This window comes from Hakea prostrata, chromosome 1 (assembly GCF_041222555.1).
Source record: "Hakea prostrata isolate BN-2017 chromosome 1, UWA_Hpros_2, whole genome shotgun sequence".
NCBI classification, from domain to species: domain Eukaryota; kingdom Viridiplantae; phylum Streptophyta; class Magnoliopsida; order Proteales; family Proteaceae; genus Hakea; species Hakea prostrata.
In genome coordinates this window covers 71877675-71935064 of record NC_142600.1, presented here as the reverse complement: position 1 = coordinate 71935064, position 57390 = coordinate 71877675, and the positions used below count along the sequence as shown (strand labels likewise).

Genomic DNA, 57390 nt, shown 5'->3' with positions numbered 1-57390 from the left:
CAGTTTTGAGAATTTATGGATCGCTAAACAACATTAACCCAAAACAGAACTCTACAATGAAACCCTAATAAGATCCACACCACACCATTAAACAGGTGATACAGATGATCTTTGCAGACTCCATACTTCCCCTTATTTTCAAACTCTGAGCTGGGCCTTCCCTGTGTGGCACTAGTTGATGGTTGCATCAACTTTAAGAAACACAAAACTGCTAGTGCTTTAATGGGAATGTGGGTTGTTCAATGTTCACGTTACTATTCCTGCAGCACTTTAAATTAAGAAGGGATTTAAAAAGGGAAATGGAAAGATGATTGAAGTGGATGTTCTTTCGTACCTTTTTGTGGTAAAGCTTTGTTGACATCCTTTGTTCTGTCACACGGTGCCTCTTAAACTGTGTTATTTTGTTGGATATATTTAATAATTTCAGGGCAAAGGGAGAAAAAAAAAAGATTCGTTAATCTTAGAATCTTCTGTGTTTACTTCTACTCCAGAACCTAAAAATTTGAAGTCTAAATGGTCAGGGTTATCTAGCTCTCATGGAGCTTGTTCTGAATGGTTGCAATTTCAAATTGGTTTTAATCAATTTAGAAGTTGTTTGACAATAATTCTTGGTGTTTTTTGTCCAAATGGGCGAGAATATCAGTTTCTACTTTCTAGTGTGCTTGTGCCAATTTTCTTAATTCACCCGGTTGAAATCTTGTTTGCTAAAAATCTTGTTTGGTAAAAGCACGCCCACTTTTTAAAATAAAAATTATATTAAAAACAAGTTAAAATAGAAGTATTTAAACTTAATTCAAACATTGTCCCACAAATGCTATAGAAAATGTTAACAAAATAATTTCATAACCAAATAATATAATGTCTTAAGTGATTGGAGGCTATTCTTACCAAAAAAGAAAAAAAGTGATTGTAGGCATTCCCTCTTTTGTTGCTAATTTATTCGCTCTTTAATTGTTTCATTTGTCTTACTTCGCTTTGAGCGTTGCTGGTGGCAGGGGAGGTACATAATATTTTGATGAGTTTTCATCCGATATCTAATGCGGGTCTCCGAATGTTTCAGATAATTTATCAATAATTTGTTGATCACAAATATATATATAATTGTGAATTGCACAACAAGCAATCACAATTGCAATTTGAGTTTCCACAGAGAACTCATGACACATTTTTGCAAAAGTTGAAAATATATATCTATAAGTATTTAAAGATACACAAACATATTATCCAAAATGTAGTGCAACAAACACACATACAACCGTAGTCAAATAACAACAAAAACAACAATACCATCCAAATATCCATATCCATACAAACACTAAAATGTTCATCAAACCAAATCAGGTTAATTATTTTAAATAAACCAATCTAAAGAGAGGAAGGGGGGGGGGGGTTGGGAGCCACTGTTCAATGTCTTGAAAATAACTTTTCTGAAACTGAGATTACTGGCTACGAAGGCCTCTCTCTCCAAGTTGGGTCCGACATGATCCATTGCACAACCATGATATGCATGTCCTCATCGAGGGGCATCACTTGCAACACCTCAATAGCATTTGCAATACTATATTGTGTGTTGGATTGATCACCAGAAGCCCTTGAATAACTTTCAGCCTTCGCTTTCATCATATCTAAAATTGATTGGAGCACACTTTGATTGCTTAGTTTCAGAGTCGTTGCTCTTCCTCATTGCATTGTGGGTCTTGTTATGCCTATCAGTTGAAGTGATTGGTCCATTGTGTGTCAAAATCTGAGAGGTAGGAGAGGCCATATCATGTGTGGTTGAGATATGATCTCAATATCATCTCCACCTAAACTGAATTCACCCACTGAGACATCCTAATCCGTGTCTAAATTGGTTGCATCCATACAACTCAATGCAATGTCAGTAGTTGTTGCCCCTTTTCCAGATGCATACGTACCCCCAAATACCTCTTGAAGCATTGGCCACTCAAGAAGCCATACTTCTTGAATTTGATCCAACTTTTGTTCTCCTGTCAAACACATTGCATAGTTAATAAATTAAGTTGATGAATTAGAATAAATTGTTTCAATAGAAGAAAAAAAATCAATGTAAAGAAGAGATTATCTTAATGTGTTGATGTCATATGGCATCACTATCAATGGTAACAGTGCGGTTGATATCATTCCATGTAAAACCAGAAGTTTCAAGCATTTGAAACTTGCATGGTCTTGTCTAAGTTTGTTCATCTTCTTTTTTTAGTTGTTCCTTCTCATAACCCAACCTAGTGTTACGTCTGCAACCCTCATAGATGTTTTGCCGCCCTTTTGGATTGAATGCAGTGGTTGTCCTACTACCTTTCTTCACTTCATCCACCATAAGGTTGACAAATGCCACAAACACTTTCGTGTATGCTCTAGTCCAAATGGCACTCTTTTTGAGAACAGACAATCTCATGTTGAGATGAATCCATGTATAATTCATGATGACTTCAAACATATAATACATTCAATATTAATTCAAACAGATAATACATTCACTATTACTTCAACTAAGAATAAGCATTCCTAGAAAATTCCCTAAACTCATAAGACATGATAAATAAAATAAATACATATTGTTTTCAAGTACCAAACCAGTTAGTATTAAACAAAATATATTTATTTCCGTAGTACAAATTCCTAAGCAAGCCTAGTAACTCTAAATAAAATTATGCAACACACAATAAATTGTCCTATTTGTAATAATTTAACTAAGCCTAAACAACTCTTGTTTCTCCACAAGTGCTTTTGTTCAAGTTGGGTTCACCTATGGTTCTTTTTATTTAAATTCCACATGATCTTTGCAAAAAATGGATTTCATTATGGTGCTTTTACGTTGGCAAGTTGATTTGGAATGAGTCGCAGACGAGTAAATTGTCTAAAAGCTCTTATTTGGTGACTGACGTTCTTGAATTTACTTGAATTGTTTCTGTCTTCAACTTGGTTGAAGTTGACAACATGTGTATGTGTTCATTGCATTTAAACCACATATTCTATATAGCTTTCCTAGAAGAAAGACTTGTTCCAAGTCACACATGAATGCTTTGAAAAAGAAGTGCCCAAATAGAGAACTGGCCAATTTATTTCACTTAATTTATTAATTATTAATTTTAATCAAATCATTATTTGAGTTACATATTTAGAAAATAAGATATCTTATGCTTTTTATTTCCAAAAGTGAGAGTTGCAACATGAATTCAAAGATATATTTTAAAATAACTCAAACACAAACTATATCTCAATTTCTACCAAACACAATTAAACAAAAAATGATTTTGAACACTACCCATATTCCTAAAAGGGGGGAGATTATGAAACAATAAACAATTTCTATTTTGTTCACACAAGTTTAACTAGGTAAATAGAGTTGAACACATGCATACTCACAAAAGGGAGGGAGAGCAAAGTAAAGCCTGTAATTTCAGTTCTAGACACCAAACCGTGCGCCAATTGATAAAGGCAACTTCAGAATAAGTTGGTTTTACTACAACAAGCCAACATCTAACTATTGAACAAGGAATAACTCTTTCCCCAAATTTGACCAAATTATAGTAGGCTCTATTCCAAATAACAAAAAGAAATGGTATAATTCTGAACCTATATTTATTTGAAAGCCAAAAAGAAATGATATAACTCTTCAACCTAGATAACTGATTTCCAAGGGTCATCTTAACATGTTTTTGAACACATATTTTAATATCATTAGAAGAAAAGAAAAGGGATCAAGAGTTATAAAAGTAGAATATTTTGCTTTCTATTTCTAGGTTGATATTATTTACTTCACACAACACATGAGGGAATATACAAGGTAATAGATCAAAGAGGGTTTACTGATTATCGTTTCTAAGACGAACGGAAATCTGCAACGAGGTATTTGAATTTGACATAAATGCAACTTTCTAATATTGTGATCCAAGTAATGAGATTTGAGAATTAATCACAAACCGAGATTTATTCAACACTGAAACCAAGAACCTCAACATGAAATTCATTTTTTCAGAACGGATAAATTTTGACTATCAAATAGATCTACAATTTTATGCCACTAGAAGAAAATGCAAGAAATGAGATCTAGAGGAGATAGCACAAATTTGCGCAAAGACATAGCACATACTCGGTATTTACAAAGAAATAGCAAGAATCTTACAAACAAGCATTTGTCAAGACTTAGAGTTAAAAATAAATAATAAGTAAATAAATAAATAAACTTTAAAAAATAATAATAATACTAATAACTAAAATCGAAACCAGAGATCCAACCGAGGAAAGAAAAAGAAAGATGATCAACACATCTTGTTCGTAGTCGTCGATAGTAGAGATCTTCCCAACTTCAATCGGCATTTGTTTGTTGAAACCAGCGATCACGAGAGCAAGAGCGGGTATTGCAAAGAGACAAAGCAAAAAGCGCATGAGAAAAGAGTATCATAAAGAGGGGTTTTGATGTTTAGAATGCAAAAAGAAATCAATAGCCCTCCAAACCATCATGCTCCAGTTTGTGCCCTGCATTTTCCCACGATTTTGTGCCCATGCCCAAGAAACTTCAATTTGGAGCTTCTTGGGCACAATCTAAAGTGTGCCAAAGCTCCCGGTTCATGTCCGGTTCTGCCCATTTTGGTGAAGCAACACACCTTTTTCAGCACACTTTACCAAACAAGATTTCATCGATTCTATACCAAAAAAAAGCACTGAGCACAAGAAACAGCTCCCAAAGAGTGTTGTCAAACAACCCCTTAGTCTTGCTGGACATCGTTAGTATTCTCATCTTTGCTATATGCACTCATTTTATCTATCCAGTGTGCATCAAATTTTTGTATTAATCTAACATATTTTGATGACAACCTAAATAGACCATTTTCCAAGATCCAGATTTTCTAGTTTCTATCTACCCAGATGATGAAGAATCAACCACCTACATAATCAAGGTTCAGGTTTCAACCGTCATTCAGATTCAGATTTGAATGTAGATTCTCACTCATTAAGTTTCACTACTGAATCTACTCTCATGACTCGTGAGTTTGAATGTAGTTATAGGCATCATTCATCATTCTATCTATATTTTGCTTGACTTAAAACCACTTACTTCCATGCCTGATTTCCATAACTTCTTCTCATCATTAATCCTTTCTATTGTCTCATTTTATTAATACAATACAATCATTAACGAAAATCATAAAGAATGGTGGTTTCAATAACTCTCATCTTCCATATATGACTACTAAATCATCCATTGTGAGTACAAATAAATAAAGGCTTAAAACTGATTCTTGGCATAACCCATTAAACCCGAAGTGTTAAGGAATTCACTACTTTGTCCTTCTATGGTTTTGACACTTATCATCACCCTTCATGCATAGATATTTTTATGAGTTTTTTGCATGGCGCCCCCTTAAGTAGAGTTCAAATTCATGATTGCTCCCTTAAAGGCAAAATATTCTATGGTGCCTCTTCTGCATAAAATGAAAATTTCTAATTGTTTAGTCAAACAAACAAATTTGTTTGGCTTTTATTTATTTTAAAACCCCTTTTGATTGTTATCTTGAGTAATTTATACCGGGAATGTGTTTTCACCATGGTAATTCTTTAGTTTCTTTCCTTTTTGGTTAAAGCCTTCTCTAGAGAAAACCAGGATTACCAGCCAAGGCTAATTCCAACTACAGCCTATCTAGCTAGCTAGGTCATTGTTCAACATCTGGGATTAGGGCAAATACTCCTACTTCATTGAGCTTCACTACCAACCAAAATCTTTCTCAATTGGTATTAAAAACATAACCTAAACGATTGAAATTGATAAAAACGATAGTCTTAGAAAGAAAATGCAGAGGTTTATGCACTCTTCAAGAAATTGGCAAGAGTCAGAAGTAGTGGAGAAAGAGCTTTGTTTCGAAGCAGTTTCTTCGGAAAGACAATGGAGGTAAATGGAAGGGAGTGAAAAAAAATTAACAAGAACTATTTTGGTCCTTACACATTAATGGGAGTATAATGGTCATTTTACAACCCTAACTTAATGGTCAAAACACTTAACCGTTAAGGGGGATAATTTGAAAATTTTCACTTTATGCGAAAAAAACACCATAGAATATATCACCCTTAATGGGGCAGTCACTAATTTGAGCCCCACTTAAGGGGGCACCATGCAAAAATGTCTATTCTTAATTCTATCTTTATAGTCATTTGAGCTCCTTGTATCTTTAAAACATCTTGTTTGGAAAGAAAAGAAAAAAAATTCTTTTCAAGCCTCTCATATAAACACTCTTAGGGATTTTGCTATAAGCAAGCTTCATTGATGTTTTTCTCATACATTCGTAGAATGACCCATTAGTTTTATGTTGTTTTTATTGGAACAAACAAAATTTATATATTAATATAATAGAATAGGTCACCAAAAACAAACAGAATATTGGATACGAGATGATGTTGATTGTTTTTCTAAATGGAACTAATTGAACTCAACTAAACAAATCATTAGATTACCCAAAAAAAATAAAAAACTAAACATATCATTAGTATCTGATTTCTTATTCGTTTTAGAAAACCATTCTTAAACTAATTTTTTTTTAAAACATTTAATTCAAAATTGTTTATAGTATTGTCTAGTGATTTGTTTAGTGAGGTTCAATTTTAAATCGGATACTAGCTAATAGTTAAACAATTTTGTGGGAATTGGAATATACTAAGTTGAGTTGTTTAGTTGAGTTCATTTTTTTTCTAATTTTCAATCAATACTAATGATTTGGAGGAAATTTTAGAAAAATGGTTTGAGAATTTTCTAAACAACTTATTCCTAAAATTGAAAAAAATATATATATTATTTGAATTTTTTATTATTTATTTGCAGAAATTTTATTGTATTTTTAATGTCTGGGTCTCTCATCTAAATATAATAAAAAAAATCAGAGGTAGAACCCTAATGGATCTCACATGGACCCCCATATAATATGTGTGATGAAAAGGCGTTAACATTCACCCAACAAGGAGGTCATATGGATTCTCGCTATTCACCCCCAGTTAAATCCTAACTCACCCCTGTTGGTGGGAGCAATTTTTGTGTCCGATGGTAATAGAAGGCCTGAACAGTTGGACCACTAGGCCCACCTGGAGCCCATCATCGATCTCATGTTGGGCTCTGCAACATGGTATCACCCATCCCAATGGACCAACCCATTTCTCTATTTAGAGTATTATTTATATTTATATGCTTCCATCCTCTTATAACATATGATGATATTTGAGGTTTTCAACTTAGGGTTTCAAGTGTCTAGTAAAGGAAGGCAATAAAAGAAGGCATGCAACACACAACTCAAATCCAGGAAGTGTGGGTAAATGAGGAGACATAATCCATGATGAGTACAAATAAATAAATGCTTAGAAATTATTCTTGGTATAACCCAAAGTTCAACGAATCATGGTATTAGTCCTATCCTGTATCTTTTATACTTTCCCCCTGTATCTTGGAAACATCTAACCAGGATCTTAAAAACATCCCTATAAACTCTCTTAGGGATTTATCATGGCTTATAGTTCAGTTATGTTTTTCCAAAGTCGTATAATGATCATCAGTTTTATGTTGTTTTATTGTACCAACGTTTCCTCTTTCGAGTCAATGCAATATTAGATGATATGTGGCCGCATTAGATACAACCAATATGTTATATATTGATCCATCTCTCTTTCTTACTATAAAACATGTGTTAAAATGCCAAAATATATTAGCAAGATTGCATGGAGGCCTAATGCTACCTTATGTTTGAAAAACATAGAAACCCCAAAATTAGATTTTCATTAGATATATTTGTTCAATTTATCATTGAAAACCTTTTAGACATTGTTTATTATTGGGATATTTTTGTAAATAAATAGTGATTTAATCATTTTCAGTGATAAATTTGACAAATATATCCAATCAAAATCCAATTTTGGGGTCTCGTTGTTTTTTAAATAAAAATTGGTGTGTCAGTGCTTTAAGGCCTCCATTTTGAGGATGCCAGTGCAATTTGCTCAAAATATATTTACCAGCATAATAGAACATTGCTCAAAATATATTGACCAGCATAATAGAACATTGGATATGAGATGATGTCTCCTAAAATTACTTGACCAATACGAAACTCACTAATCAGTTTTCCATTTAATGGGTTTCGTTATATGTAATGCAGTGAGTTGGTATTGAGGCCCAGGGCTGTGACCAGAAAGGAAAGGATAAGATGCTTGTTTTTCATTTTCCTTTTTTCCGAATGAGAAACGGATAAGATGCTTGCTGGGTGGTACTGATGGCTCTTTCAGACACATAAAACAGAGCAAGAAAAAAGAGGGACACGGAGGGGGATGAAACACAGCGCTCCAAAAGACAGCAGTTCAGCCATGGGAAGCACAAGAATGGCACATAAGTTGGAGACACTTGAGGTGGGACCCTGTGAAGACGCTTACCAGATGGGCTTCCTCATAGGTAAGAGGTTCTCCAACTTAATAAAGAGCAGATTGGCCACAGACCTCATCTTTAGACAACAACTCCTTCCCTATGCTCAGTCCCCTCAGTCTCTGCAAGTGATCAGATCACTCTCCGACACCAACAAGCACAAGTTCCCCAGGTACTGGGATGAGCTCTTAGGGATCGCAGATGGTAGCGGCGTGCCTCATCTCCATGTACACTTTGAAACTTAACGAGAATGAATACCATATCACATACTGTCGATGGCTTCAATTCCAGCTGATTCTGGCTTGCTTATATTGTTGACACAGATAATACTACTCAACTTCAGGAAGGAGGTGGTCCCATTTCTCCCCAAAACAGCAACAGCATCTGCAACGCTTACAGATGTAGAGACCTCAGATGACTGCTCCGATGTTCTCGTTGTAAATGACTACATGGCCATTGCGGCACACAATGAGGATGCCAATGTTGCTTTGGTTGGCCACACGTAATGCTTCAGCTCATAAACACTGTTGGATTGGTGTAGTTCAGGGGCTAACATAGAAAACATACCAATTTCAACGAGACAGTTCTACCTGAACCATAATAACCAAGACACCATGTGAATCTGACACACATTTTAGAGATACATAGTGGATAAGCTTTGCATGTTAGGCTGACCCGGCTATTAAATATTGAGCTTTTGACTAAATTGTGCTCTACTTCCATAGGTATCTGATTAAGGGAAGACTGTCAACAGGACTAGAGTTCACTGCTTACACATATGCAGGCGAACTCCCAACTTGTGCCTTTGGGTTCAACAACAATGGACTGGTAATGTCACCACAAGTAATACTAGATTGTTTCATCTGGATCTTCACTGAAAGCAAGTAATGGTTAATTATGAGAGATACTACTCAGAAGATTTTGTCATTCTTTTACTAAATATATATGGATATCTCTTTTTGTATAATGTTCTTTCCTCAGGCATTTACTCTAAACTCTGTACCTCCATCTGAAAGGGAAATTGTACCTGGTGGCATCGCACGGAACTTTATTTCTCGAGATCTGCTTGAAGCAACCAGCCTTGATGATGCACTAAGTGTATTCACATCTCTCTGTCTCTCTCTGTCTTGCCCTCTCCCTGCTTGATTTTGATTACATTGTTTCTTGGCCTTCAGAGGATTCGTTTATCAGAACCTTCAGTTGGCCACAGCTATAATCTGATCGACGTGGGAAACCGTAAGATCTTCAACGTTGAAACTGCATCAAAGAAACGGGTTTCCATTCATGAGGTTGGAATGAAGCCTTTCTTCCATGCGAACATGTATCTTCACCTCCAAGTACAGCAGGTATTCGAAAGATCAAACGCAGACAGAAAGACATTTTGATGTACAAAATAAATAGTTTTATATGTTAAAACTAATGACCCACTTTTCCTCCTAAGGTACAAGATGAGAACTCCATAAGCAGGGAAAGAAGAGCAGCTCAACTAACAAAACAATCTAAAGCTGATATTATCTTGGTTCTTGGAGATGAGGATGATGAGAGATACCCCATCTACATGAAAGGTATTAATATGCACATTAATCTACAGGCAGGTGAGTTGTTCAGATTGTTCCTATCAGCATATCAAGATGATCATTTGCAAAGAAAATTCCTTAGCTTAAACTGTCAAATGTTTGATCAATCCCACGCATATGTGTGGGTTTTGGTTTATAGACTATATCAATTGCATTTCAAATAAATTTCCATCATTTATCACTCAGAAGTGTTTATACCCTAACTCATATGAATGCTTTCAGGCCCAACACTCCACACCTTATGCACTGCGTTGATTGATCTGGATGAACAAACATTATCCATAATTCAAGGGAACCCAAAGAAGGGAGAAATTTCTCATACATTTGCAATTTCTTCAAAGAAATCTTGAGACGCCACAATGGAAGGTCTCACCTACTAGGGCCATTAACAGTTTTGTCTAGCTTGATCACTACTTTGAATATACCAACTTCCATTGTTGCTCTCATGCAGGTTCATACAGGCCCAACATGTGACCATCAAGGCATCGCATAGCTGCAACCTGCAACACAAACCAGCATGCTGTGTTGGGTTGATAGTTATGATGGCAAAAAACTAGTCTAAATAGGATGTTACCTTGCCATGAATCTCATATTTGATGGGACCATCCAGTTCTGCTCCCAATGCCATCAACTTTGTGACTGTGCTGTTAATGTCAGCTACAGTGAAGGAAAGTAGCGAAGAGTATCCCTTCTGCACAACATGCTCACTGTGAAGCAGGAATTAGATTTCAGCCTTTTTTTCTTCTTTTTTTTTTTTTAGGTGCGGGGAGGAGGAACCCCACAAGCGTGGCTAGGGTGGAATCATTATTCTACAATGAACACTGCATGCATCCTACCTTGAAATCAATCAAACTAAGAACCTATTGCTTCTAGTAAATGGAACTCTTGAAGACAGCATCATCTCCAGCTTTGTTTACAATAATTTGCAACTTTGTTCTTTTGGGCAGATGTTGATAATGCAATGTAATCTGCACTTTATGTTTAACTTTGTGTGCCTTTGTCCAATCTTATATATACACTAATTTGAGAGTATGCATATGAAGGGGGGAAATTTTCCCAAGATCACCCACGGTCCATATGGCAGCGGGTGCTAGCAGTCAGTCTTGAAGATCAAAGGCCGGATTCTCACAACGTTATCAAGATCAAACCTTGTGTCCAGCTTTCAATAATGAGATAGCCCCAAATAACTCTACACGAATTTCCAATTCTTGGAGAATAACATCAAAATTCGTAATTTTTAATTCACGATACACTAGGTTTAAATCCAGATTCATCTCAAACTTGACTTCCATCGAATTGAATCGTGAGTGGGATTAAGTAATGGATGAGTGATCAAGAAAGAACTTCAAAGAAAAATACAAACGCGCAGAAGAGAGGCAGAGGGAAAACCAACCTATTGGATTGCATAAGAGCTAATTTGAGAGGACCAGATTGAAGCTCCGCCCATCGATAAGTGCAGACATTGACACCGAAATCCAGCCCTTCAGAGTAGAAACGAGCAGCTCGAGGGATGTCTTTGTGGAGCTGAAGAATCCATCTAAATGAAGTCATTAATAGCGATTAAAATGAGTATCTGCACTGCTGCGGAGCAAAATCCACGACCAGCTCATCAACGAAGAGACAAAGCGAACGGGGACTCGGGGAGGATTTCAAATGGTTCCCGTTGCATAACCAGAGGGTTCACGGCCAGGTTGCGGAACCCAAGCTTTAAATATCCAATGAAACCGATACGTATCTATAAGAAGGTTTAATTTCACGATACGATAGGACACTAGCCGATACATATCATATCAACTACAATCGATAAGATAGATATTGATCTCTCTTTTGGTAGGAGTAGAACTAAGAACTCTATGTGTTTTCGTTTAAGGGAATTTTTCAGTGCAATACCTTGAGTTGCCCTTTATTATTATTATCATCTATTGAATTATTCAAGTTATTAGACAGACCTCTATTACTAACACCGTTAGTGTCAATTTGTTTTTACTTACCCATTTTAGTATTACTCTTACATCCTAAGTTTAAAAATACTTTTTATGATGTTTATCTCTCAAATTTTGTGAGAATTTATGATTAGAAGAAGAAGCTACAAACAATAGAGGGAGCCAAAAAAAGCAAAAACAAAAAAACAAAAATTAAGCATGGGTTTTTCATGCAAGGTTATTATTGTCATTTTGAAATATTTAACTTATTTACATCAGTACTCAAGTGTGATTTTCTAACGTCAAGAGATGTCTAAGATCTGATTGATAAAGTGCATAACTCAAGGGGTTGACCCAAAAAAAATCCTCTGTCTGGTTTATGAATAGTAATTTATTTTTGTACCAAATGATTGGTTGAAATTAAAAGTTTAATTTTAAATTTTAAAAATTCTCAATAATCTTGTATTTACTTTTCCTTTTTCAGCCTCATTTGATATATATGTGCATTGTTGTGCAAAAGATGTTTCTCCATTAAATTTTGGGTGTAAATGTGAATCTTTATTTAACTCATTAAGCTGTTAAATAAAAATAGGGTAATTTTCATCTGGACCCCTCGAGGTTTGATCCAGATCACTTTTAGTCCAGTTTAAGTTTTCTTTTGCATATGGCTCTCCTGTGGTTTCAAGAAATGATTAAATAAGGACAAATTTAACAGAAATCGTTATTTTAATATTTTTTGTGACGAAAATACCCTTGTTTTTTTTAATTTTTTTTTTCAATAGGTTACTTTTTTTTATTCAATCTACCAAAACAAAAAAACAATTAAAAAAAGAAAACTCAAACAAATCAATCGAAAATCAACCAAAAATGAGATACCAAGGGTTTGTCTTCAGATTCAGGAACGATGCCCAGATCAAAAACAACTCTAGTCCACATAAGCTTCATCACCAAACCAGTAACTTCAAAAATAAAATCCTGAGAAATTAAAACAATGAGGAAAGCAAGAAAAACCGAGATAATCTTAACCTTAGCGAAGAAATGTTTATACGGAAACTTGTTTGAGATCTTTTGGGGAAGAAAAATGATTTATAAAGAAGGTGGTTTAATATTGAAAAAAAAAAAAGGAAAGAAATAAATATTATATTTCCTCTAACTTTTATATATATATAAAAAAAAAAATATTATCTTTACTCTTATTTTAAAAAAAAAATTCTTTCTTAGTTTGATGTAGACTTTGAATTATACATTTAAAATAAAAAATAAAAGAGAAAAGAGAAAAGAAGGCTTTTTGTTGTTGTTTACAACGAAAATTGTTTGAAATAAAAAAAAATGAAAGAAAAAATAAACATATTTTACTTTCTTTTCTAAAAAAATGCTTCTTATTTGATTAAATGTTTTAATTAGTGGTTTAAAGTTATGGCTGTTTGGGATTGAAGGATACTAATAATTTATGAAAAATAAAATAAAATGACAGAAATATTAGTATAAAGTATATGACATTTAAACAAAAACAAAGGATACAATAGTCAAGTGAAAGATTTGTGATGAAAATGGAGTATATGCTTTTATATAATAGCATGATATGATATATATGGTAATTAATTAGTTTTCAAATATTTGTGTACAAAATTTTTAATAGATTTCATAATACTCTGCCTAGTGAACATTTGGTAAATATTTGTTAAAACTAAATTGGATCACCTCCCAATCAAATAAACCAATTATAAGAAATACTAATATATGACATTTGTTATAAAGTTGTTGGATGTATTATAAAGACAAATTATATTTTGAACGGTATAATGTGAAGTATTGAATTAAATGAACACAATAAAATGTTTAAAATTGTGATGTTTATTATAAATGCTAATCATGTGGAGACGTTTTAAGAGTATATCATTTATTTTTTTATTGTTTCTTAGTAATTTTAAACTACTTTGTTCATACACTATGCATAATATTTATTGGAAAAACTTTAGGGACACTCCAAGATAATTGGCGAAAAGCATAATGCCCCAAAACTATGCCAAATTGGCAATGACTTATTTTTTTTTTTCATTAGAAACATTGATTAGTTAAAATAAATGACAAATATACTTTTGTTGTATTGTTCTAGATCTTATAATATAAAATAAATAATTAAAAATAAATCAACAAGATGAAATTAATGATTCAATATTTTTTTGAGAAACATTATAAAGTAACAAGAGATTAATAGTAATGTATGAATTATGAGATTATCTAAGGATGACTTTAAGAAATTTGCTAACAAGAATGTACCATTGTGAAAATTTAAGAGACATTTTGGTTGTCTTTGTCATGTTGACATCTTTTTGGGATGTCCATCATTTTTACGAAATGTTTTGAGGTGTCTCTTAAAAAAAATTAAGAAATAGATTATGTATGATTGAAGATAATAAATAACCATACAAAAATCACATTAGTAATAAAAAAATTTGTCGCTATTGTATTTAGTTATTCTATATATTTAGTTATATTCAACCCAATGATTTTCAATATATATTTTTTTGAAGAATATGATTGATATATTGGAGGAAATTGAAATATTACTAACGTATAAGAAGAAAATCTCAGGTAAATTTTTATTTCTAATGTCATAACAATATGAATTAAATTATATTATTTAGTTTTAATTAGTTAAATGATTTTCTAAATTCTTCAATTACAAAATGTAACGCATTTCAATATATATATATATATATATATATATAAAGGAAAGACACAAAAGAGGTCATGCGGACTAGATATCGGAATAAACTTGCTTCAATGTTATGTTATGTCAAATTTTCATACAGTCCTATGTTGTCAGGTAGCAACCAAAGTGTTAATTAGCTCAGAGTTTTAGTGGCTACTGAATAATTGAAGATGAAGATACAAAAGGAAATCATTTACAAATCACAGTAAAGATACTAATAGCAAAGAAATTATAACATGTTGAATGGATAAAAGAAGGTAGGGTTCCCCTACAAAAAATTTAGGTTAACATAGCAATTTAAACCATCAAGTAGAAAATACATATGCCCTAAATTTGGGTTAACAAAAGACAAAATTAGATGATCCATGTTTAATAGCTTTAACCACAAAGGATTACCAATTTGAATTGACCACCAAGAACATACCAAAACACACAAAAAAAAAAAAAAAAAGTTATTTCTACAGCAGGGCCGTCCTGGGGCTGCAAGAGAGAAGAAGAAATACTTAAGGCGGCGGACGACCGGTCCCGGGTCCCGGGGGCCTCGACCCCTTCCCGGCGGGGGTGCCTCCCCCCTCCGCTCTTTGCCTTTCTATTTTTCCTCTTCTTCGCCCCGTTTTGCCTGCTCTGGTTTGGTCTGTTTGTTTTTCCCGCCCCCAAGAGAATGAAATCAATGGGAGGAAATTCTCTTTCCTAATTTTAATTAATTTATAAATTAAAAAAATTATAAAATGTACCAACAATTTGTAAAGAAAAATAAAAAAGATAAGAAAATTAATGGACAAAATATGACATTTGAATAAAAATGAAGGATAAAATAGTCAAAGAAAAGATTTACGACAAAAGAGAAATACATACTTTTATATCTACTCGTTTGAATCATTGTGTTATTTGATTTTTATGTTGCAAGTGAAGATCGTATATGTTATCTACAGTTTGAAACATTGGATTTCATCTTAATCTTGATTGTGAGTGATAATCCTTATTATCTATGATATTTGAATCATTGTGTTTTATCTCTTCTTGCATATTATGATTTGCCATGATTATTAAATATTTATAAATTTCTATGAATATCAAGATTTGGCATTGCATTATAAAAAGATGAAGACATGAACTTTTCTATTTATCATGATCCCATAGAGAATTGAATGGGTTGATATGGCTATGTAACGTGTGCAGGCTACGTAACGACATGGATCAATTTTCATCTTTTCCTATGGGGAAAACTCATGATAACACTAAAGTGATCAACACACATATCAGGGCTGTATAATGCGTGCAAATCATGTAATGGCATGGGGTATGATGTGTTGAATCCCAAATGGAGCAATACGCATGTCAATGCTGTATAACGCGTGCATGCCATATAATAGGGTATCTTATTGTTTCCAAATAAGATAAATAATAATTTTGTGCATTAGCATTATTGCATTATTTATTTAATTTGATTGTATTTATTGTGTTATTTGGATATGTTATTTCAAACAAATTTTTTTTTTTGTTTTGAGCACCCAACACAAAAGACTTGAAAGAACTTAATGTTTATATTTATCCATATGCTCTTGATAAATTCCACACATCAACAAAAGTACTTTAACCATACTGTTAGTAAACCGAATCCAAACCGTTAGGAAACTCAATTCTAAATTGTTAGCCCAAACCGTTAATCAGTCCGAACCCAAACAGCATTGGCCCGAAACCGTTATTTTCTTAATGGACTGTTTTTTGGCTGAGTGTTTTTAACCTGAAACCGCCCGAACCTAAACTGTTGACACTCCTAGTCATCTGCTCAAGCGAGATTATTGATGGTCAGATAAAAAATTTCGGTCGAAATTAAATTTCAATCGTTAAATTTGAATGCCCGAGATAAAAATGTCACCGAAATTTCGATCTAACGGTCCGAAATACTTTGCGAAACCGTCTTGTGCATTACCTGAAGCAAAGTACTCATCAGTCATCTCTGTGCTGGATTTGATCTGATTTTATTTTCCGTGGAATTGCTTGGAAACGGCCGTTTAGCAGTTTCCATTTGCACTTGGAATTTTGCTGTGATCAGTTACGAATTTAAGTTCTATAATGAAGTGTTCAAATTCGAAGATTGATTATTGATATAGATTTTCTATGAAGCTGTTCCACCTTCCAACAATTACCAGCTCCGGTTTAGGTTTAGGTTGAAAGAAAAGCTTCCCCTCTCATCTCGCTCTTATTCCGTCTTATTTTTTCAGCTTGATCGTGATATTTTTAGATGCGAACATGAAAGGCTCAGACTCAGATCGATTTGATCCTCGAACTATCATGAATTCCGATTTTTCTGTTGGTGTTTATGCCACCTCTGATGGGGATTTTAGTTTTGCATTCAATAACAGCAATTTCTCTGATCGAATTCTTCGGATTGAAATCGTGTCAGAACTGCCAGAGAACAAGTCTGACGGAGATGGTTGCAGTTCCATCGCTGATTGGGCTAAGAGTCGGAAGCGAAGAAGGGAGGACATCGAGAAGGAAAACGGTTAGCCTTTCTTGCTTCTTGTATACCTGTTATAGTTTTTGAATCATAAAACACGTTTTGTATCGTCTGTGAACAATTTTTTAGGTCCGAGATGTGTCAGGTATTCTTTCTTGGCTTTCATTTTTCAAGAGTATTGTTTTCTGTCTTCGTCCATTAGTGTATCTTTCGAATGAATTGTGGGGCGGGGACTTCATAAAAGTTAGAACCGGAGGCCTCATTGCAAATTTGCAGCACATTTTCTATGATGCCTTATTGATTGGTCCTGTGGTTCTTGGAATAGCAGGGTGGTTAAATTTTATGCATGCTCGTACTTACATTGTTATGCTTAAATACATAATGCAGAACTTAGTTCTTTTTCTTCCACCTACAGATTTTTCTGTAACCCATGAGGAGGAGCAGATTTTGAACATCGGCCAGCCTGATTCGGAGGATATTTTGACCTATGAGAATCAAGATGAGGAAGTTGTGGCCGTGACTGAAGAATCAACTTCAGGTGTTAGAATGCTCTTTGTGTTCTGCATTTTTTATTTTATTTTATTTTATTTTTGGGGGAAGGTTTGGGGCGCAGTTCACCATAGTGGCCTGGATCAAGTTGCATTCTACATGTATTTGCTTTTTGAAATAACACCTTTTAAGCACAATGCTAAATTATTGGAAGTATGCACTAGCAATCTTGAAAACTAAATGCATGTAGAAAGGAATAAATTGAGAAATAGGAGGCATAGAGTAAGAACCTGAGATATAGGAAGTGTATAGTAAAATGGAATGTGTCAGAGCGCCATTCTTGATAATTCACTCAAGAATGTATTAAAAAATAAAATATGAATGACATTCATCAAATTGCTATTCATAGCAATTCTTTAGGTGATGACTCTCTTTTCCTGCAAGTTTACGAAGATATGTGAAAATCAAAAGATAAAAGACACTACCCATTGGCTTAAGCTGGTGATCTGACCAAAAGACTATCTTGCTTGGTTCTCCCAAATTTTGATATCAGAAAAGGCACATTATCCTATTTGCAGACATTGGTTTTGTCTTCAATGCACATTTTTATTTTCTTTTAGGATACTCACACATTAACATGAGTCTTTTAGGATGCTCACACATTAACATGAGGCACCGAGCATCATTATTAGTGTATTGCAACACCTCATTAATTAAGAGGTCATTAGTTCAGATCTCCTTGGGACTACCTATAAAGTCTTAATGTATAGCACTACCTGGTGAACCACAAAAAAATGGAAAGTAGGAACTCTAGGTTAGGATATTTATTAGAGAAATTCTCTGTTTCCTAACATTTGACTTCTATTATGTTTTCTGCTTCCCCTGTGAACTGGGGGTAAGGCTGTGTATATTTTCCCTTTCCAGACCCTTCAGTAGCAGGATTCTCATGCACTGAGTTGCTCTTTTCTTAAAACTGGAAAAGATAATCATGTATGCTTGCCTTGCCAATGATGCGCACCTATAGCCCCTCATTCTTTAGCTCTTAGTTCTGGTTTCTATTGGTTTCCTGAGATATATAACAAGAGCTAGACAATTTTATGCAGTTTGAAGCGTTGAGTGCGGATACATTGTGCCAGTTTATTTTTCACTTAATTGTAAACATTGTCCTTCAACCTATATAATTCCTTGAATCTTTTAGTTGCAATCTTCAAACTTCGCACATATTGATTTTGCCGGGAAAAAAATGCAGAACTCTTGAATCAAAGTTATCTAAAGTGATTCCATTTTTCTGTCCTACATCACCGTGTAGTTGTGCAATACAAATATTGAAGCTTCTTATTAATTTCGTAGGTGTTGAGGCTGCAGACAGATGTCTCACATCTCCTTGCAGCTTTGTAGTACAATTATTGAAACATCTTATTACTTTCATAGGTCATGGCACTTCGTGCAACAATGATTCTTCCTGGAGCATGGATTCTACAACAGCTCTGAGAGCCAGAACCGTACACATCAGCTCTCCCATTTTAGCAGCACAGAGTCCTTATTTCTACAAAGTATAAAACTAATTAAATCTTAGTCCTTTCCTTAATTGTTTGTTGATCTGTTGGTCTAATGTTTCCTTTTGAATTTTTTTCATAGCTTTTCTCAAATGGAATGAGTGAATCAGAACAGAGACAGGTCACTTTGCGGATCAGTGCCTCTGGTAATTGTAGAAGACCTTTCTTGATAACTCTTATACTGTAGTTTATTTATCTGACTCGACACTTTCTTTCATCTTTAGATAGTTTATTTCCATAGTATTAGCATGTCCTAGAAGTTCTTGCCTCCCCACCCCCTAAGCATGTCCTAAAAGTTGGTTTAAAGCTGACACAGTTTGGCCATTATTTAATTAAACCCTAATTCAGCAGGCTGTGCCTGCTTTAGGACACAGTCAGATTTGTCACTGATGCAATCTGAATTACAGAGGATCTTAAATGCAAGCAGGCTGAAGTCAACCATATCGCTGATTCTCTAGCTAGGAAGGCCCTGTCCTATCAGAGGACTGATTGGCCATTTTCCACTACTTGGCTCCAAGAGGCTTGTCACTCTCTATTTCTTCTTCTCAACAGATGCCTTTTTGCCAAAAAAAAAATGCAAGCAGGCTCAGTAACCAAATCTTTAATCAGCAATTGTGTCATTAAGGGAAAAAATTAGGTTGATGAAAGGGAAGGAATGGGAGATGGGATCAATCTTCTTCTTTGGAGAAAAAGGAGAAAAGAAAATAAAAGATGAAAACAGAATAAATCAGGTTTGAGATACCAAGCACTGCATAGTAGCACCAAAAGTCTTAAAAAGCCTCATGTTCTTTAATCGTTTCCAGTTGATGTTGTGCATATTAGACCCAACACCTGTTTGGGCTTATTTTCCTTAAAATAATCCTAGGGTTAAGTTACACAGGCTATGGGCCTTTTGTCCTTTGATTCTAATGCATATTGGGCTACCCTTTCGGGCCTAGAAGGGGTTCCAAAGGTTGCATACGTTAGTAATAGTTACGTAGTCTATTTCATGATTGAGAGTTGAACCATGGTTCATTTGGTTCCATTAGTTTATTTACTTGTAAGTTCTTGGTCCAGTTTAAGTGAAGGATAAAACAGTCTTTTATGTTTTAAGTTAGCTTTCATTAGATTTCTTTACAAATCCATGATTAGGAGGTTTACTTTCCTTTTCTATTTAGGATTTCCTAGTCCTTTATGTAATTCCACTGGCTTAAAACTGCTATTTATACCCCATTTGGAGGGAGGGTAAAGGAACATTGGTTTGAGAATTCAAATCAGTAACCAAATCCAAGATCATCTTTCAAAGGTGGGCTTTGGTTATGGGTGGATTTTAATGGCGGAAAATTTAATAATGAACGGGTGTGGAACTGAGATCATAGCTGAATAGATGCAGAAAGTTTCTGCCTATTCAAAGAAACAGAGAGTAGTAGTTTTTCCTAGCAAGCAGCATTATGGAGTTATTAACCGATAACTCAATAGATTGCAGTATTACTTAGTCCATACAATGTGGGTCATATGGACCTAAAATTTTACACTTTGCTAACTGATAACTTAATTCAAATTGCTTAAATTCACCCAACATTGATCCAGAATTAGACCTTGGTTCATTTAAGAAATAAAAGCTTAAAAATGAAATCAATAAAAACAAAACAATACAGCAACTTCCTTGGTGTGCTTTCTTGGACTTCTTTTTCGTTTTAAGTCTTCAGACTGCGTAACTCCATTTTGGTGATCTGTTAGTCGGTGGTCCATGGCGCTACATTCATTTGCTAAGAAAGGCTAGGTGTCTTTGTACATTGAAATTTTCTGTTTTTCCTCAGAGGTTGTTCAGAAAATTATGTAACTAATGGCCTCTGGCCAAAAAGGGGCATAAATGGGAATTTAGATATCCTTATGTGACCCTTTTTGATTGAATAGTCCACTCCTGTGGGTTTGTAAGGGCTTTGGCCAAATGTTGTTGCTACACTATGGCATGGTGACTCTTATGCAATGCTCTTTCCTTCTTTGACGATAAAGGTTTCTGCTACTATATGCCAGCATGCAACTGAAAATTGAAATCTTACTTCTATTTCAATTATTCCACATGGACAGAGGAAGCTGCTTTGATGGAGCTCCTTAAATTTATGTACAGTAATACACTATCAGCAACAGGAGCACCTGCTTTGCTGGATGTGCTGATGGCTGCCGACAAATTTGAGGTCGCTACATGTGTAAGATACTGCAACCGTCTACTACGATCCCTCCCCATGACACCTGAGTCTGCATTACTTTATTTGGAGCTCCCTTCCAGTGTTTTAATGGCTGAAGCAGTTCAGCCTTTGACTGAGGCAGCAAAGCATTACCTTGCTGCACGTTACAAGGACATAACCAAGTGAGTACCTTGTTACACGATACGCTGGTCTCTTTGGTTACCATCATTAGTAGTGGATTCTACCATTTTGTTAATTACAACTAGATTAAGTTTTTCTTCTCTCTTGGTAGTCAATTCAAATGGGTAATCCTTTTTGTTAAAGCTGTTAAACATGGAGCATCTAATTTTGTCTTTAGTTAACCCAGTATTTAGGGCATGTGTATTTTCTACTTGATGGTTTTTCCGTTAGGGAATTATAGTGGAGTCATCCCTTTTGGGTGTGATTAACTTCTTGTACATTTCATAAATTGATGCTGAACTTGTATAGATTACCTGTATAAAAAACATTTTTTATGTATCTGTAACAACCCAAGTGGCTCTTATTATTAATGGTATCTATGGGACTCAAAATGGTTTCCTGCCTTCTGCTTGTGAGTTTCTGCTATCATCATTTAAATTGCTGTGTTAACCTAAATTTTTTGTAGGGGAACCCTACCTTCTTTTATTCATTCGACATGTTGTAATTTCTTTGCTATCAGTATTAAATGATTTCCTTTTGTATCTTTATCTTCAATTATTCAGTAGCCACTGAGACTCTGAGCTAATTAACACTTTGGTTGCTACCTGACAACATAGGACTGTATGAAAATTGGACATAACATAACATTGAAGCAAGTTTCTTCCCATATCTAGTCCGCATGACCTCTTTTGTGTTTGTTCTTTTTGAATCAACATATCATCTATGGTGGAGTTTAATAATAATTGTTACTTGCTCTAAGCAGGTTTGAAGAAGAAGTGTTGAGCTTGCCACTTCCAGGATTTGAGGCAGTTCTGTCCAGTGATGATCTCCAGGTGGCATTGGAGGATTCTGTCTATGACTTGGTGCTGAAATGGGCCCGAGCCCACTACCCTAAGTTGGAGGAGCGACGTGAGATCTTGGGCTCACACCTGAGCCACCTCATCCGCTTCCCTTGCATGACTTGTAGAAAACTAAAGAAAGTCCTCACATGCGATGACTTTGATCATGACCTGGCATCAAAAGTTGTACTTGATGCCCTCTTTTTCAAAGCCGAGCCCCTCCACCGGCAGCATTCCCTGGCTGCTGAGGAGTCTGCTGCCACCAGCCACCGTTATATAGAGAGGGCGTACAGGTACCGCCCAATTAAGGTGGTTGACTTTGAGTTGCCAAGGCGGCAATGCATAGTGTACTTGGACCTGAAGAGGGAGGAGTGTGCAAAACTGTTTCCATCAGGGAGAGTCTATTCACAGGCATTTCACCTAGGTGGGCAGGGTTTCTTCTTGTCAGCTCACTGTCATATGGATTTGCAGAATTCATTCCATTGCTTTGGTCTATTTTTGGGGATGCAAGAGAAAGAACCTGTGAGGTTCACAGTGAACTACAAGTTTGCAGTGAGATCAAAACCGAAGGAGGAGTATGCGATCAAATACAATGGCAATTACGCTTTCACAGGGGGGAAGGCAGTTGGGTACCGAAACCTGTGCGGAATGCCATGGACATCTTTCATTGCTGAGGATAGTATTTACTTCATCAATGGCATTCTCCACCTCAGAGCAGATCTCACCATTAAGCACTAACTCAGACTGGAGCAGTGCAGCAGCTAGCATCCCTAATATCACTGGGTTGGCTGGTTTCCTTATACAAAGCAGAAACACAAAGTAGTTACAGCCTTGCCAGGGGATCTTGGATCAATTGGTGAGGGTTGGTCAGTAGATGCAATATTTTGACCGGGCTAAGATTGTGGATGGAAATTATATGCTTTAGGGGAAAACGTGCTTGGGTTAAGGGTTGATGGTGTCTGTTATTCTCATAGTTCTGGACATATTTAAGATAGAATTATGTGATTAGTATGTATATAGGATGTCTATAAATATACAATTAATGTATACAGAGACACTCTTCAGTTCACCAGCGTAGATGGAGCTTGTTTTCATATTTCATCTGTCGATAACCGAAGGAAGTTGGCATGATGACAACGGCTTTATGGTTGTTTTTTGTTTTTTTAAACATTTTAGAAGAAAAACAACCATAATTATGTATTTGTAATTCGGTATCTTGCTTGTGTACTTTAAAATTTGTTTTGAAATGGACCAGTGGTTTGAGACCATATTGAGCCCATTTTGAGAAATACCAAGCATAAAAATAAACGTTTTTCTTCAAAAGGTGGATGCGGGCATTTGTGTCTTTTTCTTATCGAGTAAAACCTCAAAATTTCTTTCTTGTTTTCTTCGATCTTTCTTGACATAGAAATGCTTTTTCTTATATATATATATATATATATGATTTTGGCATCTAAAAACATTGAGAAACAATGAAAATGCATGAAAACAAGAAAAACCACTTTTTACCTGAACTAGAAAAATTGAACATAAACATTGGCATGCACCCCTAATTTTGCTTTTGGATTCAAATTTGAGACTATTAATCCTGTTCCAATTCTTTAATTTAAGGTTTCAAATATTATTAAAATTCTTTAATTTAGGGTTTCAAATATTATTAAAGCAAATTGCATTTGCATCCCAAAATGGAGGCCTTAAAGCATTGACACTCCATTTTATGTTTAAAAAGCATTAAGACCTAAAATTAGATTTTTATCGGATATATTTGTCTAATTTGTCACTAAAAACTTGTCAGAACTGTTTATTATAAGGATATTTTTGAAAATAAACAGTAATTTAACTGTTTTCAGTGATAAATTTGATAAATAAAAATTCAATTTTGGGATCTCTGTGTTTTTTAAACATAAAGTGAGGTGTCGGTTCTTTAAGGTCTCCTAATTTTCTTTTGGCATTGACTAATCCTCCCAACTTAATTGTCAAAATCTTATACCCCCCTTCTCTTTGTTTCCTAACTAAATTTTTTTTTTTTTTCCTTTAATTGTTTCATGAACAAATAAAAATTATATTTTGGGCTCATGTTATTAAAATTCTTTACTCCGTTAGAATGGATTTAGAATTCAGGAAAAATCAAATGGAATAAAAAAAATTGGGGTGAGAGAGGCTCGAACTCTCGACCTCAGGATCACTCTTAGCTATGAGACCTACGCGCTAGCCAACTGCGCCACCACCCCTTTGTTTTAATATCATAAAAACAATAATTTTGTTGGAGCCAACTGTATTCAAAACGTTCCTATACTAACTTCCTAAGCCAGGTCACAACACCAACAACATTTACTTCACCAAGTAAACTCAGATATTTCTAAAGAGAACTGTTATCAGCATTACATGTACAATTTGGTTGATACAAGGAGAGAGGGAAAAGAAAAAAAAGAGAAGGTCGCTTCTGCAGCACAGGATCCAAGTCTTAAGTCTATCATATGTGCAACTCCATGCATGCAAGCCACTGCAAAATCAATGGTCGAACTAAATGTAGAGAATAAACTTGTAACCCACTCTGCATCTCTATTCGCCTCCAGCAATCTTCTTCTTCAATGTTTCAATATCTGAAGCTAGTTCTTTTCTGCTAGACTGGGTAGGATTAATAGACTAGTTAGTCAGACACAAGAATATATAATTAATGGCATAACATTACAATGCAGAAACCATCTTATCTAGTTCTTTCGATGACCTTAAAGACATGAATTCTCTAATCTATGCTGTTTGAGACTTGCTGAAGCAATGGGAGTAATGCTGGTGATTTTCAGAGACTGACCATTCATCCACAATTTTTGAAATCCATGTGTATGGTCAGAGTCATGCAATTCAAAACAAAAACAATTCTCATTGGCCTAGATTTTACCTTGAAAAGAAGGTACCGGTAGACAAACCATCCAGTGTATCCAAGCCCTACTAACTCCATTATCTTCGGAAGCTGGCAAAAGAGAGACAAACCCATTCCAGATTTTCTAAGGGCTACAATGAAGCGGTTAAAGAAAAGCGCAATCGAAGGCCTGAAAACCATTCTTCATATGAATTTGTTTCAGATTAAATAATACAATCAAGAAAGTAAGAATGCATACCAGAGGTACTGAGTTGATGGCACCAACCACAGTTGAAGATAACCAAACTGTAACTATTGTACCACCACCATAGAGAAGTATGGTGGACTTGTTTTCAAGTGCATCCCACTATTACAAAAGCACATACATGGATTTAGAGTTGATGAGGGGAATATAAACAGGTTTAAGAAGATGTCACCATGCATAGGCAAGCACACATACTCACAGAACATTCAGATTACATGAACCTATTCTAGTCAGAAGGCCATTGCTTCGCAACCCCCCAACCTGACCATCTGGTCCTATTGAACCTATCTTAAAACAAAATGTCACAGATTCAAGAGGGAAAAGGAGGCTTTAACCTTCTCTTTCAAGTCCGAGAACACTTCCCCAACCTCAAAGGTGCTGGGTGTGTCTTCTGAGGAAGAGGCTCTGATCTGATGAAAAGAAAGCCTGCTAGCCCCTGTTTCAGAAGAAGCCCCAAAAGAAATCATTTATTAAGGTATGATTAGCAGATTGTCATGCGGTACAAGTGATAATTATTCACCACATCTTCAAATCATGAAAAAATAATTTTCTTTTCTGTGAATAACACATAGCCTACAGACGAATCTCCTACACTAATTGGAAACCAAATGAATACAACTAGTCATTAAAAAAGGTATAATCTTGAGAAGGTGCACAAGAATAATAGAGAGAAGTGTCACATTAAGCAAAAATTTTGATTGGGATTAATTACAGGCTGTAAGCACTTCGATTTCCCTTTCCTATCCTATTTCAGAATGGGAATTTAGCTACATCTTTTAACTTGTTGGGAACTTAAAATTCCAGCAAGATTTTTCAAAAGATGAGCAAGCCAAGGTACACCCAAGATACGGAAGTGTTTTATTAAAAAACAGACACAATCATCAAAGAAATTAAAGCTTCTGCATGTTATAGGACAACCGTGAGCAAGAACAGGGTTATGGCTCTTGAAGCTTTTTCAAACCAAATTGACCAAAAATCAGGGGAAACAGATTGAGGGGGTGTCAACAGAAAAGGAAATACTCAAAATCCAAAATACACATTACTTGGCTGCAGTTCCTCTAGCCCAAATGAAAGTGTCAAGCTACATTTCTTGTGATTTACCCACAACAACAAAAAAAAAAGCTACATTTCTTGTGGTACAAACAGCTAAAGAAGGCGCCGGCAACGAGGAGAAACGAAGCAAGTTACCCAAAACGTATATTTGTAAAAGAAAAAAGAGTTCCTCTGCTCTCTGCACAGATTCTTGTCCATAATCCCTAATTCCAGCTTGATTAGCTGTGTTAAAGAGTGAACGAGTGATGGGGGAAGGGAACAGAGGAAGACAGAGTGAAGAAGGACCTGAGAGGTATCTGAAAGAAGTGGAGGAGCAGGAAGCGATGGAGCAAGGTGGAACGGAAGACAAAGCGGAGTAACGTGAGCTGGATAGTCGCCGGCCGAACACCGCCGATGCCATCAAAGATACGCCACCGTAGGCTGTCGTTACCATGGCAGCCCAACAACAACAATAGCAGCACAATTTCTCTCTCTCTGGCTTCTCTGTGTTAAGTCTGTGACCTCTGTTAGTTCTGTTTTTCCCTCATTTGATGATTGAGAGGCAACTTTTGGTGCCACGCGAAGTTTAAATTCCTCATCCTTCCTCTTTCTCTCTCCATTCCTACCTCTCTCGATGAAAATGGCACCCTCTAATTGGCTATTTCCACACCTGATAAATCCATCGTTGACTTTTTTTTATCTTCATAAGGTAAATAAATGATAAATTTTTTTGGGGGGGTAAAAGAATGATGAGCCATTTAAGCGATCCATCGAGCAAGGAGTGAAAGATGGGCAAACACTGGTATACGCGACCAACTGGGATTTTTATTTGCGGTAGCAACTGCTGTCAATGGCTAAGATTAACCCACGTAAGCAAAAGTTAATCGACAGTTCTAAACTAAAGTACAAGGGTATATATAAATACAATTTGTAAAAGGTTCGAAATTTTTAAAATTTACAAAATTACATCCCTGCCTCTACCCAACAAATCTCCAAATTCTCATTCACTAGAACTACCTTAGCAAACCTCTTTGGTATAAGGGTTTCGAAGACAACCGATTGAGCCGTTGAAGCTCACAAAATCTTTCCGATCAGGAGAAGATTTAACGTTCAGAAACCGCTTTTAGATCAACGGAGGGTCTTTAGCTGCTTCCGCTCCTTCTATTCATCTCTGAAGCCAACGTACTCTGTTCGGGTCAAGAAACTCTGAAGCCCAATTGCCCATTACTCCACTAGGGCATTTGATTTCTTTGAACAGAGGTAAGGACCGTAACATACAAGCATGGTTCACTATCTAGGATCAGATCGGAACAAGACAGTTGTGAAAGAGTTCGTCGTCATCGCAGATGAAAATCCGATCAGAACAGGAGAGCTGTGAAAGAGTCCATCGTTGTCGCAGTTGGAGAGGAAGAAATCATGGTTAGATGTTGTAAATTTCTAAAACAGAAAACATTTAAAAGTGAAAAAAAAAATTATAATTACATTCATACCCCTTCAGTTTTAATCCCAACCATTGGATTTTCTTGTAAAACCTGGTAAAATCTTGACCATTGGCGGCAGCCACAAATAAAAATCCGCCTTCCATTAGTGCTTGAAGCCAAAGTATACCCCGCCTTTTCACATGGAAGTGTGCCCGATTTGGAGTTTATTGGGCACAAGCAAAATGTGTGCCAATCGCCACATTTTAGATGAACTAGCACATTTTTTTTTTGACCGATTTGCTATATAAGATTTTGACAACTGTGTGCCAAAATGAACAAATAGCAAAAAATAAGTGTGTTGGGAGTGTTGCCATACAACCCCTAATTATCAATGGCACCCACCTCAATAGATAATTCCCTAATTGAGTAATGCCAACTTTGATGAAGTTAAGTACAAGCACAATACTCACAAAAAATAAAGAAGCTAACAACACTCTAGGTACGCCCTTTCAACCATAGGTCTTGGCCCTTGGCTCCCTTCAGCATGAGGAGGAAATTTGTTATGTCTTTAAATTTTTCTCTCAAAACCCCTGACTTTACAACAATGTTTTTTTTCTATCAATAACAGAAAATTTTGCACATATGGAAGATAGATGTTAGCCAATTACTATAATAGTTTAGATACTTTCAAAGATTCTAGTTTTGATCAGATGAATGCGGTAAATATTATCAAAGCTTTCATGAGTGGTTTTTGCTAGATAGATGTGTCAGCATTTAATCAGCAAGGTTTTATACGCTAACCAAATGCAACTAAAAGAAAAGCTGTGCATTCGTACTCTTTTGTAGATCAAATTTAAAACCTAGACTCTACATCATATTCTTTGCTAAAATAAAATTTATAATTTCTATAGATCATTTAAGTGCAATTTGTTTTTGCCAATAAAATATTAAAAGAGAAAACCCATGTTATTAATTTACTGTGGAACTAACTAATTGGATGGGGGTGGTGGACAACTTGTGAGAACAGAAGTTCTATGCCTTAGTTCACAAGACTTCTGCCATTGCAAGTTCTAGAAAAGTCAGTAATGCATGTAGCCTCACCCTTGCTTTTGCCGAAAGGATGTTTCTAGACTCAAAAATATGACCACTTGATACAATGGAGCATCTTTTGTTGTTGCACTAAGGTTTGTCTTCAAGAATAGATCTTGTATCATTTTATAAATTAAAAAAGTAGCCGATAGAACTTTTCTTCAAAATTATCCCGTTCTTTTCAAATACTGTTGTTCTTGCATATATATTGGTTTTAAAATATCTATTTTCCTGTTCTGTGTTCTTGTCTTCCAAATTCTTTGATAATGACTGCCATATGTATGTGAAAAAAGTGAACATATGGCAAAGAGCAAATCTAGGTAAATATATAGAAGTTAACAGAGAAAAAATATCGAATGATAGAAACCATAATCCACCATATTAGCAACTAAAAAGGAAAAATAAAGTGGGGAATTCTAAGGGATTGCTCAATTAGCAAAGCTGCAAAGACCAATGATACTAGGCTTATCTCATCCATAATTTAAAATGGAGAACAGTTCAACTTGAGATCATGATAGAGAGATAAATGACCAAAAACCATCTTGGTCCAAGTTGAAATTTTAGTTATGAATTGTTATATTGTTATCGCACTTTTATTTCTCCCTTTATGTTCTTTGTCTTATTTGAGATTTTTTTTTCACCTATTATTCTAAAGTTATCCTTGGTTAAAAACCTCGACAAAATCCTAAATCTTTCTTTCATATAAACCTATGCACACCTTTAGTTATAAATACTTTCTCTTCTATTTTACGACCAAACTCTTTTTTCTAAAGCCCTTTTGGTTGTTGGTTTATTTTCTTAGACTTGAGGTTTAAAAAATTATTTCAATGTAATTTTCATTGAAACAGTTAAGTTTTCATGTTAGGAATTGGGTCTTTCTGGCATAAATTAGGAAAAATGAATCGAGGGTTTCAATATTGGTTTGGGCCTGTAAACTTAAATCAAGTGGAAGGGGTTTACCCAAAAAAAGTAAAAAAAGGGCTAGTATGGAGATAAAACCAAGTTTGCTCAAAAAAAAAAATTTATTCTTCATATTTAATTTCATTGTCCAAATAAGGGGCTAATCAGCCTTACAAACTAAAGTTTGCTTTGGAATGGACCAACCCTAACTTGAAAAGAAAAATAAATCCATATAGATGATTAAAATGTAAAAGAGACCTATCTACCCTAAACTTAAATTGACCCAAAAAATTCTAAGAAGTCTTGTGATTCGAAATGGTCACATGACTGCTAACCAAGATTAAACTAATTAGATAACTTATTTTTGTTAACAACTTGAATAACTTGGATGACTATAATATAAATCCTTAGAATAAAAAATCATTCGATAAATATATCTAGGGACCTAGGTAGATACCAAAGAAGAGTGACCTAATTTGGCGCTAGACATGCATTAATAAGCCAAGGTATGATAGATTGTATATTTTTGAGATATAATCATTCATAAGTATCCTACTGAACCTAAAACCATGGACCCCCTAAATGAATTTGGGTTGGTCCAAGGTTACTAACTCAAATTCTTACTCGTCACTTTAAATAATGAATGTTTATTTCCTTCTTAAAACCAAGAGATCAGGTTGCAAGATATCCTAAAAGTTTAATGGGTGAGTTTTGGTTAATTTCCTTCTCAAAACTAACAATTTGATTGCAAAATGTGGTAAAGTTTAATAATGAAATTTTGCTTATTTTTCTCCATAAAATATAGAAATTTGGTGGCAAATTGTGAAAAGCTTAATAACCAAATTTTGAATGTTCTATTGTTAGTTACAAACCGTGTTAATGTTAATTATGGGTTACAAAAGTTCCTATATTAGTTTTTGTAGGGTCAAACACTTATCGTTGCTTTAAAAGTGTTAACAGAACTAGGAGGTTATGAGTTCAAATCCCCAGTGGTGTTATTTGAGAGAAATTTTTAGAGGATTTTAGAGCATCGTCAGGCTGTGTTGAGGTTCAATTATCCAAAAAATCTTGCTTTGGATTTGGGAGGATTGTTGGGCAATCAGTGCTAAAATCCAGGCTCAAACCAGAGTACTTGATGGCTATGACAAAAGAAAATATTAGTAGCACTTGTATCCACAGTCTGAACTTTTGGAGCAACGACAAGCGCTTGATCCTAAATTTTCATTTGATTTCAACTTAATTCCCTTTAGTTCCTCTGCAACCAGACTAAGCAAGCAAGAAGATGTTCATCCTACCATTTCCCGCACTTATCAAGTTACAAAATCATAAAGAAATGGATTTATGGAGTAGTAAGAATTAACTACCTGGAACACTACTATAGTAGTTGCTGTAGAGCAAGCAATGAATGCGTTTGGCTGGCCAAAATGGTGGAATGCTGCTATAGTTGTTGTAGCGCAAGTAATGAAGGCGTTTGACTGCCCTGAAAAATGGTATCAGAACATACATTTTCTTTATAGAAGGCCTCTTCACTTATCTCTTTCGAGGGAATTGATGTTGTTTGGAATTTGTAACACGTTCTGCCTATTTTTTATCTTCTGCATTTATAGTGTCATTCACGTCATAGTACCCTACCACTTTTACTATGTAGAAACTTATCACAGGTTGCCTGGATCATGAAATTGGAAAAACAAATTTAATTATGAGAGATACTATAATAATTCCAGTTGGAAAAAAACAAATAAGTTGGTACAGTAATCATATACAATACTTATTTTGCTGAAGACTGGAGATGAAATTGTTGAGACCAATATTCCTCTTGCCTTCATTTCTGAGATCCAGTACATTGTCAGTCTAATCAACTTACGGTTGAATGCTAGTATGTGACCAAGAATAGGCAAAATGTATCTTGCAGGAATTATAACTATTATTACAAACATAAGTAAGAAAATTTTAAGCTTCAATAAATATTAATTATAGTTAGACAAGATTACTTGAAAATACTAATTATAATTACCAATAAAAAATGTGAAGACATCAATAAAGTTAGCAACCTATTTAGTTATGAAAATCTCCTAAGCATATAGTTGAACAAAAAATCTTGGAGGCAACCAACATACACTATTATACAACCCTTAAGACTCATTTAAATTATAGATTACAAGCATAGTACTTGGCACAAAACCTTTAAATTCTTTTTAATCAATTCAAATTTAGTTTAAATTGGGTAACCGTTGGATTATTTAAATGCCACATGGCACAATCCTATGAGGAAATTGCAGGGAATTGTAGGGAAAGGAATTACAGAGGATGTGGATCCAGGTATAGATGTCATTCTTAATCATTATCTGATGGTTACCATTAAATCCCTAGTTTAAAGGAATAAAAAGTTAAATTATAATTAAAAACTAACTCACAATCCATGAATTATTCTCTAATTATTCTCTCGTATTTTTATTTTTATTTATTCTCTCCTGAATCTCCTCTTTTATTTCCTACTTTTTCTCCTTTTTTATTTCACACGTCTCAAAACATTAGAGTAGTTAGTAGACATTGAGTTTTCCTAAATCTTCTCCACGATTATCAGGTATTTACTATTTCTTTCTCAAATTATTCTTCTCTCTCTCACTCAGGATTTTTCTAATGTTCTTTTCAGAAAACATAATTGAATTTTGTATTTATTTATTTTATTTAGTTGTTGTTATTTCTTTCTCCTAAATTTTCGATTCTTTTAATAGCAATTTAAATCTCAATAGAATTCAGCCATTGATTTTATTAGATTTAATCATAATCATTGATTTTTTTTAATTCCTAAACTTTCTCCTAAAATTTCAATTCATATTAATAGAAATTTAAATCTCGTTTAGAATTTCAACCATCAATTTTATCAAATCTAATCAAGTTTTTAAATCCCTAAACTTTCGTTTCTTACTAATAGCAATTTAAATTTTAAATTTTATTAGTATGTTTAGAATTTTAGCCATTAATATTATTAGATGTAATCATAGATTATTATTCCTATATTTAATAGACTTCAAACCTATCTTGTTTCCTACAATTTCTTTCTCATATATTTTGTTTTTTTATGTTTCTTAAAATTTACTCCCACTACCAACATTAGCTCATTGGTGGAAGTTCCTTTGGATGTTACCTATACATCCAAAGTTCAAAATATTTTTTTAGCGTCTATTAAATGCAGGATTACCAACAAAGATGATACTCTCCAAATGGATGGAAACAAACCAGATGTGTGGTTTATCCGTTTATGCAACAACACAGAAGAATCGATTTGGCATATCTTCATCTCGTGCGATTGGGCAAAAAGAATACAGGCAACAGGAGCTCTGGGATGAGAACGGAATTCATTAACAACAACTCTTTTCTTAAGTTGTACATTTCTTTTTTAAATGAGTATCACCTAGATAAACACACCAAAATCTGTTTTTTTCTTTAATTTTAAAATTACATACTATTTCATCTTGAAAGAAAGAAATGCAAAAATATTTAACAATAAATACCCAAATCCTTCTCATCTACTAAATAATGTAAATAGATGGATCAGGGACTTAAAAATATTCACAAAAGATTCTGAAATAACAAACAATGAAATAATATCATTGATGCTTGCATTTAGAAACTTACCAACACTCATGTGTGCATGCGTATCTGGTGAACCATATGGAGACATGTGTAATGTAGGATTGCTTCAAAATAGAATCATCATTGAATTACAACAAGAAAGGGCCCATGAGGATAACTTTTGAAGCACTTATTAGAAACCACTTGGGTAGTAATACAAAGGGCCCAAAAAAAATGATGTACATTTACAGTACATTTGGAAAAAGCAGGAAAATATCTAACTATAGGCAAAGAGATAAACAAATCTCTCTCACCCTTTTTCCTATTTTGGCGATGATGATACCAATCACATCCAAGCTAGAAGTCCGTAATTTAAAACGTGATTACTTAGTTTAACAACTGCACATATAGGGTCCACTTGTAATAAGACTGTCTCACAATGGTGTATCCAATTTCCTTTTATCATAAAAAAATAATAAATAAAAAAAAACAGACAAATATTCTTGGATAAACCAATAGATAAATATTTATGCAATGTTTTAGGGAAAGCTCCTCAAGCCTCTGTGTTTCAACAAATAACTACAATAAAGCAGAAAAGAACAGCACTATAGTAAGCAGCTTAAAATGTTTAGTAGGGTATAGGTTAGGAAGAGAAGATGAATGCAGAGAAGAGACAGATCTGCAACTTGAATCTGGTGATTCTTTCCCTTTTGAGACCCGTGTTAGCCTGAATATAACTACAACAGAGACAATGTAAAAGCGATGGAAATTGAAGATGGTGGATAGCATTTCTATTGTCAATTGAATCATATCAGAGGATCAAAGTGAAGATGAAAGTCTGAACTCTATATTCATCAGTTTTAACTGAAGAAAAAAGTTAAATTTTAATTCTGAGAACTCTAATTTCAAAGAAAGAAAGGATTGGAAAAAAGAACCTCTCCAATACTTCTTCTTCTTCTTTTTTATTATTATTATTTTTTGTTTCTGATATCGATATCAATTCAGAGACCTGCAGATGGTTTTCTACCAAATCTCAGCATTGCAAAACCTAAGATAACATATATCTGTTGGAATATATCTTGCTTGAGTGTCAAAACTGCAATCCTCAACTCTCAAAGGTGTTAGACAATAACTTCTCTCCAAAATGTTTCCTTCCCAACTTCTAAGCTGCTTTTCGAGAACCTCGAAGCTGACACGCTGCTCCTTCCCAGGAACCCCATATCAAACCAGATGACTCTAACCTTCTCAATTAGATTAGAATCTGAGAGTTTTCCGATTTCGTAGGGTAAAAAAACCGAGTGTTTTGTGGGTGGTATTCCTCAAGATCTGCTCTTCTCAGGTAAGAGAACCACATAAGAGGGAGATGAAGAAATGGAAAGAAATAAGGACTACCTTCTCATTTGGTTTCATTCCGTTTCTTTCCTTTCTTCAATTTCGGAGTCCATTGCCTCACGTTTACGCATTTCCTAATCCTTCCGTCTGGGAGAGAGACCCGAAGAGAAACCCAAAAGAGCAACTGAGCAAAAACGTAGAAACCCAAAGAAATTCAGCATGAACAACAGCATCTCACACTGATCCTTATTCTCCCAAAGCCCTAAAACACCCCAGGTCCTTCCTTACCTAGATCTATTAATTAATTACCTCTTCAGAGAACAGCGTTTCCTCTGCATTCTGATCGGCTCCACCTTCTTCATCCTCCAATCCGCTTTATTGAGGCTTGGCACTTCTGACACCGCACACGCTGACGCTGCCATCCCCAGAAAGTTGGATCTCCGTTTCGGAATTCCTGCAGGGATACAGAGACGGCAGTTACGGAAAGTAGTCACAGAGTCGAATAGAGATGGCGAAGATGATAAGGAAGATGAAAGAGGAAGCAGATCTGGAAGAAGATCTTACCATGGATAGTTCATCGTCTCTTTCTTAAGCCCCATTGGTCCCCGACGAAGGGTTTCAGCGAAGCTGCTGGAGACCGGGGGTTTCACAGAAGAGAATAAAGATGGTGAGAGCGTGAAAGAGAAAGCAGATCTGGAAGATCTCGCCATGGATGAACAACTGTGGAATTGGTCTTGAAGAACGAGTACTAAGGTGTGCGTTTTCCAGGTACAGATGACAGATATCGTCGTCTCCGTCGTTGTTGTTGCTGCAGATCTGGTGATTACGGTGGCGAAGTTTTTGGATGGAACGGCACCGGAGGGTTTGAAAGGTTGAAGAAAAGGAAGAGTTCAGACGCTCCCGTGCTTGTACCAAATGGCAAAACTTTTCCTGGTTACCGTTATATTTGAAATATTTTCAAATGTTTTTATTCTGTTTAATTTATTAATATTCAAAACGGTCCACGTGGCTTTATGGGCCGAAGCCATTACGAGTTACGACTCGTTCTATTCCAATTCACCATAATGCCCTTCAATGGACAAATATTTCGAAGGGCTTTTATGTCAATAAGAAAACTTTTTGAATTAAGTCAATAATCAACTTTTAAAAGCAATCTAATTGAATTTAACTTGGCAAACATTTAATTTTTTGGTAAGAAACTTGGTAATCATAAAATTCTTGCCAAGGCTTTTCCTTGTGTAGAAATAAATATTATGATTTCTTTTTTCGTGTTCAATTATTTTAAGGGGTATAAACATCTCAGTATTACATAAATTCTTGTCAAGCTTTTCTATTTGTAGAAATAAATACTTTGTTTTTTTTTTTGGTGGGGGGGGGGGGGGGGGGGGGGGGGGGGGGGCGAGGGGGGGGGGGGGGCCCCCCCCCCGGGCCCCCCCCCCCTATGTTTTATTTTTCAATAATTTTGAGGGGTATTTGTGTATCAGAAAGAAATGGATTCTTCAGAGTCATTGTTCTCCTTCTCCAAGGTATCAAAATCGGTATACATAATTTATCTTTTCACTATTATCAAAAGAAATTTATCTTTCACACCTCAACCTTAGTAAAAGAATTGATACAGTTGCTTATTTTGTTTTAGATGGGGTGTTAAAAAAATTTGACATCTAATATCTTCTTGTAACTTTTTTGTGAGAGCTCTTCGTACAATATTATATTAATAAATTGAAGATTAGTGGAAATTTTCAATCCCACTTCTTGGGTTATATCGATAATATTAATGCTAATATAAGCATGCTAAATATTTCAAAATGACAAGAATAACATTGAACGAAAACTCATGTTTAACTTGTTTTTGGCCTCCCTCTACGACATGTTACTACTTTTTTCTCTAATCATAAATCCCCATAAGGTTTGGAAGCTATACATATCATGAGTAGTATCTTTAAAGCTTAAATGTGAGGGTAATATCATAGTACTACCTTTTGGCGAATTTCAAAATTTGCTAAATTTCGGCCGGTTCTCCAAGCAATGAACCTTTTTTGGGCACCGAAAAGGATATATGCCCTATGTCGCTGGAAAATCAATGATTTTCTTGCAAATGGTGAAATACAATATAAGTTCAGGAGAAATTTTGCCGAACCTGACATCCATTTGCCCGAATCTTCCCTGCTACTCCTTCCTTGCTCTCTCTATGTGAAGAACTCGATATATATTTAATGAATTTTTGTGATATTAGGGAGAGAGAGTGTTAGGGTTTTTCTCGTTAATGGAGTTGACATCACACTCTGCTTCTAAAAGGAACCAACACTGGTGATCTTTGCAATTTCACCTTTAGTGAAACAATTAGTGATTCCAAAGTCCAAACAAGATGCATTGAGGAGCCAACCACCAGAGGTAGAAGAATTCAGAAGAATAGGGGATGGCCTTTGCAATTGTGTTATAGGCATCTGATCATAGAAGAATTCCAACTCTTGGGTCCAATGATTCAAATTTTCTGATAAGTAATTTCCCTCGCGAATTATAGGATTCTGCGACGAGGGTTTGAAATTGTAGGGTCGACCTTCAACACTCTCTCTTCGTCTTTGCTTCTCTTTGCTAGAACTGCTGTCACAAAGGTAATCAAGTCAATCTCAAAAAGATAACAAAATGACACCGTAGAAAAGAAGGGGTTGATGAGTAAGTAGCATGCACAAATATTTACTAGCTTTTTGAAATCTAATCCATTTGTTCATGCATTTATTTAAAAGTGACTTTTCAAATATATAAAGGCCCACTCTACCTTGGGAGCCAAGCAGTCTCACATCCACATTAATATTTATTATTTAATGAGTGGCCTTCTTGGATATCTCTTGATGTTGGCAAAATCTGGTGTTTAAGTCTGCGAAATCTCAGGGAATCTCGCCTGGTTGGTGAACCCCGTGAAATTCGTCAAAACTCCGCACCTTGTATTGATTCTTGAAAATAGATAATTAAAAACTAATTAAAATTAATATGTTAGTAACGGGGGTATTTTAAATAAATTGAATAACTCAGTGTAATTCCAGGGTAGCTGAATATTTTCCTTATTGAATTTGTTTAACAAAAGAAAGAAAGAACAATCCTTCGCAATAGATAAATTAGTGTAGGGAACTTTTAAAATTTCATTTTTCTTTGCGACTGTAGGGGGACCATACTTTGCAAATTTACACTATGAGACACTGCAACTTTCTTAGCTGCTAGAAGATTGGCATAGAGAGACTGGGGCCTTCAGTTTGTTGCACTTCCCAAACTTTACCAATAGTATGGACGAATCCCAACGGCTAGCACACCAAAACAAGCAAGGGATGAGCCCCCTCGAACCGGAACCACTGGAACTACACCCAGCTCTTTTAGTACATGTAGCTACGGGGTTTGCTATGCCTTTTTACCATCGTCCAACCATTACCGAGGCTTTTGCCACTGTCCAATACATAATGACTTAAGCTAACTTTGGTTGGTTAATTAACAGATAAATTGTGTGCTGATGTTGATCCCCTCCTTGGCCAAGCCTGTTGCTGTACTGAGACCTTGCACACATCCTCTCCATAGAAATTCTCTGATCTTTGGGATTGTATGGCACTTCCAGATCTTCCTCCACAAAAATACATCTTTGTTTACCTATCAAGTGACAGGGAAGTCTCATTTACGTTAAAATAAAAATGAGGAAATGCAATTGTTGAAATACCTCCATATGCATATACTTCATGTGCTGAATAGATGTGGCATCCGTGAGCTCCATTAAAGCATGAGCCCAAGTCCCAGCCCATTAAACACCCCATGTTGTCAGCAGATACATAACCGAAGCACAGTTCTTTACAGCTGAATTAGATCAAGCGGACAACGTCTCACGGGAATGGTTTTTTGAAGGGGATTTGAAAAGGAAAAAAGGAACTCTTTTGACACCAGTATGGTATTACTTTGAAACATTGTCGCCAATGCATCTAAAAAGAATGAAAATTTTCATAATTTCTAGATAGAAGTACTTTTGATAAAAATGGACAAATAAGGAGAATCATGAGGCTTGTAGGTCCTACATTTTCTCCTCCCGTGACAGTATTGGATCATCATTGAGAAAACTGAAGAGGTAGCAACTTTAGGTTAAAAGCTTTCCATGGGAAGACCATTCAGTTCGTAACAACCAGGTACCATCATTGCAGAAGAGTTCATCTTCTTGCTGAATCCCATATGCTCTTCAAGACCCTGAAAATGATGTTCAAAGGTGCATTCAAATATCTACTGACAAATCTTCTAGAATAACAATGTATCACCTGCCAAGAGGAAGAATCTTGTTAGAAAAATGGACATTAACTTTGGACACGTAAAAAAAAAAGACAATATGTTAGGAAGGAGAGGGGAGGGGAACACGACAAATTTTGACAAAATAATCAAAACCAACCAACCAATCACAGGCTTATTTGAAACCTCTGTACAAATAAAGATTTAAAGGAAATATACATCTCCATTTTCCTAAGAAAACCATCTATTTGCACCACTCACCTCAGGCTGGGAAGAGCCATTGCTGGGCAGAGAAAAGAACCATCAATCCCTTGCAAGGGGTAGTAGCATTTGGTTAGAAAGAGCAGACTTCACAAAGGAAAATGATACTCATTCTTCCTACCCTAAACCAATTGAATCCAGTGCTCAAAAGGCACCGCAAGATGGACCCAATATTTTCTCTAGTGAAGTCTTAAGAAACTAATTGTTCAGAGTGCTTGTACAGGTCAACAGGCTTTAATAATGCTCTCATTCTGCCAGCATTCCACTTGTAACCATACCGGTAGGTATTCACCCACCTAAGTAACATAATTTGTGAACCAACATTAAAATCTGAAAATCTTGCCATCTGAAGGTAATAATGTTGGTCCTTGGGCTTTCTTGTCCTCAATTACAGCCTTCATATTGCACACCAGGTTTGTTTTGTCCATATTATTATCTAAGGGCTCTTCATTTTCATGGTAGCTCATTGCAGGGCTGGATGTTAGAACAGAATGAACGGCACCACCAAAGTTGAGTCATGACTTTGCAGTCCTTTGTGGAACTTTGCAAGTGATGGACACAAATCCCAACTAATTGAAGAGTGTGGTGCACTACCTAGTTAGACCGACAGCCTTGCCGTCCCTGAATGGAACTCTACAAGTGATGGACACAAATCCCGACTAATTGAAGAGTGCAAGTCCCTGAAGGTCACCAGTAATCTCCACATGAACAAATCCCACTTTGGAAGTGGTGAAAACGACTTGTATCCCTGACAATGATGTCACGTTCATATATCTTAGAAATGAGTTTGGCAGCAACATGGCAATCAGCACATACTCGGAGGTTTTTGGTAATCCGGATAGGTGCCCTAGGCTCAGTGCTAATAATGGCAAATATGATGGCCAGTTTCTCACTGTGAACAACTAAATGGCCTTCTTTATCCTCTTCCTCAACATCATGGAGGGCAGAATCCGTCACAGGGACATAGCCTGCTTCCTTCATCTTTCCAAGTGCGACATCCAGCTCTGCATAGATCTCCTTGGACCTTGGATGAGAGTGGTCACCAACAAGAAAGGTATGCACTCGATCATCAAGCTCAACATTACTACAACCAGGCATTTTCCTGATTCCTTTGCTCTTCATGAGGGAGCGGACAGCTGTGACATCATTCCATCTACCATACTTGGCATAAATGTTGGATAACAAGACATAGTACCCAGCCTGCTCAGGCATCAACTGGAAAAGATGATCAGCAGCAACCAACCCAAGAGTCATATTGGAGTAAACTCGACAAGCACCCAATAATGCCCCCCATACTTTCTCATTTGGCTCCATAGCCATCTTCTTGATGAAACCATAAGCCTCATCAACATGACCTGCACGCCCTAACAAATCAACCATGCAAGCACAGTGCTCAATTGTTGGAACCATCCTGCATTTTTCAGTCATTAATTTAAAGTAGAAACGGCCCTCCTCCAATAAGCCTGAGTGGCTACAAGCTGAAAGAACCGAGACAAAGGCAATTCGGTCAGGGGCCAGACCTGAGTCCTGCATTTTTGAGAAAAGAGCCACCGCATGCCGACCCTGCCCATTCATACCATAGGCTGAGATCATTGAGGTCCATGATACAACATCCCTGCGCTGCATCCCATCAAACACATGTCTTGCATCCTGAAGACAGCCGCATTTTGAGTACATGTCTAATAATGCATTCTCCAAAACCATATTTGGGCAAAGCCTTTTTCTAACAACATACTCATGAATCTTCCTTCCCTGTGTCAGAGCTGACAGATCCCCAAAAGCAGGAAGAACACTAGCCATTGTTACTGCATCAGGTTCTACACCACTGGATTCCATCCGGCAATAGAGTTCCACAGCCTCAGCAGGCATGGAATTATTCACATAGATAGCTATCATCACATTCCAAGAAACCAAGCACTTCTTAGGCATCTGATTGAACATCTCCTCAACAAATGAAACATTGGCAGGGGATGTATGGGTCACAGCAGGCAAGAGACTCGCCATGGTACCTGCATCAGGTTTCACTCCATGAGACTCCATTTCCTTGCACACTTCCAATGCCTCATCAAACCTCCCATTTTGTGCACATCCAGCAACCATAGAATTCCATGAAACCACATCCTTACGATGCATGCTGTCAAGAACACGTCTTGCATCATCTAAATAATTACACTTGCCATACATAAAGACTAGACCATTCCCTACAAAAATATTCGAGTGAAGACCAAGTTTGACAATGGAAGCGTGAATTTGCCACCCAACCCTCAAATTTTCAGAACCTGAACAAGCTTTAAGGATACAGGGAATGGTGTAGTTATCAGGTTCAACATCATGGACCAACATGCTCATGTAGACAAGGAGAGCATTTCGATAGAGATTGTTGTTAACATAGCTTCTGATCATGACATTGAAGAATACAACATTTTTGTCCCGAATATTATCGAATATTTGGCGTGTCATCACGGATTCACCACTGGCAGCATAAGCTCTCATTAGTTTAATACTAAGAGATGGGTTGGAGTAGAGATGGTCATGAACAAGGATCTTGGAATGGAGCTTCTTCAGTTCAGAGATGTCTGGATATCTATCTAGAATTCGACCAAATTCATCCTCGGAGGATGTCGTGTTCAATTGAACCACGTTGGGCTTTCTAATTGACGATATCAAGTTATCCATATATTTGGCAGTCCCAAAGTGTCGAGAAAGAGGGGTGTGGTGCCGTACGACCCTCATGAGTTATCAACACTATGTTCAAAGTAATTTGGGCTTCGGATGAGGCTTTGTTCCAAGTTGTTTCCTGCAAAATTTGAAAAATTGAATGATACCAACTTACAGTTGTTTCACTGCAAAGTCATATCCATCACATTAATAATGATTCTCAAGGAATGGGAGCCACTCGAAAGGGAGGGAGAAAAAGGGGGGAAGAAATAAGATGAAAAATCTTTGTCGCTAAGATCATATTTACTATGGCAATTGAGGATTATCCAACCTCCCAATGTGCTCCCAATATATAAATTGGGACACGGAAATTTTAATTAACAAGACAACTAAATTCCCATTTCATTTTTCTTTCTTTCATTCCCTTCCCCACCCACCCGACCCGTCCCCCCCAAAAGAGGGGGAAAAAGACTTTCTTTCTTGGAGGTGTTTGAATGGGTCAATCTTTGGCCGAAGATTAGCATTTGATAAAAATGTTCTGGGAGTTATTGAAGAAAAGAAGAAAAAAAAAGACAATTTTTGGCAGACCTTTGACGGAATCACTTCTTACCACTATGAGAAATAATTTCTAGATGCCAATACGATCATAATTAACCCAAATAATTACGAAAAATCCATCATTGCAATTGCATTACCATTCCATTTAATTGGAAGAAGTATGAAAATGCATTTACAAATTACAACTACTAATATCATCCACCATCTACCAAGTACTTAGAACAAAAAGATATCAAAAAGTATTTTTACACAATTATCTAAATTAGAAAATAAAGTCCAACTTTATCAATCTTATTCCTAAAACCAAATATCTTCTCATTCTACCACTTTGTTATCGAATAGTCACTGCTCCTTGTAATTCTTTTCTTCTGTCAAGCACTAACTTTATGATTCCATTGAAGGAATCCCAGATCTTTTGATTTCCTGATGTAGAATCAAAGGCTGGGCAGAAGAAAAAACACATGGAACTGACACCAAGTGAACCAGCAATGGACCAGGCCAGCTCAAGCCAGCCCCATTCAATCCAGCCCCATTCAATCCAGTGGTCTTCCAAAAGGGCCAAAAAGAAGCCAAAACACTGTTCACTCTACTGTTCATGCAAACAGAGTCACAGCTTCATATTTGACCTTAAGTGGAAATATTCTTAGAAGATTTGTGGGGCCCAAGGTCACACTACATGAAGATTTTATTCTTGGGGAATTTAGGAGCTTCTGGTTTCTCTATTGGTAGTATCTATTTTAGTTATTTATGCATGTGATGAATTATAAAACCTTGTAATTCCTAACTCTAGTTAGTTTCTATTTTTCATAAGATTTTATTGTTACTAGTCACTAGATTCAGAATTTGTATTTTCAGTTCAGAAATTTTCTATTTCTTTTAAAGCTTTAGCCAAGCTATAAACAGGCCTCTACATTGCAATAGAAAGAAGACATTTGGAGAAACTGTTTTGTTGATTGTAGCCTCAGTTATGAAGTAAAATCCATGTTTAACAGGTGAGATACCCTGGGCTGAGATAGCCCATCCCCTTCCCCACTTCTTCTTGTCTTTTTACATTCTTTCTTGTGTGTGTTGATCTCTTGCAGGTTGCCCCAGTTTGAGGACCACTCTTGCATTATTTCCCCAACCACAAATAAGAAGATTCTCAATTCATCTTTTTTCACCATTGGATGAACACAAATGGAACTTTAAATTAGTCATCAAAGTTTATCCGCAGGCGGGCAGGGGGGGGGGATGTGGAGCGATCAATTGCAGTTTCTTGATGAAGTTTTCTCATCATATATGGTCTTTCTGCTTAGGATTTCCTCTCCCTTCCTTGTACCCACTGAATTTAATTATTTTCTTTCTGTGAAAATATACAAGTCATATTTACATTATTTTATTGTAGGTGGCAGCTTAATGGTGCAGATCCTTGGGTCAACAACTCCTGTTACATCCATGTGAACATCACAGTGGACAAAATGATCACTTAAGCAGAAAGATGGCAAACAAATTTAAAATTATCCTAACAGTTTCTACCAGCAGACATTCTTTCCCTTCAGTCTTTAAATATGGCAAAAGATAAAACCCCAACAAAGTACGGTAAAAACAAGGCAAAAGATGCAACCAGATCCTCTGTGCAGGGTTTAATAGAAAGATTGCTAAAGATAATGAAGCACTACACACAATCTCAACCACTTCGTCCTAGCAGACACTCTTTCCCTTCATTACCTAACAATGAAGCACTTCACAGTATGGTAATTAAGTGCACTACATGTCTTCATTTTTTTTTTAAGTTGAAGTGCACTACATGTCACATATAAAACAATTCAGCAATTCGTCTAAAGCAACCATTAGAGGTCTGTTTCTTTAGTTGAAGTCCGAAAATTGTATCTAGAAATCCTGCTACATTTTGGTAGGAAGTAAGACTCCATTTAAATGTGTTAAGATATTGTGTGAATTTGATTTGTTCAATATTTTTTTTGGGGGTGTGTGTGGGGGTGTGCTATGGTGAAATTAGTCATTCAAAGCTTAAGACTAAGGAATCTCTTCCGTCCCAAATAACACAACATAGAACAGAGTGCAACTTTTCCTTTTTCTCTGTCATGTGTGTTCTGAGTCTTTTGAATTCTGACCTTAGTTTGCAAGTTCAGGAACGGATATGGAACAGGTATGGATGCACATGGCAATTGAATGGAACACCAATATGGTCTTTCAGAATACAAAAGACAGACAGACATTTCCTAGTATTGGGATATATACCGGAGTTATACACCAAACCAGATGGGAAATTATATGTTAAGTATCCTAGATTGACTTAAAATTTGGGCACTATTTAAACTATGATTCCAGCTACCAAAAGTCAGTGGCACACAGTATGATATGTTGCCTCCAAGAACACAGTAAGTATTTTCTGTACAAAACACATCACCATTTGCATAAAAGGAAAAGTTGTTCTCCCCACAATCCATACACAGAACATGGCAGGAAAAAGGATGAAGTTTCAATGTGACAACAATGTTTAAAAATATATTAATCTAATTAATTCATAGACTGCAAATAAAGCATCTAAAAACATGGGCAATCTGTTCAGGCGGAGGCTTTTCTTTTTTTCCGGCAGAATTGTGTTAGGTCGAGCTATTTTTACTACTTGAGGAAGAAATAAACTAATATTTGACCTAGTTTTCCAGCTAGATACTCGATTCAATCTTGAAATTATAGAGGGAGCGGGAAGAGAATGAAGAGCAAAAAGAAGAACAAGAGTACCAGCATTTATGCGGTCCTTGGGATGATCAGAATTGATGAGAACATCGAGGTCGACAACGCCAGGAGACATCAGAGTCTGAACCACCTGAGAACGATAAAGGTAGACGACCATGGCGGATTACCTAAGGAATTTCATCATACACTCGTTAGAACTTCTGTTTACAATGAAGCAGTAGTACTGATTCTTGAGCCTTCAATGCAGACTCGCCGGCGCCGCTGAACTCGAACGGGAACGGAGAAGAAGACTCAAGTACTAGGGCTCCGCAAGCCTTCAATGCCCAAGACTCCTTGTGTTTTTCTAGAGTTTTTCTCAATGAAATTCAGCTTACCCAAAAAGAAAATTAAATAAATAAAATTTAGGTAATTTTTGTTCTAATTATACTTTCTTAATGTAAAACTTCTTGCAAAAACTTGTTATGAGGTAAATCTTCTTTTAAAATCATTACATAAAAGGAGATTTTCCTTTAAAAATTGTTATTGAACATTTTTTATCATCAAATTACTGGATTTTTAGCTAGAGATCCCATTATAGGGTTTTGAAACTAATAAAAGGGAGGGGGAGGAGAAGGGATTAGAGGTCTAATGTTTCAAGAGTTGAGGTTTGCTTCTCGTCGAACCCATATCTTATTTTTACCAAAAAAAAAAAAAAACCATATCTTATGGATGATTTTGATCCCTACCTCATAAATATATGACCTATGTTCTATAGATGATTCGGATAGGGTCTATCCTCAGCTCTACTAATGTATGATACAAACTTATGTGTTTATGGATGATTTGATCCATCAACACCTTAATCTAGATAATGCCATATTGATAGATGTGAGATTTACTTTCTTTGATGGACAAATTTATCTACACTTTCCCCTGGATGGGTAGAAAATTCAAAGTCTTTGATACATTAAAATTTCAAATTTTAGTCATTCTTTTTTCTTCCAAAAAATATGGAGGAGAAAGCAAGCCATGGACAAAGAATCTTGGCAATTAATGATCAAGAAGACCAGAAAATTAAAAAATAAAAAATAAAAGAGTAGAGTGGGGTCAATAGTCTCCTTCATGGAGATGAGACACTCAAGGAATTAGCCACAATATTGATCTCTATAGTCATAGGAGCATAAATAGATCAGATTTGGATCTAAGTAGTGGTACTACCATATTTGATGGACTCAGATAATATCTTGTCGCTCTGGACAAATTTAGTTGGATTCAGATGTTATTCAAATAATTGCTTTTAAACACAGATTCTCCTGAATATGTATATTTATAGATTGATTACAAATTTTCCACTATACATCAACATCTTTACCATTTTATTAATAAGATTTAAGGTTGAGATTGAAGAATTAAGAACGGATGTTCTTTTCTACTTTAGGGTTTCGGGGTGGTTTAAAGGAATAGATGAAATAAAAATTGCTTTTAATGGCTTAAGGCAATCTGTATATCAAAAATAGTGCAAAATCCAAAAAAAATAAAAAAATTATAGAAGAGATTATGAACTTTTTTTTTTCCAGATGAAAGGTGCACTGGCAGTAATGCACAAGTATCTCCTGCACAAATGTCTGTTTCATTGTCTACCAGTCTCTCAGGCCCCTTTGCAGCAGCAACACTCCTATAATTCCCGGGGCCCCCGTTTTTTGTGGTCGCCCCGGGGGCCAGATTCTTTCCCAGGCTCAGCAGCAACCCCTGAATCCCTAAAGCAACATTATGGTTAGGATTGAAGCATGCTGAGGTGGAGGAATACATTATTATGTGGGGTTCCCGAATAAGATAACCATGATGGCTTCATCTGCCAATGCAGATCAAACGAAACAGACAAATGAAGAATAGAAGACCCAAAAACTCAAAAAAGACTGTTGGAGGTTGTAATAGTTTTGAAGGATTATGGAGCTCAAACCTATTATGTACAAGCCAGGCCTAGAATCATGTATCAAGAGCTTTACCATTTAGTAGGCAGGAACAGTCAAGCCAAGGTTACCTGTGCATATGGCTAGCCTAAAAAAAATGAAAGATCGACTCATTTTCAAGTTTATACAAGCACAGATGAGATGGGGCTTACAGGATGTAAACCATTCACTGAAACAAATTCCTGGTAGCATGCCAACACAGGGCAAATAGTGAGAAAAATTAATGACTACTTCCATGGGATCTGCAGTCGAACAACAAATCATTGTAAAAAAGCCTATGCAAAAAATTCAAGAGAATCAGACATGGTAGAGTAAGTGGGTGCCACTTATAAATAGGGCCTGTGACATGCTGATTTCAATTGGGTCATTAAAAGAACTGCCCAAAATTAGGCAATACATGACATCTCTAATAGCAGGCAGAGAGGAACCTTTCTAATGGTTAAGACCATGTAAATATCATTGTGTGTCTCAATTATACAGGTGACAACAGTTAGATCGATCACCTCCCAGATCCCATTCTACTGATTTTTCTTCATTTTTTGTAATGATTGTATACCCTTCCAAGCATCCAAACATAAGGTATGCTCTTCAAGGCCTCTAAACCAAACAACTGCTTCTGGTCTCATCTTTCATCCTGAAACAATACCTTAGAAACTGAGCTACAGCGGTTAATCCCATGGTTACTTTGTTTTGCATCCCTAGTACCCACACATTTTTTGTCCACCATTGGGGTTTCACAGACAACATCATAGCTGGCTTCTCGCCTTTTCTTCTTCTTCGGAAGCTTCCATTGTATCTCATGCTTTGCTGCCACTGCCTTTGGTTGCTTTGGGGCCCATACTCTCTGAAGATCTGGCACCCAGCTAGTGAAAGATGCAAACCTTCTAGCCCTCTGTCTCCTTTCCTGAGCTTTTGTCAATTGTCGCAGATGTTCTTCATCCTTAGTTTTCTGCAGGCAATTAGCATCATTTCCTGGTGGTTGTAGAGACTCATCCTCCACAGAGGTGGATTCATTGCCTACTCTGTCGTCTCCATGTACCTCATTTTTGTTTGCCATACCTTTCTGAGGTTGGGCAGTCTCCTCACTGTTGAGTTGGGACCCAAGGGATTCCTCTTCATCAAACAACAATAAATCCATCCGAGTGTAGATTTTACTGACCACATCTCCTAGATAGTGTGAATACCTGCATGTTATCCAATTCAATTAAAGATGCTTTAGTCTGGTCACCTAATTTAAAGGAAGGTGCTGCCTACTCTTCCTTTAAAAATTAATACAATCGTGGATCAGTTCAGTTGATGCTGGAAATATCTTTCTTAAGGAACCCATGTGGTATATCTCACCAAAACATTGACTAATTAAGCTGATCAAGAATTGATAAGAGAGATTTTATGAGAGATAAGCATTAGTTAAAGGTCAATGTTTGCCATTGAGAGTACCAAAATTTCAGCACCAGATACAGAACATGCATTTCATCCCAACAGCAAAGGATGACATAACTGATTGGCTTACAGAATTGATGAAAGGAGCGCACCTATTATTAATGACCTTCCCCACGTACGTATCAAGGCTAACGTCACCAAAAACTCCTCCTGCTAAATGGTACTGAATGATCTCTAGGAGGGAGCAGATCTGCTTCACCATCTTTTTTTTCATTGTCTCCTCAATATGACCTCTCATTGTTGACCGGAGCATTTCCATACGAAGCAAAATCTGCAGCTCATACCTTGTGGCTGTTAAGGAGGACTTTGTAAAATTCCAATTCCTTCCATTTCTTAAGAAATAGTTTTTTAAGCATACAAGATACATGACAAAAGAAGAAAAAAAAATCTCCTTCAGTGTCCATCAATTAGATATGCAAGCATATAAACAGAGACATGTATAATCAAATGAAGACAAGTAAAGAACTGGAAGGAAAGGATACTCTCGAACTATGTCTTCTGAGCTATACATGGCTGGACTTTGCTCAACTGCATGAGATGATTGATCAACACCCTTATACTTCACTGCTAAATCCTTAGGCTCCATTAGGAAAAGCTTCACTAGGTCAGCAACCAATCCACCACAAGCATCAGGTGGAAGGACCTCAGGTGTATTGGCATTTAATTCCTGCTTCCTACACAACCAATGGATTGATGATTCTACAAGCCTCTCCGCCAAAACTCCCAAGTCCACTTCATAACATTCAAGGCCATTCTGAATCTTCTGAGAAATACTCCCAAAGAAGGTTTCTGACATTTCTAACAAAGAAACAGAAGCAACTTCTTCCTTCGATCCAGATGCTAGTAGGGAAGAATCTTCTCCAGTTGAGAGAGGAGATGAAACAGGTTGCTCACTTTCTTGTTGTGAACCAAGTAATCTTCCCTCCACTTCCTTTTCAATACCAGGATGTGATTCAAGTTCATGTGGTTCACTTGGGCAACAATGACCAGACTTCCTCGCGTGTTTCATCCAGCATTTCAAGAATCTCAGCTTCTTAGAGTCATTACATTTTTTATCAAGATACAAATCTTCCAAGTCCACTTCAAAATGGTTAAGGACTGCCTTGTAGAAGGAGCACCATGTGAAATCTAAAAGCACATTTCCGTGCCTTTTCTTCCTTTTCCTTTTACCCTTGGTATCCGTTACCATGGACATTTTTGAAGACAAAGAATCAGGTTGGGCAATGGATGAACTGCTCCAATGATTTACATCAGCAGCGCTTTTATGTGCTCTACCATCTCCCTTTCCAGAATCAGTTACAGTATCATGGAGAGAAAGCTCATCACCAATTATAGAGAGGATAGCAGAATGAACTGTGAATGGCTTTAAGATTCCCTTAAAACAACCTCCATCCCGTTTTGAAACAGAAACCACGGCCCAGTAGTCTTCTCTATACAAAAATGTGAGAATAATTTGCCAAATAGGTGTTCGCCTGCACAATACTGATTCAGTTTTTTTAACGCTTAGCATTTCTAGAATCTTATTTGCAAAAACTTCATCTGAACTTTCTGTCTTGTGATCTTTTCCATGATCCCCTGAGAGAGCAGGCAGTAGAACAAAATTGCCAGAGGTGATCCTAGGACATAAGCTTTTCTTGCTGCTTCTCACCTCTGTGACATGGATCTTGGTAATTTCATCCTCAGCATTTCTCCAAAATGATTCCTCTTGACTAGAGTCCCCAGTTTCTGAATTCACGGACCCTAAAACCCCCATAACATCGTCAAATCGTTGCCTTTCTAACTGCTTCAGATCAACCAATTCGAGATCACAGCACTTGCAGTCTAAAGGTTTCCCATGAACATCTGAAATTTGAAGACTCAATTCTGCTCGAGCAGTGGTGCGGCAGTTATTGTAATTAAAGCCCATCAATTGGCACCCGATGATTGGGTAAATCAACCCGAAAGGAATGAGAGCAGAACCTAATACAGTCGCATCTGTCGAACAGAAGCCCCAACCCAGGCTCTTAATCCCCCTCTGAAGAAACCCTAAAGCAGGTATGCTATCTCTCTCAACACTTCGCCCTTGGATCTCCTGTTCATAGTTGACATCTATCCAACTGAAATGTATGTGTCTGTCGACAAATCCTTCACTTAAGAAGCCAAAATTCTGAGAGAATCTATCAGAAAACTTATGGAAAGACACTAGAACCTCATCGTCAATTCCCACATTCATGAAATCGGACAAGCATTTCAAAGATCTAGAAATGGGTGAGAAGAGAAGAATCAAATTCGAGAGAACAACATTAAGACCATTCGCCCTACCGATCAAATCTTGAAGTGGGTCCTCCCATGCATAGTCGTGAAAGAGCTGACGCAGCGAGCTAGCAGCGAACGAGGCCCGAGGAGGTGAAATTGGCGAGTCGGAAAGCAGAGAAGGAAGTGAATTTAGGGTTTGAGAGAGGTGAAGAAGTGTGTCAGAGGGAAGGTCAAAGGAGAAAGAAGCGGCGGATTTGCCGAGAATATGGTGGAGCTTGGAGGATGAGAGGAGTGGGGAGAGAGAGGAGAAGAAGAGCTTGAACGCGAAGAGGGAGGAAGACAGAGAGGGAAAAGTGAGTAGAGGGCGAGTTGATGCGAGTATAGAAGTTATGTACGGGATGGGATTTTGCAGGTAGAGGAGGGGATGTAGATCTATGAGGAAGACGATGCGTTGAGTCTTGGAGAAATCTAGAATCTCTTCCATGACTCAACAACGAAAATCTGAGCAGGAGAGAATAGCGAACTTGGAAAACTCCTACTTTGATCTGGTTAGGGCGGGAATACAGGGAGCACAGGCGGGAGCTTTTTCTTTCAAATAAACAATAACACTAATAATAATAAATAAATAATAAAATACTAAAGTGTAAACTATGTAACTAAATAGAAGTGTAAATAAGTTAACTGAACGACTCTAAATATCCACCGTAAGATTTATTAAACTAAACCTAAATCGTCCAATAAAATTTTTATTTTTTCTCTCATTATTTATGAATTAGTTAAGTTCAACCTAATATCACCGCCATTATTTTTTTTCTTTTCTTTTTGAAAATTTAATCAATGATAGAAGGTTATCTTAACTAACCCAAGAGGAAAAATAAGAATTTTATTGAATGATTTAGATTTAGTCAATAGATTTGACGGTAGAAATTTATAGCCGTTCATTCAGTTAAAATATTCACACGTCCATTCAGCTACCGCCTTCCCTAAATAAAATCTAAGGGTGTCAATTGTGTACCAAAACTGTTTAACTGTATTGAATCACATCGTATCGTACCGAAACTGAATTTCTTCGGTACAATTCTGACTTTAGACCTTACCAAATTAATGGATATAAATGTAATTTTATAATAAAAACACTTTACATTTACCCAATCCATAATTCCCTATTGTAGTTTTTCATTTCGTCCTTCACTCATCTTCTTAGATTTACTTGCTTTGTCTCTCTTAATATCAAATTTTATCAATTGTTTGGTCTCAATTTCATTAGGGTCTAAATGAACTAATAACAAAAGTGGCATGGGTTTGTTCATACTTGTACCACACTAGATGCTGTGTTTAAATTGTTTTCCCATACCGATTTAATATCGAAACCGTACCGAACCGCTTTTGTAAATGCTAAAATCGTACCGTACCGTGTAAATTTGGTACGGTATGGTTCTAGTTTTTTGTATTTAAAGTTAGTACTGTACCGAAACCGTACTGATTGACACCCTTAATAAAATATATAGTTTTTTTGTTTTTTTTATTTTTTATTAGTCTGAGGTTTATTGGGGCCGCTGATGCATATCTGAGACTACACTATAGAGAGCGACTTCAAGGGAAAACATAGAGGAAGACGAAAATGAGTCAAGCGTACAGTTTTTCATTCAAGGGTATATTTGAAAAGATTAACTTGCTTCCATTAACATATAACTATAATTTTGTAACTACATAAAATGTCACTAATGTATTCTTTTTTTCAGAGGGGATCTAATAAATAAATTGAATAATTCAATGAGTGACATTAATTTTAAGAAGTAACTAATGAATATCACTTAAATTTTCCCAAATTAAAAACCACTTACCAAATGCATTTCAACTTTTACCCCAATTTTCAGTTAAAAAAAAAAAAAGAAGTGCACCTATGGCGGAATGACATAATTCTAATCCATCAAAGAGTTCTTCACTCATATACCTGTAAATGGATCAGATTCGGCTCGGATACACCACCATTTGAATTTGAATCTGATAAGCAAAATAACTATCTGAATCCAATATCCAGCAAAAATTTATAGAAGGTATCTATATTTGAATCTGGAACTTTATCAAATATCTTATAATAATCTAATCTAATAAAATATCTGATTATTTATTGTTATTTTTTATTTTCTAGTTACCGAGTACGAGTTTCAAAATCTGTAATTAGCCCTTTTATTTTTTTTTGTACAAAGAGGCTTTATTAAGTCAGGGGATAGGAATATTAATATGCCTCAACAGAGTCAAACCCACGACCTCTTCACTAAAAGATGTTTGTTTCAACCACTAGAACAGTTCTACTTTGGCTTTATCAGCCCTTTTAAGAGGAGAAAAAATGTTTAATAATTTATTCTAACTGGGTAATATTCGATTTTTGAATCCGAATATTAGCCTTTTTAGAGAAAAAATATTAATTACTTTACTCATGCTGGATAAATTTTTACGAGATATATAGATATTTTTCAGATTCGAACACCCTTAAATAAATAAAAATGCTAATTCGAAAGCAGTTTTTCACTATCCATTTACAGATGTCAGAAAATTAGCACTTTGCGTTACTAAAAGGAATTAGAAAAAAATTATCTACATGTTTTGCCACGTGGATAGATGATTTGGCTTCTTCGTCAAAGATTACAAGTCATTTCAAGTCTAATTCCCTGAACTCCCAACCTACGAACGGAATTTCGCAGCTACACAATACTAATTTCTAAAGAAGAAGATACCCTCAAAGCACCCAAAGAAATGGTATCTTGAAAAGTTGTTTCGGAAGTCTTCCTTAGCTACCCGGCCAACAATGGCAATGATTACTTTGCCTGGACGAAGAAAGTAAGGCTGGAGTTTGGACCATTTCAAAGGGAGAATCCGAAGGAGAAACCTTTCTCTTCTCTCCCTTTGGCTTGCTTTGATTTTCCAAACATTTCTGCAAGATCCTGTTTTATCTCAACACACACCAGCAAAGTGAGCACCACATTTCTTCCTTTCCAAGCACTCCTTCACCCATCTTCCTGTGATTCAACATTCCTTTTGCAGGTCTTTCATATACTTTATTATCTTTTCAATTTCTTGGAAAGTGAAATTCGAATGCATCATCGGTATTAATTGATGCAAATGGGTTAGATCTCGTGATGGGTTTTTTCAATCTTCTTCTCTTTTCGTTCGTGCAGTGCTTAATAATCCATTAATTGCAATGCTGATTAGAAAATTTGGGCGAATTGAGATTCATTTCCATGGGTTGCAGAAGCTTTTCTTTCATAAGCGTTATTGTCTCTCTCTTCTTCTCATCCGTCGCCCATAACAACTCTGATCAAATTTCTTTAGATGCCCTTCTTCAACAATATGCTTACAAGGCGCTTGTTCGACCTCACACCGGCATTTTGTACAAAGCAACCCTTCCGGCAAATTTTTCAGGCATGGAAGCCTCAGTTATCAGGCTCAGAAGTCGTTCCTTCTGGAACAGAGGATCCAATGTTAGCTCAATCTGGTTTCCATCCAGAATCATTTCTCGACCTTTCGCGAAGAGAATCTCCATAGTCTACCAAAATCTGGGCAAATGGTCTTCACATTATTACAATGTACCAAATTATTCATTAGTTACTCCCGTGGTTGGTTTCAGGATTTACGATTCTTCCAATTTGAGCTCCAAGTCCGTTAGGTCTCTCAGTTTTAAAGTAACAGGAGATCCAATTTCTTTACATTTTCCAGATTTGAAGTTGCCTTCTGGTTCTAATTTGACTGTAAGATGTGTTACGTTCAAGGTGGATGGTTCTGTTTCTCTTTCTAATATGACTCTTCCCAATGTATGCTTCACACGCGATCAAGGCCATTTCTCTGTTGCTGTCGAACAGTCCAAGACCAAGACGGAAGAGACGAAGAAAGGGAGGTCGCCATGGAGGCTGTGGAAATGGTTGGTGATAGGATTCGTTTGTGTGCTTGTGGGTTTGATTTTGATTGGGGTTGTTGTCAAGCTTGTTGCTTCGCGCATAAGGACAAAGAAAATTCGGAAAATGGAGCAAAAAGCTGATCAAGGTGAAGGTTTCAACACAATCTGGATTGGATCTAGTAAGATGCCTTCTGCAGCAGTGACTAGAACACATCCAACTCTTGAGACTGGATATGCCCCATGACTTCCTCAATTCTTGTGTTTTTTTCTGTTTTGGTTTCATCTGTAGTCAATTTTGAGAGAGATTAGTCCACTAGATCAGTAACCGGAATTGGTTTTCTGTGTTTGATAGATTGTTAACAAGTTTAGGAAATTTTTCTTTGGATTTGTGAGGAATCTTACGATCAGACATTTTGTAGCAGAAATCAGATTGATGAGTAACCAGATTTTAAAGTTCAATACATCATTTTGCTTGAAAATCCTACATTTTCCCTCGGTTTTGGTTCTTCTCATAATTTCAATGAACAATTTTGTACCCTGAAGTGAGATCCATGTTTGCAATGTAGAAAGACGGCTCGTTTAGGTAAGCATTGTGTCTTCATCCAACAACAAAAAATCTCTCAAACACATTTTGAGTTCTCTAAAAGAAGGCCTTGCACAAGTAAAATGCAGCTATGGATTCTACAAACCAAGAAGATTTGGTTCTTTACATAGCATTCCACTCATCTCATGTATGGATGGTGATCTTCTACTAGTGTTTTACTATGACAAAGCACGTCATTCTTCTTCACGATGTAGTGTTGTCTCCACTCCACTTCTATGGCGTGAAAGTTTTTCACTTCAGCGGAGTGTCCTCTGCCCTTGTGGCACATTTTCCCTGTCTTTGTGTCGTGTTTTCTTTTCCTTTTACTTCTTTGGTGCATTTTTAGGTCCTCACACAACCTCCATGCTCTGCCATAGAGAGTTTTTTTCAACGATTTTGTGTCTTCACCCCTGCCATCTCCTTGATCCACAATAGTTTAAAACATGTGCTTGAAGCCAGTAAGAATAGGAATATGTCTTACCCAACTCGAACTAGTCTTGCTTCATCAGATCATCATCCCTGTATGCAACACTTCCACTAGTGATATGAAGCCTGCAAAAGAAGTGTTCAATGAAATGACCAAGAGCAACATTGTTTTGTGGTGTTGGGTGCATTGTATGTTTACAATATTCCATTTGTTGGAGACTGCACAGAAGTGTTCGATGAAATGTCAGGGGAAGATTGGTTCGTAGTGTTTGGTGCTTTGTGTTTTTGCCTTAAGAAGTTGTGATTGCAACTATGCACTTGATATGGAATGCTCCGTTTATAACAATGTTTGTAGTAGCATTGCCATTAGTTTTAGCCATCCCCTTCACCGAAAGGCATTGTCCCCACTAACATGCAAAACAGTTTTATCATATTTCATTCCGTGGTGTTTGGTGTATTACACTTTACACCCAATCCATGTGTAATGTCTTCAATTTGAATGAATTTCTTTATCAAAAGAAAAAAAAAGAAAAATAGAAGACCTTGCATTCCAAGTGAATCGATGTAAATTTTCAATCATGAGGTGTCTGGACCAACTTCATACGCCTTGACGAATATTCGAGATTTTAACTCTTAACCTCTTTTTTTATGAGAACTTTTTTTTTTAAGTAGAAGAGATTTATATATAGGGATGGGAGTATTATATATACCATCCTCAAAGGTCAAATCCTTAACCTCTTCATTAAGAAGTATGAGTTTTTCAAGAGAAGTTGATGTTTGCCATTTGAACCACCCCTTGAGGTAAATGCAATGTATATCGCCGACACACTGCAATTTATCGTGGTGTCGCTAGGGGGCGACATGATTCCCCCTAGCGACATGATAAATTCACAAAGTTGACAATTTTGTCGACTGTGCGATATATCGCCGATTTCTTGGTGATATATCACATATGTCGTCAGTGGAGGCGTGGCGGTGGACTGGTGGAGGTGCAGCCGGGGACTGGGAGGAGGAGGTGGTGGCAAACTCGGGGAGGTGCGGGACCCGGGAGGAGGAGCTGGTGGCGGACTCGGTGGAGGTGCAGGCGGTGGACTAGGTGGAGGAGCTGGTGGTGGACTAGGAGGAGGTGCTGGCGAAGGACTGGGTGGAGGAGCTGGTGGTGGACTGGCGGAGGAATTGGTGGTGCTGGTGGAGGTGCAAGAGAAGGTCTGGGCAACGGTGTTTCAGCTTCATCACTCATGCTTCAATTTCTACTTCTTCTACTCCCGAAAGAGAAAACCATACACCACCACCACCATACTAGGATTCACCTCTTACCCCTTCGTCGGAACCCTACCGGATTTCATCAAGAACCGCCACTATTTCCCCGATGGTCCACCCAAATCCTCAGCCACTTCGCCACCAATAGCGTCATCTTCCGCCGGCCTGTTAAAATCCATGGCTTCCTCACTGCCAACCCTCTCAATGTCGAACACATGCTCAAGACCAACTTCGAAAACTACCCGAAAGGAGATGATTTCATCACTCTCCGTGGCATCTTCAACTCCGACGGCGAAATCTAGAAATTACAACGTTAAAAATCTCCGACATTTTAGCTGGTGTCGTTGTGTCAGTGGTGTCACCAGCCACCAACACGGCGGCACC

General features: G+C 36.4%; 7 protein-coding genes, 1 long non-coding RNA gene and 1 other non-coding gene across 13 annotated transcripts; 3 read left to right on the top strand and 6 right to left on the bottom strand.

The window, feature by feature from the left end:
- Positions 1–8319: 8319 nt before the first annotated feature.
- On the top strand, positions 8320–10567 carry LOC149029803 (uncharacterized). 4 transcript variants are annotated; one of them, XM_089142154.1, is made up of 8 exons: positions 8320–8637; positions 8734–8912; positions 9136–9238; positions 9392–9508; positions 9586–9756; positions 9852–9975; positions 10210–10353; positions 10449–10567. In XM_089142154.1, the coding sequence occupies exons 1-7, from the start codon at positions 8320–8322 to the stop codon at positions 10335–10337; spliced, it is 1140 nt and encodes a 379-aa protein (XP_088998280.1). In that variant the 3' UTR covers positions 10338–10353; positions 10449–10567. The 4 variants fall into 4 exon arrangements, with proteins under 4 accessions (XP_088998280.1, XP_088998277.1, XP_088998276.1 ...); XM_089142151.1 differs by having other exon boundaries at positions 10439–10567; XM_089142150.1 differs by lacking the exons at positions 10210–10353; positions 10449–10567 and having other exon boundaries at positions 9852–10162.
- On the bottom strand, positions 10316–11653 carry LOC149029802 (uncharacterized). The gene is made up of 3 exons (XM_089142156.1): positions 11381–11653; positions 10562–10694; positions 10316–10487 (listed from the first exon to the last, which is right to left on the bottom strand). Exons 1-3 carry the CDS (start codon positions 11536–11538, stop codon positions 10431–10433), a joined length of 348 nt encoding a protein of 115 aa, XP_088998282.1. The 5' UTR covers positions 11539–11653; the 3' UTR covers positions 10316–10430.
- Positions 11654–16596: 4943 nt separating this feature from the next.
- Positions 16597–23412, top strand: LOC149029801 (BTB/POZ domain-containing protein POB1-like). The gene is made up of 6 exons (XM_089142148.1): positions 16597–17131; positions 17502–17624; positions 19007–19128; positions 19214–19277; positions 21202–21481; positions 22243–23412. The coding sequence occupies exons 1-6, from the start codon at positions 16879–16881 to the stop codon at positions 23054–23056; spliced, it is 1656 nt and encodes a 551-aa protein (XP_088998274.1). The 5' UTR covers positions 16597–16878; the 3' UTR covers positions 23057–23412.
- A 1053-nt stretch (positions 23413–24465) lies between these two features.
- TRNAM-CAU (transfer RNA methionine (anticodon CAU)) lies at positions 24466–24549 on the bottom strand. The gene is given in 2 exon segments: positions 24466–24501; positions 24512–24549. It is a non-coding gene; the product is annotated as a tRNA-Met (tRNA).
- A 331-nt stretch (positions 24550–24880) lies between these two features.
- LOC149029799 (protein CURVATURE THYLAKOID 1A, chloroplastic-like) lies at positions 24881–26992 on the bottom strand. The gene is made up of 5 exons (XM_089151499.1): positions 26782–26992; positions 25779–25879; positions 25438–25545; positions 25218–25289; positions 24881–24946 (listed from the first exon to the last, which is right to left on the bottom strand). The coding sequence occupies exons 1-5, from the start codon at positions 26927–26929 to the stop codon at positions 24881–24883; spliced, it is 495 nt and encodes a 164-aa protein (XP_089007625.1). The 5' UTR covers positions 26930–26992.
- A 4095-nt stretch (positions 26993–31087) lies between these two features.
- Positions 31088–35717, bottom strand: LOC149029798 (uncharacterized). Its single transcript, XR_016171198.1, has 3 exons — positions 35358–35717; positions 31649–35247; positions 31088–31551 (listed from the first exon to the last, which is right to left on the bottom strand). It is a non-coding gene; the product is annotated as an uncharacterized LOC149029798 (long non-coding RNA).
- A 2084-nt stretch (positions 35718–37801) lies between these two features.
- Positions 37802–45566, bottom strand: LOC149029797 (Tetratricopeptide repeat (TPR)-like superfamily protein). 2 transcript variants are annotated; one of them, XM_089142147.1, is made up of 4 exons: positions 45264–45566; positions 39306–42102; positions 38494–39076; positions 37802–38426 (listed from the first exon to the last, which is right to left on the bottom strand). In XM_089142147.1, exon 2 carries the CDS (start codon positions 42036–42038, stop codon positions 39993–39995), a length of 2046 nt encoding a protein of 681 aa, XP_088998273.1. In that variant the 5' UTR covers positions 42039–42102; positions 45264–45566; the 3' UTR covers positions 37802–38426; positions 38494–39076; positions 39306–39992. The 2 variants fall into 2 exon arrangements, with proteins under 2 accessions (XP_088998273.1, XP_088998272.1); XM_089142146.1 differs by having other exon boundaries at positions 37802–39076.
- A 1844-nt stretch (positions 45567–47410) lies between these two features.
- Positions 47411–51381, bottom strand: LOC149029796 (LIM domain protein). The gene is made up of 3 exons (XM_089142145.1): positions 49090–51381; positions 48700–48891; positions 47411–48351 (listed from the first exon to the last, which is right to left on the bottom strand). The coding sequence occupies exons 1-3, from the start codon at positions 51324–51326 to the stop codon at positions 47790–47792; spliced, it is 2991 nt and encodes a 996-aa protein (XP_088998271.1). The 5' UTR covers positions 51327–51381; the 3' UTR covers positions 47411–47789.
- Positions 51382–53565: 2184 nt separating this feature from the next.
- LOC149029795 (uncharacterized) lies at positions 53566–55475 on the top strand. Its single transcript, XM_089142149.1, has one exon. It carries the CDS (start codon positions 54085–54087, stop codon positions 54979–54981), a length of 897 nt encoding a protein of 298 aa, XP_088998275.1. The 5' UTR covers positions 53566–54084; the 3' UTR covers positions 54982–55475.
- Positions 55476–57390: the final 1915 nt, after the last annotated feature.

Coding starts and splice junctions, on each gene's coding strand:
- LOC149029803 (XM_089142150.1), top strand. CDS start 8,320: ATGAAACACAGCGCTCCAAAAGACAGCAGTTCAGCCATGGGAAGCACA. Junction 8,638..8,733: donor GCGGCGTGCCTCATCTCCAT/GTACACTTTGAA, acceptor TTGTTGACACAG/ATAATACTACTCAACTTCAG. Junction 9,757..9,851: donor TTCACCTCCAAGTACAGCAG/GTATTCGAAAGA, acceptor TTTCCTCCTAAG/GTACAAGATGAGAACTCCAT.
- LOC149029802 (XM_089142156.1), bottom strand. CDS start 11,538: ATGACTTCATTTAGATGGATTCTTCAGCTCCACAAAGACATCCCTCGA. Junction 10,695..11,380: donor GCTCTTATGCAATCCAATAG/GTTGGTTTTCCC, acceptor CCTGCTTCACAG/TGAGCATGTTGTGCAGAAGG. Junction 10,488..10,561: donor AATATGAGATTCATGGCAAG/GTAACATCCTAT, acceptor TTTGTGTTGCAG/GTTGCAGCTATGCGATGCCT.
- LOC149029801 (XM_089142148.1), top strand. CDS start 16,879: ATGAAAGGCTCAGACTCAGATCGATTTGATCCTCGAACTATCATGAAT. Junction 17,625..19,006: donor GACTGAAGAATCAACTTCAG/GTGTTAGAATGC, acceptor TTACTTTCATAG/GTCATGGCACTTCGTGCAAC. Junction 19,278..21,201: donor TTTGCGGATCAGTGCCTCTG/GTAATTGTAGAA, acceptor CCACATGGACAG/AGGAAGCTGCTTTGATGGAG.
- LOC149029799 (XM_089151499.1), bottom strand. CDS start 26,929: ATGGTAACGACAGCCTACGGTGGCGTATCTTTGATGGCATCGGCGGTG. Junction 25,880..26,781: donor TTCTTTCAGATACCTCTCAG/GTCCTTCTTCAC, acceptor CTTCTGAAACAG/GGGCTAGCAGGCTTTCTTTT. Junction 25,546..25,778: donor TCTCGGACTTGAAAGAGAAG/GTTAAAGCCTCC, acceptor CTTTTGTAATAG/TGGGATGCACTTGAAAACAA.
- LOC149029797 (XM_089142146.1), bottom strand. CDS start 42,038: ATGAGGGTCGTACGGCACCACACCCCTCTTTCTCGACACTTTGGGACT.
- LOC149029796 (XM_089142145.1), bottom strand. CDS start 51,326: ATGGAAGAGATTCTAGATTTCTCCAAGACTCAACGCATCGTCTTCCTC. Junction 48,892..49,089: donor TCAGAAGACATAGTTCGAGA/GTATCCTTTCCT, acceptor AACAGCCACAAG/GTATGAGCTGCAGATTTTGC. Junction 48,352..48,699: donor GGGAAGGTCATTAATAATAG/GTGCGCTCCTTT, acceptor GATAACATGCAG/GTATTCACACTATCTAGGAG.
- LOC149029795 (XM_089142149.1), top strand. CDS start 54,085: ATGGGTTGCAGAAGCTTTTCTTTCATAAGCGTTATTGTCTCTCTCTTC.